At 44.2% G+C, this 72089-nt stretch overlaps 1 pseudogene; it reads right to left on the minus strand.

Moving 5' to 3' along the window:
* Nucleotides 1-25038: 25038 nt before the first annotated feature.
* On the minus strand, nucleotides 25039-26536 carry LOC127586231 (60S ribosomal protein L35a-like; annotated as a pseudogene).
* Nucleotides 26537-72089: the final 45553 nt, after the last annotated feature.

Genomic DNA, 72089 nt, shown 5'->3' on the forward strand with positions numbered 1-72089 from the left:
GGGGGACAGGACTAGCTACCGTCAGCAGGCTGCATTTGCATTTTCACGCTCCACTCGGGCAGAGGATGTGGAGACTCTCACTTCCCAGATCGGAACTGATGTAGCCGGGATTTATTTAGGGGGAAGCGACCAGCGCGGGGGAGAGCCGCTGTTCCAGATGTTGTTGCAGCTGTGGGATCTGTGGGTTTGCGACGGGGTCCATGAAAGGCAAACATCTGGATAGCCCCCAGCCTCTGCAAGGACAGCGGGAGCGGTTTGTGTGTCTGGTGTGTTTGGGGGGGGGGGGGAAGTGAGGGAGTGTGGAGCCTGCCTGAGCCCACATTAGGCTGTGCTGAGCCCCGGGTCCACCCTACACTGCCTGTGAGGATGCCTCTGGTTCCCCTCCAGCTCACTGCAACCTTCCTGAGCGAGAGACTTCTCCTGCAGGTTCGGCGGGCGGTTCAGGAAGCCCGTTCTTTCTAGCGCCGTGTACCGCCAAGGACAAGGATCGCCAGCCTTGGGGCTGCCCGGCGTCTGGAGCCCTTGGCCGGGAGCCGGAGTCTTTGCAAGTGCCGCTGGAGGGAGAGGTCGCGAGCGGGAGGCAGGAACTGACCGTGGTGCTGAAACCAGCAGCAGTGAGGGAGAGCCGGGATTTAAATCGTTCTCTCTGTTGAGGATGGGATTATATACAGAAGATCAATGCGCAGGAACAGCCCGCTCGTCCTAAATCAGCGCGATTGCTTATTTATTTCATTTTTTTTCCTCTGCTTTGATCAAGATTGTGGCTCCAGGAGCCTTTCAGCACAGTCGGAACGGCTAGAGGAAGAGTGCGGAGAAGAGGAGAAAAGCTCCTGGAACCTGCTTTCAGCTACTTTGACTGAACCAAATTAATGTTTCTTTGCAAAGGTAAAACAATTGACAGATTGTTCTCTTCTGTTAGGGGTCAGTGCTTGCTTGTCTACTGAATAATAAGGAGATCTCTGCTCGCAAAATGCGTGTGTGACAGAGATTATACATTACAATTCCTTCTGGAGGATTCAACCCTTAACAGATTCTGTAAAATGTAGAAGCGCCACATAATATTAAGATATTTAAAGAATACTGATAACCATTGATAAAGCTCTTTGTATAGGGCGAGTTGGGTTAGTATCTGAATTCTATCATTTAGATTAAAACAGGCATCATATTTCAAAGAATCCCTTCCACTAAGTTATTAAGTATTGAAATATTTATTTAGTATATAAAATAAAACGGAGTGGAGGCTGTAGATTAACTCTTTGCAAATTGCAGCGGATGGAAATATAAGAAAACAAAAAAAATTGGATACAGGGTTTTTGGATCTGGTGTTGCCGTGTTTTGAGTTTATGGTAAATTAACGACTGTTGTCGCTATTTCATTGCAAAAATAGTTTCTTTTCTTAATTCTTATCTAGTGGCCTCGAGGGATAGGTCGGAACTGCGTGTTGTAAAGGTCACAGTATCTTAACAGAGCTACTAATTTCCATTTGTAAGAAGTTCTGGTCATCCAGACTTTTCTTTCGGCAATGAATTCAGTTTGAGTTATGGAGGGTAGAATTGAAATAAGATGGAGGGAAGCAAATCGAATTTGGGTCATTGTCTTTATAGGCTTTTGTGTGTTCTTACGAAAACAACAGGCAGTCTGTACGCGCGCGTGTGTGTGTGTGTGTGTGTGTGTGTGTGTGTGTGTGTGTGTGTGTGTTGCTCTCTCTCTCTCTCTCTCTCTGTGCGTATCGTCCTCTCTCTTCCCTTCTCTATCGGAGGCAGGTGCGTGTCTCACTCTGTGAGCGTCTCTCTCTCTCTGCAAATGTGTGTTCAAACATGTGTGTGTATGTCTATTTGTGCATAAATTCTCATGCAAATTGGCCTTTATGTGCCTGGCAGCAGCTAAAAACTATTCTGTTTCAGAGCAGACATTGTGCTGGGTAATAGTCACCAATGGACAAGAGCAGGTCAGCCACCGATGCCTTTCACAGAAGCATCGCCTGTTGACTCTCATTGACATCGTTGGGTGAAAAGGATTTACCCTTGGTAGTTTGCTGGAGATTTCACGGATTGTCCAAATAGACAAACGTTTAGAGGGCACTTGGATCCAGTGAGGTAAATGATCAGATGGGACAAACAAAGAGATTGTTCCTCACGCATTGCTTCTTTTTTTACATGTTTGCATTCAAAGAAGATAACACTTCAGTGCAAGATGCATATTCTTCTTTACAATAACCATACACATTTATAGCAATTGTATTAAAAAACTCTATGATTTATTTTATTTTAAGAAAATTGTTTCTATGGTAGGAATAGTCAGCATAGCAAAAGAATTTTGGAGATAATGGCAGTACAGAGGTGGATATATGTAGCCAGCAATGTGTTGTCAGCAGATAACCAGCATGTGATGTTTGAGAGCCCAGAAAATACTATTGGATGGATTAGCAGGTGTACATTTAATGCATTCCTATGACACCCTTAATCTGTACTATTTTCGAGAACCCAATAAATCACGTCAAATGCAGGTTCAAAGACCAGATGGATCCAGCATCCACTAATATGACTCAATTTAGGTCCAGATTTATATCCCACTAGGAAATAGTTATTTTTATAAAATCCAGAGCACCATATATTGTATCTCTTGTGAAACCCCCGAATCTCTTGAAGGAATTGACCATATGATGACATTTTACAGCTCTTCCTCAGAATTTATGGGATCTCCAACATCTCATCCAAACATCTGTCCTCTTTGGTCAGTTATCACAGTGTACGTTGGCAGGAAATTTGAAAGGCATCAGTGCCAGGATTACTCTTGTCCCTTGGTGAATCCTACCCCTGTCCACTGCATTCAAATGTTGAGCAGAAATACTCTCCTTCAAGGTCCAGAGGCACAATGGTCAATTTGCATAATTCATCATTGCTACAGATGTGGTTAAAGGATAAACAAACACTGCCTAGGGATAAAAACTTGGAACATTTACATCAGGCAGGGCTTTTAATCGTCATAACCATAGATCCAGAAAGTCACAATAATTATCATTGCTCCACACAGTAAATGAATTGCATCTTCGATTCTCCAGGAAAGTTAAGACTGAGCTCAGCATTGAAATATATACTTAGCATTAAGAAGACTTTGAAATGGTAGATGTGGAGACGATGCACCTGTTTTAAACGAGACTAAATCCAGAATCTTTAAATATGAGCTTGTTACCAATAAGTTTAATGGGGGATTCAGGAAGAACCTTTTTAGCCAGAGAGTTTGGAGAATGTGGAACTCGCTCCCATTGGGAGTAACTTAACTGAAAAGCAGAGATGGGTTGAAGGGGAAGCTGGTTAAACATGCACGTTCTGGTTCTGGGGGAAACCCCTGTGGTGCATAGCCACAAGTGTGGCTGGATGGATTGCCTCAATTAGCCCTCACTTACTTTGAGTTAAGTGGACGAAACTGGGTTTCATTTTAGTTCTTATATTTATTCAATGGTTCCTTCTTGGCTCTGCAAATATCTGTTGGTTGAGGACCAGGTCAAGTTTGGCCCTGTTGCTCACCTACCATAGTAACCCAATTGGCTTGCTAACCACAGCTTTGATGGTCAGTGGGTAAACTGTATGAGTAGCTGGTTGTCCCCAGGTATTGCAGCTTCTAAAAAAACAGAGGGTTTGAAACTGACTAGAAATAGCTCCAGTAGCTTTAAAGAAACTCCTTACTTCATTTTAAATTAACACTGCAGACCACTCCTTGAAACTGCAGTTTAAAATGGATGAAGAATTCCATCTAGAACCAAGAGAAGGCTACATTAAAACATAAGGCACAGAAGTCTAACTCAATACCTTTAACTCTGTGCAGAGTTTTCCTGTGACAAGCCAGGCCATAGGCTTAATTATTCAATCAACATCAATGGGGAAAGCTTTATAGATAATCAGCTGACAGATTTGATGTAATATAGGTTTAGCCTAAAGGGAAGTATTCCCCACTCCCAACTCTCCAGAAATTGTTGAATTTTACAGGGAAAATGACCTGAATTTGGAAGGATGATGAAAGACGGCATTGGCAGGAAATGAAAGTTATGGTGTTGCAGAGAAGCTAAGCTATCGCGATTTTACAGGCAGAAAATGAGCCTACAGGAGGCAATAGATGGATGATAGATTTAAATATTACATGTCAATCACTCAGCCCATTATACACACTGGTCAAAGTACATAAGGACATACAGAGTATGAGGGAGCCATGAGTCCCCTCAATCCTGCTTTGCCATTTGATAAGAGCATGACTGATCTACTACCCCAATCCCATTATCCTGCATTATCCATGTACCCCTTGATTCTTTTAAAATTCAGATATCTAACAATTCCTGTTTTGAGTGAACTCAAATGACTGAGCCTCCACAGCTCCTGGGTAGAGAACTCCAAAGATTCACCACCTTCCATGTGAGGCAGATTCTCTTCATTTCAGTTCCAAGTGGTCTATGCTTTATTTTGAGACTGTGGTCCCTAGTTCCAAGGAAACATCTTTCCTGTATCTACCTTGTTGAGTCCTCTAAGAATTTCAATGAGTTCACTAAACTTCTTAACCCCACCTTGTTTCTCTATGCATGTATCTATATTAAAATTGAGTGCTTGACCCAGTTTCAACAATCCAGTGTAGTAATGAGTTCCACACCTTGACAGCCTTCACTGTGGAAGAATTCCTGTGCTGTAAAAAGTCAAGGAAGTTTTCCCAGTGACCTGGACAGCATTAAGAGTCCTAGACTTGTACAGCACAGAAACAAGCCCTCCTGTCTGACTTGTCCATATACCCACCCTCTGTGGAAAGACTTGCTCCTTGGCTCTCCTTTAAAGATTTCCCCTCTCATCTTAATCCTTTGTCCTCTAGTTTTAGACTTCTCTACCCTCAGAAAAAAAGACTGTTACTATCCATCCAATCTATGTCCCTCATAATTTTATAAATCTCTATAAGGTCACACCTCAGTCTCCTATGCTCCAGTGAGAAGAATACCAACCTATCCAATCTCTCCTTGTAACTGCAGCCCTCCATTCCAGGCAGCATCCTTGTGAATCTCTTCTGCACTCTTTCTAGTGCTACCATATCCCTTCTGTAATGTGGTGACCAGATCTGCACACAATATTTCAAGTGTGGTCTAACCAATGTCTTGTACAGTTGCAACATGATGTCCCAACACTTATACTCAATACTCCTGCATATGAGGGCAATCAAGCGTGGTCTTCTTCACTAGCTCATCTACTCACGTCACCAATTTTAGGGAGCTATAAACTTATGCCCCAAATTCCCTTTGTAAATCTTCACTTCTAATGTCTCTGCTGTTCATTGTATATGTCCTGCCAGTGTCCACCTTAATGTGCATCAATATCTCTGTTACTTTTTCTTTCCTGATACACACATGTTCATCAGCATACACCTCCCCTGACCCTCTATCCTCCCCATTCCCCTCCCTGGAGAATACAGATAGAAAGTATTCATTTAGTGCCCCACTCATAATCCCTGGCTCCACAACACAATTTCCCTTTTGGTCCTTCAGGGGACCCACTCTTTACCTAGCTACCCTCTTCCTTATAATATATCCATAAAAGATTTTGGAATTCTCTTTAGCTATAAACCAACACTGGAGAGAATAGCTGAGCTGTCAATGTTGATGTCAATTTATCATAGGAACTTGCTGTGTGGAAACTGACCAACATTTTAGCCTCCACAACATTCACTCCTTCTCACAAGCAGTTTATTGGCTATGAAATGCCTTGGGCTGCTCTGAAGTATGAAGTTCACTTTTTTTTTTCTTTCATTATCCCCTTGTGAACAAATTCTTTCTGCCTGTTTAATTATACAAGAAAGGCAAATGAAAATGAAGAACACTAAACCCATCTGTCCATTTGAAAAGTAGTTCAGAGTCAACAATGTTAGTGGTTTGGAGCCATGTATATTGTCCACACTGTGTAAGGATGGCAAGTTTCCTCTCCTGGTGAATGTTAATGAGCCACTGGGTTTTGTTAATATGAGAATCACTGTTACTGATATGAACGTTTTAATTCAGATTTATTTAATGAAATGAATTTAAGTTCCATTCTGCCATGGTGGGACTTCACATCAGGTGATAAAATGGTAGATAGGATGAACACTGTTGCAAATTCCAATTGAAAGCACGTTTGTTGCAGAGAGGGAGAGAACTTGGAAAATTGGAAATGGTGAAGCAACATGGCTGAATGGTTGAATATTTACCCAGCTGCATGGTGTGGAATAATTTACACTACTTCTCTACATTAATCTGTGACCAGGAGCAGGGCCCTTGTCCTGGGATGATTATTTACCACCTGGATGCTACACATTCCACACCTGCCACTGTCAGATTGTGCAATGACCCCATTCTGCCTATTCTGATCATTCAGATGCCCAGTGTTTAAGCAAATGGTTCACTCCAATGTTTCTCCCTCAACCAGCACACCAGGAACAGATTAACTGGTTATTAATCTAATTAAAGTTTTAGAAACCCGAATTTCTTTAAATTCATTTTTCTGATGTGAGTGTCACTGGGAAAGCAGTATTTATTGCCCATCCATATTGGAAGGTAATGCTGAGCTTCCTTCTTGAACCTCTGCAATTCAAGTAGTGAAGATACTCTGGCGATCCTTTTGGGGAGGGAATTCCAGAATTTGGACTCAATGGCAATCAAGAACCAGTGTTACATATTACCATGTCAGGATGGTGAATGGCTTGAAGGGGAACTAGTAGGTGGTGCCTGAAGCCCTTGCTCATGTTGTAGATGTCATGGATTTGGGAGGGAATATTGCATTTTGTAGATGGTGGTGGAGGGAGTGAGTGAATGTTTAGCCTGGTGGATGTGCCAGTTAAGCAGACTGGTGTTGATCTTCCTGACTGTTGTTGGATCTGCACTCATCTAGAAAAATGGAGAGTGTTCCATCACAGCCCACAATGATTTATAGATGATGCAAAGGCTTTGGGGTAACAAACAATCTGCTTGAAGAACTCAGTGGGTTGAGCAGCATCTGTGGGAGGAAAGGACAATTCCTCCAGAGATTGCTTCTTGCTCCAGATTCCAGCATCTTCAGTCTCTTGTGTCTCCAAAGGCTTTGGGGTGTCAGGAGGTGAGTCACTTGCTGAAGGTTACTCAATTTCAGATCTGCTTTTATAGCCACTGTATTTATGTAGCTGGTCCACTGAGTTTCTCATCAATGGTGATGCAGGATATTGATAGTGGGGGACTCGGCTAATGCTATTGAAGACATGGGTTGATTATATTACTGTTAATGCTGGAAATGGTCATTTCTTGGCACTTTTTGTTGCCACATGTTCATGCATGAATGGTGTTTCAGTTTTGCTGCATTCAGACATGAGCTGCTTCATTTACTGAGAATTTGCAATTGTGCCATCGTCAGCAAACATCCTCACTTATAATGGAGCATCTGAAGATGGTTGGATTCAGGATGCCACCCTAGGGAATTCCTGCAGTGATGTCCTGGGGCTGGATGATTGACCTGCAACAACTATCCTCCCATGTGCAAACTATGATTCCAACCACTGGAGATTTTTTTTTCCTTTGGTGCCCATTGACTTCAATTTATCACCAATGTAACAAAGAAATGTAGCACTTCAAAGTACTTTAACAGAATTGAGATGCTTGGTGATGGCTCTGAGACAGGGCAAGATGTTGTTAATTAAATTTACTTCTGTGCCACCTTCAACCTTGCCTCAAATATCACTGTGGTCTCCCATCTCTCACACCTTATTTTATCTTATGCAAGGTTAAACCCAGCATTACTCCTGATTGTTAACATACATCAGCTCTTGGACACATAGAATCTCCAGTTTACAATATCCCGTGTGTTTAGATACTCCAAGACCCTGCTCTGGCTCAACATATGTCCTGACCTGTTTGAGGCATTTGGACAGGAGCATGAACAAGCAGATAGGATGAGTGTGAATTGTCATCATGGCCAGCACAGATATCGTGGGCTGAAGGGCCTGTTCCTGTGCTGTTTCTATATTGTTCTACATTGACCTCAGGCTTCCTGCACAACCCACCATTAGTGGCTGTAACTTCAGCTGCATGAAACCCCTTTAGGACTGTCCTTAAAATCCATTTAACCATTCTTGGCCACATCTCTTAAGAAAATATAATTTTGTGGTCTTTGTTCTACAAGGCACTTGGGACCATTTTTCCATTAAAGACATTTTAGGTAAGTTGTAAGATATCTAAGATAAGATATCTTTATTAGTCACATATACATCAAAACACACAGTGAAATACATCCTTTTGCGTATAGTGTTCTGGGGACAGCCCACAAGTGTCACCATGCTCCCGGCACCAACATAGTATGCCCACAACTTCCTAAGCCATACATCTTTGGAATGTGGGAGGAAACCAGTGCACCCGGAGGAAACTCATGCAGACCCGAGGAAAATGTACAAACTCCTTACAGACAGAGGCCGGATTTGAACCCGGGTCGCTGGCACTGTAAAGCGTTATGCTAGCCGTTACACTACTGTGCCTGCCTGCCGTAGCTGTCTGAATACAAGTGGAACCAGCCAATAGGAGTTGGGAGCAAAATTCTGAAGTTTTAGCTGGTTTGCTTTCAGATGTCAGCTGCTCTGCTGTGATGTCCAAACATTTTCTGTTAACGCTGCTGGATTTCCCATTCACTGCTGTAGAGTGGGAACTCTACAGCAGGCCAGTCAGCAGCTGAGGGAGGCTTGGCATTGTGGAAGCAGTCCTGTTTGGGGGATGATCTCAGCTGCTGGGACCTGAAGAGTGCAGGTCAAAATTTGGGCAGAAATGTCTGTCCTTTCTTTTACCACAAATCCTGTTGCTCTTAAAACCATCCATACGCTTCTGAACCTGAATCACTGACTGCCACCTTCTCAGTAAGCCACCAGCCCATTCAATAGAAACCAGCCGCCCCCCCCCCCCACCCCGCTGAAGGACTTGATTCAGCCAAGTTAAGCAATTTGGAACACTCTTGGTTTGCTTCAGGTAAAACCCACTGATGAGCCATTGAGGCAAGCTCAGTGAGATTATTTGCTAATAACACTTAATGCAGGATATTAAAATTAATATGCTTTATTATGCAGATTAATACTTGAGAATAAGGTCATTATTGAAGATTATCCCACATCACCCTTCTCATGTGTATGCTGAGGGAGGGGCTATGGGTTAGAACTTAGATGGTCTATTTATTATTTTCACTATTGGTGCAATGGGATGGATGCACCTCATTGCTTGCATTAACTTTTCATCTTTTGCTTTGCATAATTGACATTTCAAACAATATCTCAACACTGGAATCACACTATAATCTTCTATTAATATTAAACAATTTTATTATTTTCTGCCTTGTTCATTGAGATCTGGTTGTGAATGTTGGATTTTAAGACATTATAAGGGATTTACCATTCTTCTTTTTCAGAAAAGCTTTTAAAATAAATGGGTTATTAGGCTTGTTAAGAATAATGAAATTTCATATGGAAGCAGTGTTTCTATAATTACTGGACTGAGGAACTGTATAACTGATGTTGAAGTAGAATTCTCAGTAAGTACAATGGACCCCACTGATTGGAGAAAACATAAAGGTCAGAAGCACCTCAGCATTTAAATGATGCTACAAAGAATTCTCCAGAGTGACTGGAAGCAAGCCCAATTTGGATTTTTCACACAGCAAGATCCCACAGTTAACAATGAGCAGAGTATTGCTCCAATTAGCTATAGCTGAGGGAGTTGGATTTTCCTTATGAAAGAATACTTTATGCCATGTTATAAACCCAGTAGCAGGTTTTCATTTTCATTTCTCATAGGAGCAACTTTGAGAGTGCAGTGCTCCCTCAGCATTGTGTTGGAGTGAAGATCTAATCTCTTAACCCTGAAAAATTCAAAGACTCACTGTTTAACTTAGATAGTTATTCACTGATAAATTTTCTTTGCAAAATGTTGGATCCAGCCACTTACCCAGATAAAGATAAAAAGACATCAAAGAAGAGTGATCAGAAGATAACGAGCAATCCCTTCATGCCTGACTCCCTTGGGCTACAGAAAATACATGCATTCCCACTGAGGACAGAACAAGAAACCTCTCCTGGCTGAGAAGGATGCACTCTAATGACCTGAACATGACCTGAACATGACCTGATTAGTATTGACCTGAGCTGAGCTACTTCTTTAAGTGTGTCATCATTTCCTCCTGCAAGAGGTTTTGGACTTTTGTTCCATTTGCAATCATCCACCATTAAATGGAGGGAGCTTGAACTTACTGATCATTGGTCAAAGCTAGGATATTCCCAGTGATCCAAGTCAAGTTGAGTTTATTGTCATGTGCACAAGTACAGTCAGGTACAGATACAATGAAAAACTTGCAGCAACATCACAGGCACGTAGGTACAGACAACACACAGGATATAAATTATACATAAAATTATACCATGCAGAGGAAAAAACAGACTGTCCAGAAACAAAACCTTAGTGCAAAAAAAAACAAAGACACAATTGAAGACGTCCATGGTTGTGCAAGAGGTCTTCAGCATAGATCCCAAGCAGCCATCAGTCATGCAGTTTACTCTGAACAGCGAGTACTGAAGGATTATTCACATAGACTCATATTCACACTCCCTCACACGTCTCAACAGTACAGCACTACTCACCACCACCCCTCCCCCTACCAATGCCCTACTTAGCCACAGTGGGAAGGAATCCCTGTGTATGTGACAGAGCAGGTTTTCACAACAGGATAAGACTGGCTGAAAACTGACTACGGCAAAAAAACAGCCATTCATTAAACCATTGCTTTAACAGTGTCCTCTTCTGTGGAATGCCCTCCGTCCTGCTGTGCTTTGAGGAATTAACATCACTGACTGCAGTGGCAGACAGGCAGCTGCCCAGCTCGCATCTCCTCACCATAAATAAGTGATATTACCTGGTAAAGAACAGTTTGACCTTCAGAGAGGAAAGGACTTGCTGCTTGCTCATTGCTCATTCTGCACTTCCTCCTTGCTTTGTTAGGAAGCATTCTCTTCATTTACTCTTTTTTAAAAGGATATACTTTATTCATAAATAGACATAGGAAATACAATGCAAAGCGTGCACGTCTCTCTTTACACTTACTGTGCTGTCAAATCAACACATTCTACTTGCATCAATGTCACTCAGGCTTTCTCTTGAAACGTTACACCCATGGTGTTTGGTCACATACACCAAGGGACAGGCTACAGCCCCAAAGCGAAACTAAGACATTTCACTGTTGAAGGTTTAGTGAACCCATTCTGACGGCAACCACATGTACTGGTCACAAGCCTGACGACATGTCATCTCTGGTTTTTTTTACACAAAGGCTAAGAACTCACACTGCATTTTCTTCCTCTAACTTCGTCAGCCTTATCTGGGGTTTACTCCTGGATGACACCCATTTCCCCATCAATGCTTACTTGCCTTTCACTGATCTTGAAACCACATTAAAACTGTGACAGTTTGGGGATTTAAATTTTAAGTAAGCAGAAAGTATTTATCAGCTGTTGAGACTCCACACTGAAACATCTATCGGGTGAGGGCAGCATGTTGGGGCTTGGGGAGTGAGGGCATTGGTTCTGGAAGGATGGATACTGGACACCTCTGTGCTGGTGTCTGGTGCTCATTCCAGACCCTGCCCTTTCGATAGGGACGTCATATCCTTGGAGAGAGTATGCAGGAGAGTTATTGAATGGTCCCAGGGATTCGAGGCACCAATTACATGGAGAGGCTGGGAAGCTGGGTGTTGTCTGTAAAGCAACAATTTGAGGAGATGCTCAAGGAGGTTACAATTATCTGGATTTGAAGTTGAAGTTGCAGGTAAAGTTGTTCCAGAACATTCTACCTTCCAGTGTGATGACACACATTCTCTTTTTTCCCCAGAGAGAGGCAGAAGGAATGAGTCAGCCAGAGGGAGGAGGTGTAGAAAATAGTGCAATAGAAAAAGACAGGGAGAGGGATTGAGAGAGGATGGGAGAGCCAGAGAGAGGAAAATAATGGTAAGGGGAAAGAGAGAGTGGGTGAGAGAGGGAGCTGGAGAGAGTATAAGAGAGAGATTAGACTTGTCAATATCTTTCATATTTCCTCATGGCATAGAAGGAGGCCATTCAGCCCATCGAGTCTGCTGCTGGCTCACAGAACAATCCCATTTCCTCCACTAATTTTCCCATGACCCGTTCTCTGCACGTTCCCATCACTTCTACCTACAATAGGGGCAATTTATGGTGCTACCAACCCGCATGTCTTTGGGATGTGGGAGGAAACTGGAGCACCTGGGGGAAACCCATGTGGTCACAGGGAGAACATGCAAACTCCATACAGACAGCACAAGAGGACAGGATCAAACCTGGGTCTCTGGCACTGTGAGGCAGCAGCACTACCCGCTGCACCACCCTTTCATCTCCATCAGTCAGTTTACATTCGATATTGGGCTGATTTCCAATGACATGAATGAGCAATTGACAGTAGCACTTCCTCGACTGCTGATCAGATAAATTTACTTCAGATGAGTAGGCCAATGATCGCTGGGTTTGATCTGAGTATACCCCTCGAGGCCCTGGACATATTTTCGATCAATTAATTGTTTCTATTGCCCTACATTTACAGGATCTGTTTCTTGTTTTGCAATAAGCTGGAGCCTCTCTTTCAATCTTCACCCATTTATAATCTATTTCCAAGAATTTGCATTGCTAGTCTCTTCAAAGCTTCTAAATAGGTCAAGGATATAGCTGTGGACTTTGACAAAATACATTAGATTATACTGCTCTCACTGTCAGTACAATAAGGAAGTGGCTGCAACTGTTGTGCCAATCCAAGCTTGAAGCTGAACTATCACCACCATTTATGTTACAAAGGCAGAAGGTTCTGAAAGTCCTGAGTACCGGACGTCACTGCAGGGTTGCTGCAGGGTCTCTCAGAGCTTTGTTCACTGTGTGTCACATTCAGATAACAAGTCTCTGTGTCAAAGTGTGGCAGCACAGTGGGTCTGTCACTTGGCTAGCGACCTGGTCTAACAATGTGAAACACAAGTTCAAATCTCACCATGGCAGCTGGGAATTAAATTGGAATTTTAAAAAATTGTTACGGTCACGACGACCTTGAAACTGTTATTTTGAGGTTAAATGGTTCACTGTCCTTTGGCAGCTTGGCCTGTATGATTTCAGCCACATGGCAGTGCCCTACAAAATAGCTTTCAGGAGGGCTCTAGTTGTTTAAGAGGGTTGCTCGCCAGCAGCTTCTCAAGGTTGGGTAGGGATGGGCAGTGTTGGTGAGTCACATCCATAATTGACCAATAACCTGCAATATGACTGGGACAAAGCAGGTCTTTCTCTGGCCATCTCCTGAAGTGTTCTCCCAACTGTAACCATGATGGGTTTGTCACAAGAGCCTCCCTGCAGGATGCTTGAGTGAATTCCAAGCACCCCAGGAAGTCATTCTCTCCCAGGGAGCAAACAGACTGACCTCAACCATTTCACATTGGACTGGTGGTCCATGGACATTTCATTCATCAGATAGGTTCCACGTGAGCCCAGGAAAAGACAAAAGACTTTTAAGTAAAGGTGAATTTATTTGGTTGTAATTTTCACCCAGTCTTACCACACTCTTTTCATCTGCATAAACATGAATGGATTGCCTTTTTCATTTTCATCTTTCCTGAATATTAAAGAGCATGTGTGATTGAGTGAAAGGTTTGGGTGATTGTGGGGAGGAACATGAAAGGAGGTTCGTAGGTTTGGATGAAGATTGCTTCAGGGCTGTTTGTTCCATCTTCACCAGGAACAGAAAGAGGCCACTTACCCCCTTGACCCAGTTGTATATGGGTGTTGTATCATCCACCCCCAACCCAACAGCCCTACCCCCCTCTGAAATCATGGAAGGGCAGAGTGAGTCTTGTGTTCACTTCAGTGACATCATCTGAAATTAACAAGGCTGTCAGATTGTCCATCAGCGAATGAAGAAGAGTTTTGAACAATGCAATCTCATGCATAGTGTCTGTCAGGCAACAAGCATCTGTACCATTTCTTGCCAGTTTAGAAAAGTACAGCTGTAATCCAATTTGTTTGGAATGTAAAACAGTTTAGGTTGAAATGAGATTTCCTCTTGCTGGGTTATTTGCTTTTGCTTGAAGATAGAATGGGTTTTATTAAGGAATGGAATTTGATGCTGTCAGAGGATTGGTAGAAATGTGATGAGATAATGTTTGATTTCTTTACCTCATCCTTTCATTGTAGCAGGTCAACTGAAACCGTTGCTCCCTTGGGATCACAATGCCACCTTTGACTGCCAGAGAAATGATTTTCTATTTTGTTAAAATCACAGATGTGGCTTTTGCTTCATTTATCTTATGTGAGCGATGGGGAATGAAAAGATTGGGGCACTTCAGATAGGCTGATAATCCCAGAGGTTAACGATGAATTTTTGAAAGGACAGGGCTCCAATGTCCATTTCCTTGTGGCTTGGCCTTGGTTCCTAATCGTTGCTTTTTGGTAAGGAGAAAGTTCATTCTAAAGTCCTCGGCTTTAGCCTTGTTCCCCACACTGCCCAAATATCCAGAGACCTCTGTGCTGAATGATATTACTTCACCACCAGTGACTGAGGAAATCCATGCATTAGTGTGTTAAACGTTAGAGTGTTAGTGTAAGGATAGGCAATTGTGTAGAGAGACTGTGAGGAAGAATAGGCAGTTGATAGGGCAAAACTGCAGTCAGTTGGATAAGTTGAAGTGTGTCTATTTTTATGCAAGAAGTATCAGGAACAAGGGTGATAAACTTAGAGCATGGGTCAGTAAATGGAACTACGACATTGTGGCCACTACAGAGACATGGCTGTCACAAGGGTAGGAATGGCTGCTGGATGTTCCGGGGTTTAGATGTTTCAAAAGGGACATGGAGGGAGGTAAAAGAGGTAGGGAAGTGGCATTGCTAATCAGGGATAGTATCACAACTGCAGAAAGGGAAGACATCCTGGAGGGATCGTCTACTAAATCAGTGTGGGTGGAGGTCAACAACAGGAAGGGAACGATCACACTATTGGGATTATTCTATAGACCCCCCGAAAGCAGCAGAGACACTGAAAAACAGATCGGGAGACAGATTTTGGAAAGGTGCAAAAATAACAGGGTTTTTGTCATGGGTCATTTCAACTTCCTTAATATTAATTGGCACCTCAGTGCAAAAAGTTTGGATGGGACCGAATTTGTTAGGTGTGTCCAGGAAGGATTCCTTACACAGTATATAGACAGGCCGACTAGAGAAAAGGCCATTTTGGATCTGTTAGTAGGCAATGAACCTGGTCAGGTGTCAGATCGCTCAGTGGGTGAGCATTTCAGAGACAGTGATCACAACTCTCTGACCTTTACCCTTGCTTTGGAGAGGGATAGGAGCAGATAGTATGGGAAAGTATTTAATTGGGGGAGGGAGAATTATGATGCTATTAGGCAGGAACTTGGGAAAATAAATTGGGAAGAGATGTTCTTGGGGAAGTGCACAATGGAAACATGGATGTTGTTTAGAGATCACTTGCATGGGACTCTGGATAGGTTTGTACCACTGAGGCAGGAAAAGGATGGTAGGGTGAAGGAACCATGGTTGACAAGAGATGTGAATATCTAGTGAAGAGAAAGAAAGAAGCTTACTTAAGGTTTAGGAAGCAAGGATCAGACAGGGCTCTAGAAAGTTACAAGGTAGCCAGGAGGGAGCTTAAGAATAGACTTAGGAGAGCTAGAAGGGGGCATGAGAAGTCCTTGGAGAGTAGGATCAAGGAAAACCCCAAGGCATTCTACATGTATGTGAAGAATAGGAGGATGACTAGACTGAGGGTAGGACTAATCAGGGATAAAAGAGGAAATATGTGCCTGGAGTCAGAAGAGGTAGGCCAGGTCCTTAATGAATTCTTTGCTTCAGTATTCACCAGAGAGAGAAACCTTGACATTTGTGAAGATGGCGTATGACAGACTGATATGCCAGGGCGTGTCGAAGTGAGGAAAGAGGATGTGCTGGAACTACTGAAAGACATTAGGATATATAAGTCACCGGGGACAGACAGGATATATCCAAGGTTATTACGGGAAGCTAGGGAAGAGATTGCTGCGGCTTTGACGACAATCTTTGCATCCTCACTGGCCACAGGAGTAGTGCCGGATTATTGGAGGGTGGCAAATGTGGTTCTTTTGTTTAAGAAAGGAAGTAAGAATAACCCTGGGGATTACAGACCAGTGAGTCTTACTTCAGTGGTGGGCAAATTACTGGAGAAGATTCTTAGAGACAGGATTTATGGGCATTTGGAGAAGCATAGGCTAATTAGGGACAGTCAGCATGGCTTTGTGAGGGGTAGGTCATGCCTCATGAGCCTGACTGAATTCTTTGAGGATGTGAGAAAGCACATCATCAGAGCAATGGATGGGGTGTGCATGGATTTCAGTAAGGAGTTTGATAAGGTTCTTCATGGAGGACTTATTCATAAAGTCAGGAGGCATGGGATCCAGGGAAACTTGGCTGTATGGATTCAGAATTGGCTTGCCCATAGAAGACGGAGGGTGGTGGTAGATGGAGCGTATTTTGCTTGGAGGTCGATAACCAGTGGTGTTCTGCAGGGATCTGTTTTGGGACCTATGCTCTTTGTGATTTTTATAAATGACGGATGAGGAAGTGGAAGGTTGGGTTAGTAAGTTTGCAGATGACATGAAGGTTGGTGGTGTTGCAGATAGTGTGGGTTACGACTGGACATTGATGGGATGCAGAGCTAGGCTGAGAAGTGGCAGATGGAGTTCAACATGGAAAAGTGTGAAGTGATTCACTTTGGAAGGTCAAATTTGAAGGCAGAACACATTAACTCAAATGGCGGGATTCTTAGCAGTGTGGAGGAACAGAGGGATCTTGAAGTCCAAGTCCATAGATCCCTCAAAGTTGCCATGCAAATTGATAGGGTTGTTAAGAAGGCATATGGTGTGCTGGCCTTCATTCGTTGGGGGATTGAGTTCAAGAGCCTTGAGGTAATGTTGCAGCCCTATAAATCTCTGGTTAGACCACACTTAGAATATTGTTTTCAGTTCTAGTCACCTCATTATAGGAAGGATGTGGAGGCTTAGAAAGAGTGCAGAGTAAATTTACCAGGATGCTGCCTGGATTGGAGAGCATGTCTTATGAGGATAGGTTGAGTGAGCTAGGGCTTTTCTCTTTGGATTGAAGGAGGATGAGGAGTGACTTGATAGAGGTGTACAAGATGACAAGAGGCATTGATCAAGTGGACAGCCAGAGACTTTTTCCCAGGGTGGAAATGGCTAACACAAAGGTATATAAGGTTAAGGTGATTGGAGGAAAGTACAGGGGGGATGTCAGAGGTAAGGTTTTTTTCCACACAGAGAGTGGTGGGTGCATGGAACGCGCTGCCGGGGTGCTGGTAGAGGCAGATACATCAGGGACATTTAAGAGACTCTTAAAATAGGCACATGGAAGATAGGGAAATGGAGGCGTATGTGGGAGGGAAGGGTTAATTTGATCTTAGAGGAGGTTAAAAAGTCAGCACAACATCATGGGCCAAAGGGCCTGTACTGCGCTGTAACGTTCTCTGTTCTGTAAATGTGCGGACTGCAAAGCATCCAAGATATTTCATGACCACTCAAATGCAGGACTTGGGGGGGGGGGGGGGAGTGTGAAACACCTCCAATTTCTTGGGTTCAGGGTTTGTCTTGAGAAATGATGTGAGTTTTGAGTTCAGAAGAAAGGAAGGAGTGCAGGATTTTTAGAGATCACTGTCCATGCACCCTCTGCAAAGCCTGTGCCTCCTGGCTGATGAGCTGATCTCAGTTGAGATGCCCCCTCCATGTGAATGAACTGTTGATTTGAACTGTGGAGGTTCACACAGGGTGAAAGGCACTGATGCTGCTTCCAGGGCAATTATACAGCAATGAGATTCATTACCTTCTATAGGAGAGGATAAAACGATGCTTGTTAATGAGCAAGTAAACTGGAATTGGCCTTTGGATTGCTGTGGTACAAACTGCACCGGATCACATATCAATCCAAACAGTGAAGGCTCTGGAACAAGTAGAAAATGTGTGGCTGAACCCACTTGAAGCAATAAAATGTTGGGGAAAACATCTTTTGATTTCCCACAGCACAGCATGTATTTTATTTGAGAAATAACTTTGCGTTTTCATTGAACCAGAGTCAAAGTGATTAAATGAATCAGTTCGATCTCTGCCAGGTGCTATCTTGATTATTTCACTCCACTGCAGCAACAATTCACAGTCTTATCAGTGTTTCTACCTGGAACTATACTCTCCCACAGCACTGAGTAAAGCCCCCAGACAAGAAACAAGAGGCCTCATCCTACATTGTGACACACAACACTGCAATCACATTTTGTTGATGGAGTGAATCCTCTTCTTAATGGTCTTAATAGGTTTCTCTCTACACTTCTATTTGTTGCCCCATCCCTCACTTTATCTTCTGGTGATCCTCACATGGGTACAATCTTCTGGAATCTACCTCATTTGCAATTCTTCATTCATGAATTCAGATATTATTTTCAGCAGATATCTGTGGGTGTGTTACTACTGAACTTAGTTAAGGTTGCGTAATGCATAATCTCTTGCTCACACATTTTCACTCTCTCTTTCTCTCTCCCTCTTCCTCATTGGTATTGGTATATTATCTTCGCTTGTACCGAGGTACAGTGAAAACTTGTCTTGCATACCGATTGTACAGGTCAATTCATTACACAGGGCAGTTACATTGGGTTAGTACAGAGTGCATTGATGTAGTACAGGTAAAAACAATAACAGTACAGAGTAAAGTGTCACAGCTACAGAGAAAGTGCAGTGCAATAAGGTGGAAGGTCACAACAAGGTAGATCGTGAGGTCAGAGTCCATCTCATCATATAAGGGAACCGTTCAATAGTCTTATCACAGTGGGGTAGAAACTGTCCTTAAGTCTGGTGGTATGTGCCCTCAGGCTCCTACCTGATGGAAGGGGAGAGAAGAGAGAATGGCCCCGGTGAGTGGGGTCTTTGATTATGTTGGCTGCTTCACCAAGACAGTGAGACGTAAAGACAGAGTCCAAGGAGGGGAGGCTAGTGTCCCTGATGCACTGGGCTGTGTCCACAACTCTCTGCAGTTTCTTGTGGTCCTGGGCAGAGCAGTTGCCGTACCAAGCCATGATACATCCAGATAGGATGCTTTCTATGGTTCATCAATAAAAGTTGGTGAGAGTCAAAAGGGGACAAACCGAATTTCTTCGGCCTCCTGAGGAAGTAGAGGCACTGGTGAGCTTTCTTGGCTGTGGCATCTACGTGATTTGACCAGGACAGGCTCTTGGTGATGTTCACTCCTAGGAACTTGAAGCTCTCAACCCTGTCGACCTCAGCACCGTTGATGTAGACAGGTGCATGTACACCGCCCCCTTCCCTGATGTAAATGACCAGCTCTTTTGTTTTGTTAACATTATGGGAAAGGTTGTTGTCATGACACCATTCCACTGAGCTCTCTATCTCCTTCCTGTACTCTGACACATCACCATTTGAGATATGGCCTACAATGGTGGTATCATCTGCAAACTTGTAGATGGAGTTAGAGCAGAATCTGGCCACACAGTCGTGAGTGTATAGGGAGTAGAGGAGAGGGCTGAGGATGCAGCCTTGTGGGGCACCAGTGTTGAGAATAATCTTGCTGGAGGTATTGCTGCCTATCCTCACTGATTGCGGTCTATTTGTTAGAAAGTCAAGGATCAAGTTACAGCGGCTGGTGGTGAGTCCTAGGTGTCAGAGTTTGGTGATAAATTTGCTTGGGATTATTGTATTGAAGGCAGAGCTGTAGTCAATAAACAATAGTCTAATGTAGATGTCTTTACTGTTCAGATGCTCCAGAGGTGAGTGTAGGGCCAGGGAGATGGTGTCCACTGTGGATCTGTTTCAGCGATAGGCAAACTGCAGTGGGTCGAAGTTGTCTGGTAGCTGGAGTTGATGTGTGCCATGACCAACCTCTCAAAGCACTTCATGGTGGTGGATGTCAGAGCCACTGGTCGGTAGTCATTGAGGCATGTTACCTTGCTTTTCTTCGGTACCAGGATGATAGTGGTCTTAAAACAGGTGGGAACCTGAGATTTGAAGCAGGGAGAGGTTGAATATGTCCACAAATACTTCTGCCAGCTGATCAGCACAAGATTCGAGCACACGGCCAGGGACACCATCTGGGCCAGATGCTTTCCTCATGTTCACTCTCCGGAAGACTGATCTTCTGTCCTCAACGGTGATCACAGGTTCAGTCACATTTTCTCTCTCACACGTTCTCTCCCTCCCAGGTTCTCTCACTGGGTATTGAAGTTGTGCAATGGTTAAATCACCAGACCTCTGAGAGACCTGGACTGACCATCTAGGGACACAAGTTCAAATCCCACTTTGACTGTGGTGGAATTTAAATTCAGTTAACCATCTGGAATTTGGACAGTGAAAGCTGGTCTCGGTAATGATGACCAAAAAACACCAAGTTGTAGTTAAAAGTCCATACCCTTTCAGGAAGGAAACCTGTCCTTGCCCAGTCTAGACTGGATGTGACTCCAGACCAACCCATGTGTGGATATCTCTTAAATGCCTTCTGAAGTGGCATCCTGACCACTCAGTTGTATCATTACTGTCACATTCACAGAAAAAAAACCTTCACCAAAAGGCTCAGGAAGATGTCTTGAGGGCAATTAGGGATGGGCAATAAATGCTGGTCTTGCCAGAGATGCTCAGATCCTGAAAATAGAGTTATAGAATCATACAGCACAGAAACAGGCCCTTTGGCCCAACTGGTCAATGCCGGCCAAGATGGCTATCTGAGCCAGTCCCATTTGCCTGTGTTTGGCCCATATCCCTCTCAACCTTTCCTATCCATGAACCAGTCCATATGTCTTTTAACCATTGTAATTGTACTCACCTCTACCATTTCCTCTGGCAGCTTGTTCCATACTCCTACCATCCTTTTTGTGAAAAGCTTACCCTTCAGGTCTCTTTAAATCTTTCCCCACTTACCTTACATCTGTGTCTTCCAGTTTAAGACTCTCCTGCCCTGGGAAAATGAATTAAAAATCTCTCTCTCTCCCACTCTTGCCTCCTCTAACCTTCTCCTGAAAAGATTGGGCTTAATGTCCCCACGGTCTTTCTTTTTTCCTTTATTTGTAACCTCAGGGCTGAAAGAAATTATTTATTAATTTTTTAAGGTGGACCAGACTGAGGATTGCCTGGACAAGGTTGCATTGTGAGCATAAAATGAATCAGTGGCAGGACTCATAGAGGAAGCATTCACAAATTGAATGGCAGTCCCTGAAATGGTGTGAGGGACTTTCATAGGGGGGTGAAGAGAATTTTAATTTTGGGAAAGATAATTTTTTTGTGCATGAAGAAGTGACGGTAATGATCATTTCAAAAGTGCCTGCAAGATAATGAACGATGTTTAGGGGGTTTCAATAATGCAAGCAGTTCCTGGATATGACTGTTATGTGCTTGAGGGTGCAATGGAAGCATCTTTAAATAAATACAGGGAAACATTGCCATGGTCAAATCACCTTTAATCACTTTAAATGTCTTTTGGTTCCATTTTATCCTCGGGTTTTATTTTGCAAGGGCAAATGTTCAATCTCTGTTGATGTGCAGGATTTTTTTCTAATGGGAGCCCCTGGATGTGGCCTATGCTGTACCAGCTGTTTGAGGTTAATTTGATGAGAATGTGATCCATGTTGTTGTGATTTTAAGTCAGAACTGAGCTTTTCTAACTTCCCTCAGTAACTACTCTCAGTGCAGAATTAAACCTAGCCCCAGGTTGTCCATCTTTGTTCTGCTGGTTTCAGTACTTGGGCTGGGGTGAATGGAGGGGTAATGAGGAAGAAACAACAAGGTATCATTTCCCATCTGACTGCAATCACTCCTATTGCAGAAAGCATTGGCTGGATTGTTTTTGTAGATGATGGTCCCAAAGGAGTAATCTATTGACTACTCTCACACACTGAGGCACCAGATGGAATCCATCGCTCAGTGAATCAAGGATTAATTTGGCATCATCAGAGAGGTGGAGTTTGGTTAGTGGCCAGTGGTGACACAAAAACACAAGACAACAGGAGCAGGAGCAGGTCACTCCCCACCAATGGATACAATCCAACTGGTCTACCTCAGGCCTCATCTCTTCTGTGCCAGTTTCCTGATCTTTAAAACACTTATCTACCTCCTCCTTAAACTCCTTCAGTGATCCATGGTTCACAACTTCCAGGGTGGAGAATTTCGGAGGTTCTCCAACCTTGCTCACTTGTTGAGGATGGAATTGCTGAGGCTTACGTCACTATCTGGATCAGACAAGCTCAATACCAATGGACAGAGTCAAGGCTAAAGGACTCCTGGTCAGTAGTCAGTGTTTAACCAATGCAGTGTTACAGAGTTTACCCAGCAACAACATTCTGACCTTCCCTGCATGGGGCCAAACTGTTAGAATGCATAATTCAAGAATTAATCAGTGACCATTGAGAATGCAACCAAGTAAGCAGATGATGATCAGTATTTGATAATGATGAGCTGCGTTTGATGAACTTAGTACTGAGCTTCTGAAGATGTTGTTGACTCAGTGGGTCTTGTGCAGAAGATTTCTGAGGGACAGACACAAGTCCCTTGCTTGAATGGAGAGGTGTTGGCATGATGTATCCCAGGGGATAGTGCTGGCTTCCCTCTACCGCACCAATGGGCTGATTTTGACTTGGACAATCTTGAAGGGAGCAGATGGTTTGGCAAAGATGGGGACTGCCAAATACTTGGAAGGAAACCTAATAATTGAGCCAGTTGAAAATTCATCTTACTTCACAAGGAGTGAAACTCCCTCGAGGTGGCAACACGAGTAATACTGAGAGGGGCATTCAACAATGGAACACAAGCATGATGTGTTGATCAGACTCTGCATGTCAGTGGATGGGTGGAGTGACTTTCCTCAGTTGGAATTTGGGGCTCCCATCACAGAAAGCAGTGACAGCACACAGACCCATTCCCCATGCTGGGGATGAGTGGAGACTGGTATTCCCATCAGAACAGCGGAGCTTAACTGAAGGTGTTTAGATTGTGAAAAGCTTTATTTGCTTGAACAAAGAGATACTTCCTCTGGTGAAGAAGAATCATTAATGTATACTTTATGTGGTCTCAGTTGCTCTGAACCTCTCTAACTCCAATACAGGGTTATAAGACTACCAGTTAACAGTGGTGCCAATATCTTATAATACGTTGTGTTTCATATTTTGACATTCAGCTCATCGAGTCTATGCCAGCTTTCAGAGAAACCCATCAATCCCATTCCCCATTTATTTCCCTGTAAGCTATTCTCTCTCACACCCATTAACTACCCCCCTTTTATTTCCTCTACCACCCACTTCTACTGGGGATAATTTACAGCAGCCAATCAATCAGCCATGTGGTCTTGACCCCACCCCCCGGCATCCCACCCAGATCTGGGTACTCCACCCCTGACCCTAACCCTGCCATGTCTGTAGAGAGAAACCTCAGGCTGGTAAAACCAGCCCACTTGCCATGAAGCCAACCCACCACCAAGTTGGAAATTAGTTTTTCCGCTTTCAAGGATCAAATTTAAGTTCTGGAAATTGATTTGATTTTGATTGTATGCCCCTTTTGATATATCAATATTTGCAATAGGCCCACAAGGAAATAATTAATCCTAATTACCAGTACTGGTGAAACAGTCATCCCACAGTCTGTTAAATTCAGCTGCTGTCGACTGGATGAGCAGCAGATGGAACGGAGGTCTCGACAGGGTTTCAGCTGGGTGGTAACAGGCTGAGATTAAATGAATTTGTACCAGGTTTGCGGTTTATTGCACGGGAGTCTGAATCAGTCCCAGTTCCCTCTGATACAAACCAGATTCCGAGGGGTGAGACGGCAATCTCAGGACACAAAATGGAGACTAGGATCTGCTCCTCCCTGGCTTCATTCCCTTTCTCCCTCCTTTTGGAGTGTGCCCCCAAAAATAAAAATTGCACCAGTGCTGTGTGATGCGAGGGAGAGTGAGTGGACAGGTGCTGTAGCTGCTGCTTGGGGTGGCAGAGAAACAGAGAGCCACTCGGCCCCTCAAACCTACTCTGCCATTTAATAAGCTCATGGCTGATCTGATTGTAACCCCAACTCTACATTCCTGTGAACCTATGGTGACTTCTTGATCTTAACTCCTGTTTCCCAGCTTGTTACTGAAGAGCCCCATCCCCTGAGGGACTGGAGTGGGGTGGAGGTGGTTGGAGGAGATGCTTTGCCTGGACTGGTTGCTTGTAGGAACGCATTTCCAAATCACAGTCGGCCCATCAGCCCACTGAGTCCATGCTGAACATCCACACCAATCCTACATTAATCCCATCTTTTAACTCTCCCCACATCCCCACAATGGGCCTCATTCCTTTGGTATGTCCCAAAGTACTAAGTGGTTGAATTTTCCTCCTTTAGCACAGTCTTGACCTTCTGGTCAGTGAGAACAATACTTGATACTTTCCATGTCTATTTGTGTCTATGTCCCTCACAGCAGTCTGCCTCTTGGTCAATGTGTCAAACAGTTGGTAGTCTTGGGCTCCTTGGGAAAGAACAATTATTTTTAGCAATGGATATTATTCTTAATAACACCATCCTACCGAAGCAATTTTCTGAATCCTTTGCTAAAATATATTGCAAATGATTTTTTAAACATTGTTTGGGGCCCTTCTCTAGTTGGATTCAGTCACTGGATGAGGCTGTGTATCCAGCACTGGATGGTTCAGTCACTGGGTGAGGCTGTGTTTACAGGAAAACTTCCACAGAGTGGGATCCCACAGCGGGTACAAGGACACCTCTCCCACCAACATGTACTTCACTGTGTGGCTGACAGAGGGTGTTCGGTGCAAAGGTGGGGAGAAGCCTGGTCTGCTTCCTGACGGGACCGGGTCCAAGCACCAGGTCTTCAAATTAAGTGCCTCCAGCAATGGAACTGATGTCAGCACAGCCCCTTTTTTTAGACCATTTTACTATTTATTATAAATTTATTTACAGCCTTGCTTCAAATCCTTGATGAGTACAGCATCACACGAATCCCGTGCCCAATAGCCTTTGCAGGCAGGTTACTTCTGAACTTGGCACGGACCATGTCCTATTACCATGGGAACGGGTCACTTTACCCCAAGTAACATGGGTTTTATTTGGTTTACCACCAGAGGTGATGGTATTGTTCTTTGCCTTGTGTACAGAAGCACATCTTTGACCCAGGTAAAATCCTGTTCCATCACGGCAGTGACCCCCCCTTAGTCTTCAGTCACCCTCTGTCGGCTCTCTGTGGTTTCCAAGGCCACGTTTACAGTCAGTAAATACAGCCTTGCACCACAGTCTCCCCGGCACTGAGAGTGTGCACCAGGCAGCTGGAGCAGTCTGCCCCAGAACCCAAGGTGGAGGAAGTGCTCAGTACCCCCCTCCCACAGTGTGACCCTCCCTCAGTATGGGTCCTCCCACAGTGTGACCCTCCCTCTGTACTACCCCGCCCACAGTGTGACCCTCCCTCAGTACTACCTCTCCCTCAGCAGTGCACAGGAGCTTGCCGAGTTAAAGCAGGTGCAATGGGACTGGGTGATGACCTCCACCTTCGGGGGAAGGGGAAGGGAATGTGGGGAACTTTTCTCTCGGGCACTGAGGCAGCCTGCGTGCTGTGAGCGGTACTGAAGTGGACTGTTGTACGTCGCTGTAGATTTCTTCTGATGTCTGAATTGTACTCAGAGGTGCTGCCTCCACACCCCACCTCCCACTTTCTGCTGCAGGGAACCCCACCAGAGATGGGAAGCGAGCCCAAGATCTCTCCTCCCATTGCTGACAGATTCTTTGAGTCCATTTCCCTTTATTTCTCAGACTGGTCTGTCTCCTTCGCCCAGGGATGATTTGTTAATTGCCCAGATTTTCCATTTAAGTTTAATTTTTTTCTCTGCACATTCAGGTGAGGATCACAGTGCTTACAACGCAACACTTTCCAGTTTTGGATACCCTGGGGCAGGATTGGCAAGATTCCAGTACTGTTACTGAACCTTATTAAATACAGATTCTGCAGTGGTGCAGCACTCCTGGGGGGCCGCTCTGTATCCAGTAAACAATACCCTCCCTCAGTCCAACTCAAGCCCAACACTGGGGGCACACTATCAACACCAGGGCTGGAGCAGGTCAGGCAGCAGCTGGGGAGGGAAACGGGACAGTCGACCTTTCGGGTCCGGACACTTCATCATGACTGAAATATAGAGGGGAGATAGACAGTATAAGGAGGAGGAGGGAAGGGGTGGAGCAAATACAGGCAGGTGATACGTGGATCCAGGTGAGGAGGGGAGATGATGGAACCTGACAGGAGAGAAAGGTGCAGCATAGAGCTGGGCAGGGCAGATGGGAACAGAGGGGGAACCATCTGAAGGCCTCTGATGCCACCATCCATTGCCCAGCTTCTGTCTTTCCACCCACTCTTTCTCCATCTGCCTATCAGTCCTCCTCACCTGGATCCACCTATTACCTGCCAGCTCTTGCCCCATCCCTTACCCCTTTATACAGACTACCTCCCTCCTATATTTCAGTCGAGGTGAAGGGTCTGGATCTGAAATGTCGGCTGTCCATTTCCCTCCCTAGATGCTGTCTGACCTGCTGAGTTCCTCCAGCATTGTGTGTGTTGCTCTGATTGGCCAGGTGTCTAGTCTGTATCCTGAGTGACAAGGTGACATTGAAATAGCGGAGTGAGATACCGCGGTGAAGGCCGATATCGCTTCATCAGAACAGCCCAGCACAGACAACATGTTGGTGCATCAGTCAAAGCTTGAATCCCCTCGACACCCTCTCACGTACCCCAGGGTTCTGGTGAACCCCCTGTAGACTACAAATGTGTCCCTTAAAGTCACCCCTCAATAATGGGCCAAGTGGTTGAATTATTACTGACCACGATTTTGTTGGATGGAAATGAGGCTAGGCAATAAAATATTGTTATTGTTCTTTTGTTTATGTAATTTATATTCAGCTCTGAGCAGACAAAATATATTTTCTCTGTGCTCAGAATCCCTGGAGCTGCTCTGTAATGTTCCAAATTCAGTATATTACATTAAGTTGTCACAGTGCTGGTGTAAATTTCCATCTCTCTGACTTGCTGACACTGTGAAAAACATTGAAACTTTGAAGTTCTGGAGATATCAGAGAAGGAGGGAGGGAGAGGGAGGGAGAGAGGGCAGAGGGCTTGTGTGTCAGCTGGTGTGAGAATGGAGGACAATGTGCTCTCATTTCCTCCCTCCTCCATGGTACCTCCCTGGGCTCCAGTGAAGGCAGTGAAGGAGTATGCCCAAACGTCCATTTTCCATCCATGATGGTCAGAAGATGGTCCAACACTGGGCAAGACTGTCTAAAGCCAACAGACATCATCCAAAAACGTTTAACACAATAAGGTCTCCTATTGGATTAAAGTCTATTTTAAGAAAATTAAGCAGATTTGTGGTGAAAGGAGAATTTTAACATTATTTTTATGGGCAGTGCTGAGAGGTGGAATCTCCAGAAAGGTGGAATCTCCTGAGAGGTGGAATCTCCAGAGAGGTGGTGCATCACATCAGGACTAAGGCATGAATGTGTTTTAATGGGATGTGTTAAAGGGCAAGAGAAGGTTGCAGAGTTGGAGAGATAAGGCCTTCTGACATGAAAATAAGGGATTTACAGTGGGACTAAGCTGCTGGGACAGGGCTGCTGGGAGAGGGCTGCTGGGACAGGGCTGCTGGGACAGGGATGATGGAGGAGAGGTATTGACTGTAAGATTGGACAGACACCTTGGAGATTTGGACATGAGGTCTGTGTGCAGTGAGGAACCTACCAGAGGCACTAATCACAAGCTGGTGTAAGTATGGTTAGAGTTCACTGGTGATGGGTGTGAGGGAACAGAGAGGCAGTTGGGGGATGGGGTAGGGACCAATACTGTGCATGTGATTGTAACTCTGAGCTGAATATTATCTCATAAATATTTATTAAACATCTGAAACCATTTGCACCAAATGCACATTTCTCAGGTTGCTCATTAGCTCCTGAGATATAAAGATAATCTTCTTCTCTCTCTGCCCATCTTTATTTAGATTGCATGAAATTTTTATTCAGCAACATTAGGGAGATATAGTTTAGTACGGTGTGTATGGGGTGCTAACTATTGGTCTTCCTGCTCTGGTTTGTTTCCAGGTCATTAACCAGTGATTGGTAAATGGATTCCTGCCAGCATCAATAGAGGAAGGAGCAGGTTGTTACTTTGGGGATTTACACTTGGTTCTTTTCAATAAAAGATCAACAGATGTTTAGACAAAGAATAGCAGAATGTGCAGAAAGCAGTCGCTCTGACAGATGTCCATCTAACTCCCATTTCACGTCCTTCATTCTCCCATCTGACTGTCCCCCTCATCCACAGGGTGGAGAAAGAGTCCTATTCTCTGTTACCATTTCATTCTCTTGCCCTTTAAAAATATTCACCAACCCATACCTTTTCAAAAGAAAAGCCTTTTAAAGCTGTCGTGACTTGTCTCCAAGGATTAGCAGTTCCCACCTGCTCTTCAGGATGTTTCTCTGCACGAAGGAGCCATAACTGTGGCCGGTTGTGTAGGTTTACCAGGTGACCTCCACTTGCACAAAAAGTTTAAAAATGTGTATTCTGGTCTCAGTCCTGAACATCTGAGCCTGGGAGGTTTGGAGCTTCTGGATCAGTTGGATGTTTGTGGGTCTGTACCCATTGTGTTTGAATGCATTCAGAAGGAGTGAGCGTGGGTAATCTCTTAAATATTTTATTCAGTAGTTCCTTTTTGAGTCACTGCATTACTGAACATTACTTAAATTGATAAACATCTGTTGCCTCCTTAGTATGCAAATATCAAAACCCATTAAACTTGTATTAAAAGTGATCCATAACACAAGACTGAGTGAGAATGTATTTGAAAAGTGTTCTTTCATCTCTGGGACCTGGCCTTGAATCCAAATGGGAACATTGTCTCCTCCATCTCTCTGACAGCTGGCAAGTATCACCTTGTGAATTGATGAGCTCAAGGAAACTTAACTCAGTCCCCAATTGGCTTGGATCCCAGAACAACTTCAGTATTGCAATCTCACTGTCAGAATTTACAAAATATACATGTATAACCTGCCTGTAGGATGTTAGTTACTACAAAAGGGATCTCTGACTTGCTTTTGCTCATACCATACTACGTTTACATATTTTTCTGTTGGGTGTGATGGGATCTATTGGGGGGGCGTGTGGTCATATTTTAGGTCTGTTTTAATAAAATAATGAGTTTCATACAGTGATCAGAATACCAAGCATGAAATGCACCATTTTGTAAGCCTTTTCCCCACCAAACTCCACTCAGTATTTTCTCTTCTTTGATACATGCTGGTGTACTGTTTCACTGGCACGCCTCTGTCCCCCTCCCATGGCTGATCTTCAGGAATTCGGACAATGAATGTCAGCACATGATTTAATATGGAGGTTGAGGTAACAGCCCAGCCTGAGCCTGACCATGCCTGTTGTCTGTGACTCACAGGAAAGGGTTAATGGGAGGAAGCTGGCCATCTCAGTTCAATTCACAACCCAGGCTACTTGGTATGTTCTCTAACTGGCTGAAGTGAGCTAACTCAGTGGGAACATCGATCAAATCTGGAGGCATTCCTGGCCAGAGTGAGTGAGCACTACATTAGAAATGCATGAACCAACTAAGCTATCAACCCTCGGCAGCTTTAATAGTTAGAACATGGAAATGTTGTTGAGATGGCCAGCCTTTTTGGCTGAAAGTGATGGTGGAATGTGATACTGAAGAATGAGTTGAAGAGAGCAACTTGAGAAATAAGTTCCCTGTAGTTCCTCTGCACACAAATAATTGCATTGGATACAAAATTCAAAGAAGAATTGTGGTCATACAAAATTTTGGAGAGGTAAATATCTAACAGACCACCCAGTCTCACTCCAACACACATTGTGATCCATCACAATACAGAACTCTGCACTAAATCCAAACGTCATGCAATCTCCTGGAAGAGGCAAACATCGTAAAAATAGAGAAGCAAAACTCTGCAGGTAATGAAAATCAGAAATGAAACAGAAAATACTGTAAATACTCAGCAGGCCAGATGACATCTGAGGAGAGCTAGAAGGGGGCATCAGAAGTCCTTGGCAAGTAGGATTAAGGAAAACCTCAAGGCGTTCTACATGTATGCGAAGAATAGGAGGATGACTTGAGTGATGGTAGGACCGATCAGGGATAAAAGAGGAAACATGTGCCTGGAGTCGGAAGAAGTAGGGGAGGTCCGTAATGAATACTTTGCTTCAGTATTCACCAGAGAGTGACCTTGACATTTGTGAGGATGGCGTACAACAGACTGATACGCTAGGGCATGTTGACGTGAGAAAAGAGGATGTGCTGAAAGTTTTGAAAATATTAGGATAGATAAGTCACCAGGGCCGGATGGGATATATCCAAGGTTATTACAGGACGTGAGGGAAGAGATTGTTGTACCTTTGGTGACGATCTTTGTGTCCTCATTAGTGCCAGGTAATTGGAGGGTGGTAAATGCTGTTCCTTTGTTTAAGAAAGGGAGTAGGGATAACCCTGGGAATTACAGACCAGTGAGTCTTACTTCAGTGGTGGGCAAATTACTGGAGAAGATTCTTAGAGACAGGATTTATGGGCATTTGGAGAAGCATAGGCTAATTAGGGACAGTCAGCATGGCTTTATGAGGGGCAAGTTGTGCCTCACGAGCCTGATTGAATTCTTTGAGGATGTGAGAAAGCACATTGATGAAGGTAGAGCAGTGGTTGTGGTGTACATGGATTATAGTAAGGCATTTGATAAGGTTTCTCATGGAAGGCTCATTCAGAAAGCCAGGAGGCATGGGATCCAGGGAAACTTGGCCGTGTGAATTCAGAATTTGCTCGCCTATAGAAAACAATGGGTGGTGGTAGATATGCCTGGAGGTTGGTGACCAGTGGTGTTCTGAAGAGTTACTGTTTCAAGTTGATGACTGATTTAGAAATAGGAGTAAAATCCAGAAGGGTTTCAGGTAATAAAACCAGTCCAGGATATGACATTGGCTCTGATTTTATATTGCAGGACATTCCTTATATGAGGTGATGTTCACTTTAACCAGAAACAGGCGCATATCTTTTCTAATAAATTCAGTGAATATTTATTTGCCACATAAACTAAGAGCCCATCCCTCTCTGATCCACAATGGGAATCAAGGAACTCCCAACATCCAACCAAGTTCTGCTGTTGTGGGATTTATAAGCATGAGTCCCATCATCCAGTTGAAACACAATCTAATCCTGTCATTGCTCAATCAAAACCTAAAAGTCCAAGTCCCCTCAAGAAACCTGACTGGCCAAGATTACCTGACAAATTAAAGTGCATTAAATTGGGAATTCATCTCTCACCTATTCCTGCACCCATTTCAAAGTCCCAACTTCACTGTCCATCTCAGGAGACAAACATTTTAAACAGCATTGCAATCACTGCCTGAAAAGTATCTAGCAGATCCTTTTCCTTTCTACCAAGTTATCAAAGCTTGTGTTCAATTTGAGATTTATAAGAACGTAAACAACAGCAAAGCATAAATGAAGGTTCCCAATTGTCTGAACGATTGAGGTTATGATGAGTGTGGCAGCCTAAAGTCCTGGTGAAGAGGCAAAGCTGATGCCGTCCAGAGGAAGTAGAAAGCTGTAGACTGAAGAAGACTGAAGACTGATGAGGCAGTAAGTTAGTGATCTGAACTCCTGAACGCATGAGTTTCAGCAGAAAGTCTTGGATTCATTTTATGGTGAGAACGAAGGAAACATGTGATGGTGTTGATGATTTTGATTTAAGCAGCTATGTAGCTAGGTCATGAGAATCAAGCCTGGATATTAAGCAATAAGACATCTGGGCCAGAGAGAGGAGGATAATTGCAAATATATTGTACACCAGTTTAACTTAATAATGTGAATCAAGACATGGTTTTCTACAACCCCCAATTCGATTTTCTGAAGTCCCTTTGAGTACTAACTGACCTATGTACCTTTGAAATTACATGAGTATTTTATCAAATAATATTGCCAGAAGTCTTGTTCCTTTTTTTTATTTGAATCTAATAAAAACAGGATCTCTGCAAATGTACAATTTCGAGATTATTTGTAATTCATATCATTCTTTGAACAAACTCCAAACGATGCAATTTTAGCTGCATTGATTTTCCACAGAATCATTGTGCTCGGAAAGTGATATTGAGCATTAGGTTATTTGTGAACCTTTGCTGAGTAGCTTTCAAATGATTTCTATCCTTGTATAATTACCTGTCGCTGTGGATACGCAAGGGTGAAGCAGGGGCAAATCTTTAATCGAAAGTTATTTTCTTTGCTTTGAAATGTATTCATAGAAAATAGTAAATGAGGACAAAAAGATATTAAACTATTGGATATCCAATGGCAATTCTCATGGAAAATTGAAGAATTGGGTTGAAATTTGCAAAAGGCGTGAAGTGAGGAAAGAGCTTTTTGATAGTCTCCTGGGAAATCTGAGACAGTGGGGAAAGTGTGATTGATTATTTCTGTGCTGCTTATTTTATGTGTAATGTGCTTGGCTTTTATACTGTTGTGTTAGTCTCCTGCGGTGTTACTCAAGTTGGTTAGGAACATGGAGCAGGATTGTGATTAACTGATAAGGTGAAAGTGTGTTTACCAACCTTGCCTCTTCAGTCCACCACTGAGATACTTTATGTCAAAGAAGCATAACCAATGAATGGTGATGGTTGAAGAAGCTTCCATAGATTAGCAGGTGCTTGTGGATTCTGAGGGAGAGGTAATTTAAGAATGTTAGCTGGCAACAGATGGGCATTCAACACAGGGATTCTCCACACTGCATTCTCCATGACCCTGATGCTGACTTCAGGTAGCTGTGTATTTTACGGCAAGGCACAGTTTCTGTGGACGCAGCACTCACGATGTACAAAATTTGTATTTTTGGAAAATGGAAGACTTTGTTGAAATAAGTTTCTATCTGAGATATTCACAATTACAAAACTGAGGAAGTTAATCCAGGTAATTTACCTCATTTTAGGAGCATGATTTAAATTTGTTCATTCAGGAATGTGTTCCATCAGTAGGCTAGTTTGGCCCTGACTCTCCAGTTCAGATTACTTCCATGACATGAAAAGTAGTGGGATGAAACTTTGTGTGATATAAATACAGGAGAAAGCCAAGTTTCCATCAGCTCCTATCAGATGGAGGCTTACCATGGAGGGAAGTGGACAATCTGATTCCTCTGTGAGGGAGGTCTATCTTACTTGCCCCAACTCTATCTTGCAGACCTCAGATTTTGATGTAATATATGGATGACGATAAGATTAGCCAACACTCTCTTGGAAAAGTTGAGAATATGTCTGAAAGGATTTGGACGTGGATTAGTAGGTTCAGGCCTGTCAGTACCAATAAATTCAGTGCTGACTGATAGAATCAGAGCTGTCCAAGAAGGGGGAGATTGTGTTCGAACTGTTGTACATTCTGGTTGGGAAGCATCCTGTATTGTGCTCGTGTGTGTGCTGAGACAAAGTGAGCTTTGTATGTCCTGGTGATAGTGTTGAGAAGAATTGTGTGGCTATTCTTTGTATCAATGGGATTGATTTACAAATAACTTCCGGAAGAGGCTAAATGATAACCTCGTTCAAATGTTTGTGACAGCAAATGGTCATAAAATGGCACAAATAAAATGGTAATAGAGAACTCAGCTCTATACTATGAAAAGTCCAATGCAAGGGTTGGATCTCTGGTTCAGGAAGACAATTGTCCTGGAGACTGTTGTTGACCAAGGGTGTGTCCTTCAGGATGAATGAGCCTCATGATGAATGAGGCAAGATGGGCAAGTGGTTCCCTTTGATACCTTGTAAATGAAGTGAGGTTGTTGGGAAACTGGGTGTCATCTTGTGATGTAGATCAGTTAATAGTTTAGTTCGGAAAGACAAGTGAAGAAAGGACATTTCAGTAGAGCAGTAAGAATATAAAAATGGAGATTTTATGATGTGGGAGGTCAGAAGTATGGATATCAGAGGAGAAATTAAATAAATAAAGAGTGGGATACTTATACTGATAAACTAATGAGTTTTATATACAGACATGATAAGAAACAAGTTATTGGCATTTGAAGAAGAATAAATTGAGAAGATGAATAATTGGTTTAATGACATTACGTTAAAACCCAGAGGGTGGATTAAGTTTCATAAGCAGAAACTTAGTGTGAAGAAGGCCATTCAGCCCAAAACACCAGGGCTAGCTCTTTGAGCAGTTGCTGTCATGAGTCTTACTTGGTTTCCAGCTGGCTACCAAGGTGACATGCAGACAATGTGTATAAGGGGACAACACTGGCATCTTGCCTCTTGGGTCATGCATCTCTGGCCTGCTTTGGGGCTCCCATATGTCTGAGTGTAGAAATGCTGGAGACAGCCCAGAACAGGCAATACAATATCCTGCTATGTGGACAGATCCAACTGCAGAATTCAGCAGTGAATTTACTGGAAGTTTTTGGCTCTGATATCCCTGAGTCTACTCATATCAGATTTATATATTATCATTTCATAGTTAACTGAGAGATCTCTATGTAGCCTTTAAAGATCCTTTCCAAAATGTATGACAACAATTTCAATCCAGTTCCAGGCCTTGCTGTAGGAATGGGATTATTTCAGACTGAAATTTTGCCATTTAAATGACTCTGCACTGTTCCAGGCCTAGGAGGTTTTAATTGAAAATTGTTCCATTCTTCAGAACTTTTATCCCAATAAGTAGGGTATCAACTGAGATCAGACACAGGTAATGCCAGAGAGGTATCAATTTACCCCCATCCCTCCCTAATTGCTTTAAGCAGAAGGAATAAATCTCATTGTCTAAACAGAACTGGGGGAAGGTAAGCTGTTGTTGCTGATGTAACCAAACCTAGCAGACTGGAACTACTCATCCTGTGCTGCATCAGAATGGTGAAGAGTCCTTAAACTCATGTTGGTTTAAAGCAGATATCCAGAGGTTGTGACAGGTGCTATAGAAATACAAGTACTTTCTTTTTAGCTGTCTGATAACTGTTAAACAAATCACAGCAGTGCCTTGGCACACAGGGAATTTGAGGGATCATTGAACATCCACTGAATCAATGATTGGGTCTTTGTCTAACATGTCCTCTTTACTTATGCACTCAAATCTCAACCCACAGCCCACGGTTAACCTTGTGAGCTAGAGGTGAGAGTGCCACAGACTGAGCCTTGTCAACATTTCTTATCATTCTCATGTTCTGTGGTCAGGACCAGTATCGATAGAATGCTGGCTCCAAGAGGAAGCAATGAATCATCCCCTAAGCCCATACTGGTTTAGAATTATTTGCTTTTATTTTTTTTAATGCATTTCATTTGTTCCTTATGGTGCACTTTAATTTGTTTCCTACCATTTGTGCCATGATAGTAGCTCTATAATGCAAGGATCATATTTCTGACCTTTAATGAAGAATTAACCATGTTCCCATTACTTGTCACCCTGGACCTACAGGATTGTCACAACTAAAGCCTTTGACACATGCACACTTTCCTGCCTCATTCCTTTAATGAATAATTTACATTTATATAGTGCCTTAATGTTATAAAAGCAGGCCAAGGCACTTCACAGGAAGGCTTAGAAGAAGATATCAAGAGAGGTCATAGAGTTGTGCAGCATAGAAACAGGCCCCTCGGCCCACCATGTCTATGCTGACCATCATGCCTATCGATACCAATCCCACCTGCCTGCATTAATTCCATATCCCTCCATGCCCTGCTCATTCAGGTACCTGTCCAAATGCCCCTTAGATATTGTTGCTGTTCCTGTCTCCACCACTTACTCTGGCAGCTCATTCCAGACACCAAAGGTGACCAAAGACTTGGCCAGAGGCAGGTTTCAAGCAGCACCGTAAGAGTGAAAAGTGGAGAGGTCCAGAATTTTTGGACATGGATAACTGGAAATCAGAGATAGTGAGAATATGAAGGGTGCAGATATCGGGTTACAAGCCCTGGGCCAGTTACTGAGATCAGCGGAGTGCAATACAAGATGGGGTACAATACTCGAGGAAGGAGAGACTGAGGCCTTGGAGGATTTGAAAATGAGGATGGGGAAACATCAAGTAAAAACATTTCATACAAATTATTCCTGTTCCTCTCCTGAGATACTAACTGCTATTGCGATGTGGGACTGCAGTCACCTACCAGAAATTTACCTCACCCAAGTACAGTCCATTCCTTGTATGCTTGACTTATGGACTCCTACATATGGCTACGCTCCCATAATATTAGTAAATTCAAAAGTCCGATGGACTTACATACATACATTCCTATGAATGGCAGAACTATTCTTCACTTTTCTCTCTCCACTTTTAGTAATTGTTTGTTCTTATCTGTCTTGTGTGTTTTTGATGTCATTCATTACAATACTGTAGAGATGTGGTTACCATATTGAGTGACTTTTGTGAACTTTTTGACATGCACAAAATTGACAAGACTGGCTGTAAAAATGAAAGCCATTTGTTACCAGAGTTTGGCCTGTACTTGTTCTTCAGTGGACAGTGGAGACTTTGTCAGGGTCAAAATTGAGGTCATTCTATGTCCTGATGTGACTTCTCCGAGAGAAGCCGGTGACTTAGGCCACCAATTGATTGGGATTGGGCAACCTGATTAATTCCCCTCCAGTGGCAAGGAGGTGGAGTGGGTCTGTGGCATCCCAACCAGTGCCAACCCATCTGAGTTACTAAAATGGTGCCAGTCCCTTCAGCTTCACATTGCATGGTGTACTCGTGAGGGTCTTTTGTGCTTTTGTATCATGGGCTGAAAGGAAACAGTGCCTGTTCCTTTGTGCTCACTCACAACAATGGCAGTGAATTGGATTTGAAGGTTCAGTGTTTGTTTGAACAATTGCAGCTTCATTCAACAAGGAACTGATCAAGTGTTTGTGGTTGGGATGCAATGTGCTTTGTTGGAGGGTTTTTGTGTTTCAAGGTTTACGTGGAACGTTGACATTTACTGCTGGCGTTAATTGAGCTGAAGGTCTGGACCACTTTGCTGCCTTCTTCAGTTATCCCCAATCTCTGTAAACTCAGTTACACTCTTCGGGCTGTGGTTAGAGTGTAAGCAATTCTTAGCATAAGATTGCTATTTACTATTTACCACACCACTGGAAAGTGCATACTCTGCTGACAATTCCTGCGAGGATCCTGATTTTCCTCCAATGTCTCCAATGTTTTACAATCGGTCATTACTCTGACAATTGCTGAGTACAGAGCTTCCGTCCGTGGTATAACATACCTTGGAGATTGTGTCCATATGCTGAGGCTACGACTGTGCGGTGCTTCGAAAGAGGTTCAAATGAACCAGAATGAAGCATCCTGATTGGTTCAAAGAAGAAAATCCCAAAACAGCAGCGAATCTCATCACCAATCTTCCTCTGTCAGTTCATCCTCACACCCTAGCTCACCACTGACACTTTGAGATAACATGTCGCCTAGTTGAAGACAGTGCCATCAAGCCACAAAGGAAAACTGCAAGGGAAAAATAATCCATATTTAAAAACTGATACCTCCCCGAACATGCTGACAACCAATTTAAATACATCTTGCTTGGTGTCACCAGCCAGTGATATCTACTGACAAGGTGCAGTTGATATCTGTTAATTTCCAGTTCCATTCATGCCCCATCTCTAAACTCTGCTCAAGCTTTTAAGTGCCCAATATCTTAAATGATGAAATTAAAAGTTTGTCCAGTTCTATGGTTACGGAATTCCCATTCAGCAGTAAGAATGTTAACTCTCACCCTGGCGGACAGGCTGATTAGGGTGCAGAGGTGGAGGATGTGGCTCCGCTTGGACAATGGCTCCTCATACTTTTGGTGACATGGGTCACTCTGCAAACCTCATTCTAGTTCTCATCACCTCTGCGCCACATCACAAAATTGACAATCTCAGTATCGACGGAACGGAAGAGTCTGATGTAACAAAAACCCTGCCCCTTTAGTGTCACTCAGTGAAGAGCAGAGGAGCTTTACTTTGTACATTAGCCAAGCTGTCCCTGTCCTGATTTGATGGGATGGTGTAGAAGGAGCTTTGATCTGTGCTTAACCCATGCTATCCTGCTCCAGGATGTTACTGCTGGCCTTAGTTTGTCTCTTTATTCGGTGGCTCCTCAGTAATACTGTCTCTGACTCTGAGGTAACTGGATATTTCTGTGCCATGTTTTCTGGTCTGTTGACCTTAAGGGAAGATGATATTGGGAATGGAGCAACAAGCCAGCCCCCTCAGCTCATTACCAGACCTCCTGCTCATCCCTCCTCCAGTATCGACATCCAAACCTCCCAGAAGGGATCTCACTTTCACCATTAACCTCAGCTGTAGGGTGCCATCCTCTGATACATTGCTGCTTCGGCTGCTCCTGTGGGAGTCTGGCATAGACTCAATCCCATGCACTGCCTACCTGGCCCAAGGGACAGAGATCCCACTGAAAGCAACACCTGTTCCTCTTCTGCCCAACAACTCCTGACCTCCACGTCTGTCAATCAACTCCTGGCCTTCACATCTGCCCAACAGCTTCTGACCTCCACATCTGCCCATCAGTTCCCGGCCTCCACATCTGTCCAACAATTCCCAGCCTCCATCTGCCCAGTAGTTGCCCTTCACATCTGTCCAGCAGGTCCTGGCCACATCTACCCAGCAACTCCTGACCTCCACATCTGGAAAATGGGTCAAACAATTTGGGAGCCCCTCCCCCTGCCTGCTACTAACCTGAAATGATTTGTCCTTCAAACTGGGAAACTACAATCCACCTGCCCCTCCCCTTCTCTCATCCCCTCACTGCCCACCCAGTGACATCTACCTCTCCCCCATCCCCTTCCTAATTCCACTCTGTCTTGCCCTCCATCTCAATCGTCATCTGCACCATTCACCTTCTCCACCTCTTCTCCGGTGCTGCCCACCCCCTCCTCCATTCCACCTCCTCTCCCTCTTCTCCTCCACCCCACTCACCCTCTTCTTCACAGCACAGGAGGAACTCTCCATGGGACATTTCCACAGCAGGGCTTGAGCTGGTCACCTCCTCTCTTCAATGTCAGTAACACAAGGCAGCCACTCCTCACCCTGCATCTGGGAACTGCTATGAATAACAATTCTTCTCTCCAGTCACTTCCCAAACTGTTCCACCTGTCACACTATGTCTGTGTTGCAATTATTGCACTGGGGAGCTGTTATAGAATGAAAATGAGATGAATTATAGACACTGTGAAATGTTAAATACCACTCACTGTGTCAACATGGGTTATTAATAACCTGGTAAGAATGGGCTAGAACAAGACATTCTCATTTCAGAGTCTGGCATCAGGCTGAGAATCCTGAATTGTGGAGTTCCAAAGTGTGACTGTGAAATCATTTGAATGAAGAAGCATGAGAGGAGTCTGTTCAGCCCATCGTTCCTGTGCTGGTTGTTTGAGAGAGCGATCCAGTTGGTCCAAGCTCTTCTCTCATACCTGTAATTAAAGCTCTTGCCTTGCTGCCTGTTTAATTTGCATCCATTGCCCCTTCAGGCAGTACATACCGGATCAGAAATAAGAGCTGAAAATGCTGGGGATACTCAGTAAATCAGGCAGCACCTGTGATGAGAGAAACAAAATTAATGCTTCAGGTTGAAGACCGTTCATCTGAACTTTCCGACATCTACGCTGTTTTGTGTTTCCTTTTCTATCTATCCACTTTCTCTGGTTCTTTCACCAATCATCCTCAATCTCTGCTCTGTAGTTACTGAAACAGCTTCTCCCTCTCCTTTGTTATAACCCATTGTGACATTCATTGTGGTGCATGCAATGGTAACTCTTGCCATTGATCTGGCACTGACTTGTGGAGAATTGCAGGGAGAAAGGGCTCTGGCTAGGAGATCAGCTTGCAGTTATTCCCATTTATTCAAGACTTCTTGCCCTCTTCTTTCCCCCAGGTGCTGCACAAAATGCCTGGCTAATCTCCCAGAACCTGTCTTGAGTGGTTCCATGTAAACCCAAATGGTAATCCTTGGCATGCTGGGAGGACACATCACAGATGGAACTGACAGTCTGTCCTATAGGAGATCCTGGCTGGAAGTGAGGGCCAGGATTGGATTTTATTCAGCCCAGGGAGCAGGTGAGTGGAAGGTTCCAATGTGGGTCAGATGGGTGGGCTCACCAGCAGCCCTGGTCACAGGGAATCTTTCTGGGACCATAAAGGTCTGATCAGGTCTTCAGACCCACAGAAAGAGTGGGGTAGTCCTGAAGCAGGGTTTTGACCTGAAACATCAACTGTCCATTTCCTTCTACAGATGCTGCCTGACCTGCTGAGTTCCTCCAGCCTCTTGTTTGTTGAAAGAGAGGGGTAGCCTGACCCAGTCAACATCAAGGAACAACAGTGGAGGAGATGTGGAGATACTTGTGGAAGGTCATTGCAAAGGTCTATATGCAAATCATTCAGCCTGAGGATGTAAAATCTGACCTCATCAGAACCAAGCCTGCCTCGGACAGGATATGATAACCATAAATGTTATCTGTTGATAGATTTTCCTGTTAACAATGTATAGATTAGGTTGCAAAAGTAGAAAAATAGCCCGTTTTCCCCAGTGATCTGCTTCAGAGCAGTAATGGAATTCAGCTCTGCTTAATTTCGATGCAATCTGTCTCAGAACTCCTCTGTAGTACAGACACCTCAGCAATTTCTGATCCATTTTACTTGAGAATAGATATCAAGTGCTGAAGCACTGGAAATAATTGCAGCAAAAAAAAATAAGCAGCCACAATAAGCAGACCATTATAAAGTGCTTAAAGATGGCACAACATTCAGCCAGGCTGGACTGAAGCAGCTGGTGAGCAGATTAAGTGATTAGCATTTGTTAAGAGTGACAGCTCAGGGTATGGACGGTAAAATTATAATATAAATTGCTGCATAATTATTCAAGAACTACCATTAAAAAAGACCTGTTCTACATTTTCTGTCTCATAAAATGCAATGCGCTTTTTATTGCATGCTATGGAACAAATTTTCAGCAATAAGTATCAATGTGAGGCTCAGCTCAGTGCTGCCCATGTTGGGAACACAAGAACACAGCATGTGAAGTCACCTCACAGTAGGGGCAAGGCCTGAGTCTTGGGTTTCCAAAGCCAGAGTCTGGAGTGAATACCCCAACACAGAGCAGCAGCCGTGCAACACTGGCTGCATTCTGCTCACAGTAAATAGCTTCTCAGAAACTGAGCTTTAATGGTATCAAGCACTCAGTTCCTTTTTTTTAATTCACTGTGCACTGAATTAACCAGTCAGCTCTCAATAAACCCAAATCCAATCCGCACATTACACCGATTCTGTAGAATTTCAAAAGGGTGAAACCATTCCCATTAACTTTTATGTCTAATCCCTGACCCAAGCATAATGCTTCAATATTAATCCCTGATCTGCATGCTTGTATTTAACATACTCAGTGCAAGGAAGATTGAAAGGCTAAACTACACCTACAAACAGATGGACTTTTAAGCAGTTTTTCTATTGAAAAAAATGTTTTGCTTCTAGTGACTGAATTTTCAATTACAATATTAATTATTAAATATATACACATTTATTCTTCTTTCCCGGCCTTTTGTAGATATTCTGATTTAAATTAATGTTATATTTGTGTAGACTGTCGTCTGAAAGCACTGCGGGTTAAAGACTGGTTTCTTCACCTGGGATGAGTTTAAAGCCCACACTCATAGTTGGGATTAAAGGAGACAACACAATATGAATCTCCCTGTACAACACCAACTGATTGTCATGGAAACCCTTGCTATTTGGACAGAATTAAACCCAATTTTCAAAATGTCACTGCAATAATTACATAAAACCTTTAAAGCACATGGGATTCAAGGGAAGCTAGTTAATGGGATCCAAAAATGGCTGTGTGATAGGTGGAAGGTAATAGTGGAAGTCTGTCAGCAGTGGTGCACTGCAGGAATCATTGCTGGGACCCGTGTTGTTTGTATGTTAATGGTTTGTAAGAAGTGCGATTAGTAAGTTTGCAAATGACATGAAAGTTGGTGGTGTTGTGGATAGTGAGGAAGGTTGTCTACGGCTACAGCAGGATACAAACCAAAAGGAAATTTGGGTGGAGCAATGACAGGTGGAGTTTAATCCCAACGAGTGTGAGGTGATGCCTTGTGGGAAGTTGGATGGGGTAGGACATTTAGAGAAATGTTGGTGAACAGAGGTACCTTGGGGTTCAAGTCCATAGTTTCCTGAAAATAGCAATACAGGTGGATAGTGTGGTGAAGAAGGCATTTCGCATGCTTGTCTTCATATTGACAGGACAAAGAATAGAACAGTTGGAACATTGCAATTTTACAAAATACTGATCAGACCACACTTGTTGTGTGCAGTTCTGTTTGTCGCACTTTGAAGATTGAGGTTCCATTGGAGAGAGTGCAGAGGAAGCTCACCAGGACTCTAGTAATGGGGAGAGATTGGGTAGGCTGGTCTTGTTTTCCCCTGGAGCAAAGGAGGATGAGGGGTGACTTGATAGAAGTATATACAATTATGAGAGGCATAGATAGGGTAGATCATCAGAATCTTTTTCCCTTGGTTGGGATATAAAAATCAAGATGGCATAAACCTATGTTCTCTTGTTTTTGATATGCCAACCTTTGGAAAAAGATTGTATCTGCTTCCACCATCTTCACTGGCAGTGAGTTCCGGATATCAACCGCTCTCTGTGTGAAAAAAAATTCCCCTTAAATCCCCTTTTAAACTCCTTCCTCTCACCTTAGACCTGAGGGGAAAATTTTTTCCACAGAGAATGGTTGATATCTGGAACTCACTGCCAGAGGAGGTGATGAAATCAGATACAAACACTACATTTAAGAGACATTTAGACAGGCACATATATAGGCCAGGCATAGAAGGATATGGTCCATACATGGGCAAATGGTATAGATGGACAAAAAGATCGGTATGGATGTAATGGGCTGAAGGGCCTGTTTCTGTGCTGTACCACTCTGTGACTCTATGATGATGGCACATTTTCTGCAATAACCTTCTATCTGAAGTTTGGCGGGGTACTTGTGTCATGGGATAGAGGAGGTTTATATCTAACCCATGCTGTCCCTGTCTTGGGAGTGTTTGATGGACAATAGGTAAATGAAATGAGAATTTTTTTTTGTTATTGATACACTTATCCTTAATGAATATAAAGCAACTAAGAGCAGGTAACTCGTTGTCCTGCCAAAGTTTAAAAACTATCCATCCCCAGGGTTCACCACAAGCTGGTCAGTCTCTAAACATGTCGCCTGTACTCAGCTCCCCAGTAGTAACCAAGCCTGAAGCTTCCTACTCAGTCGTTCTTATGGACCAGGTGACAGAATGATTAGAAATTGGTGTCTAACGGGGATCTGATGAACACTGAGGTAATCACCAGACTTCCTTCAGGAATGGAGCTGAGGGAGCTGCAGAGTGAAGGCTCGCCCAGTGTTCTGAGGCAGTGGGTGGGCAGGAGGGGAGGAGGAATTTCTTCTGTGTTATTTAGTGCCTCTGACCGCCAATGTAAGCAATGGGATCTGTACTTGCTCGTTCTTTTTCAGGTCAAGGATTTACAAGGATGAGGTCACAGAAAACAAGCGCTGAGCACCAGTAAATTACAGAATTTCAAATAATAATAATGGGACTGACTGCTCATGCAACGAGTCTAAGTTAAACTGTCTGGCTGCCTGGTTTAGTACTGTGTCTATGAGTGGGGGTGACTACACCATACACCTTGGATCTGAGATCTCAGGGTCTCAGATCAATACAGGGTGGATGGTGTGAGTCACAAACAATCTGCTGGAGGAACGCAGCCAGTATGTGAGTGGCTGTGTTTCGAAGGCCACTGTTTCTTCATGCAAACTAAGACTCAGATGTTGGGAATTTCCTGATGATTCAGTGGGTAAACAGGAGGATCCAGTTCCAGACACCTGGAAAAAGTTCCAGATTTGATCCCTGATTGGAGATAGGAGAAGGGGCTTCCAATCACATCTATGAACCATGAAGGAAAGGGTCAGCCACCAACTGCCATTTCCTAATGCTGACTGGACTGGGAAATGGCTCTGTTTTATTGAATGTCTTTGGTACCACAAAACACTGGCCACTTGTGAATGTGGCCCCTCACAGTGCCCAGGGAGATGGACCTAAGTGAGATCTGCCTCAGATATCCACGTGTTGAGCTGCAACCCATGGTGCACCTGCTTCCACTGACTCATCTTCTGCCAATGCACAGGATAAACATCCTGCTGCTAATCTCTCCGCACACACTAATTAGCACTGTGGAAAGAGTCTGCTTTTAAATTTGCATTATTTTTTCTGCTTCCCAAGCAGACTTTCCTCGCTTGAGGAGCCGATAGGTGGAATTTACAGCTCTGAGCAGATTCAGATGTTCAAACAGAGGATTCTGTGCCAAAGGCATTCAGTATCACTGTTGGCAGTGAATGTGTCCTTTGACAATGAGATTAAGAGGTGGTGGCTCGAGAGGTCTCTGCAGAAAGGACGTGGCCTTTGGTTCTCTGAGCTTTGTTGATGAAAGCACAGGTGATGTGCAGTCACATTGTCATTGGGAAAAAGCCCAGCCCTGTAGACTGGCTGCTTCCAGCACTGTGCCCGTCTCTGCAGCCCACTCTCTTATGGCCTTCCCCTGCTCCAGAACAAGAGAGAGGCCCTGTGATGTCCTGTTTGTCACCTACACAATCTGGAAATTAAGAGGCATGGGCAGAATGATTCCTTTGACCAAACTGAGAAGAAAAGTGACTTGGTAAAACATGCACCTTTCGGGAACTTTGAAGCAGGAGGAGGACATTCAGCCCTGAACTTGTGCTTGTGATCATTTCTGATTAGTACCTTAACTCCACCCATCCACCTTAACTCCACCCATCCACCTTAACTCCACCCATTCACCCTAACTCAATTTCTGGTAAAATCTCTTGGCTATCAAAGTATTTTTGCCTCTTGGTTCTGAAAGCCAACTCAACTGCTATATTTTAGCCTCTGGTGTACATTGACACCAAAACCACTTTGGAGTTGTTCTGTTTATATTTTTTCATCATTTTAAAAATCAGATTGATCCTTTCTTACCCGAAATGCTTCAAAATGACAGCAGCTGAGGTCGATGTGGCATAATTCTGCCCAGTTCAGGTGGTATGCTCTCCAGGGACCCACCACACAGTGAAGATGGGAACCAGACCAAACAAGAAGATACCTGGAAATGGAGCACAATCAGACTGCAGGATCTGTATGACCATCTTACATTGTGAAAATATCCAAAATTGCAAAGGCACTTCCTGTTCACAAATCCTCACTTCCTACTGAGGTGACTTTGTCTGACATTATCCATTATATTTTCTCATTTTTCCTTATGACAGAGAAGGAAGTTGTTCAACCTGTGCCAGCTCACAAAATAACCTCATCAATCCCATTCCCCCACTTTTCTCCCTGTGACCTCTCTCACATGTTCATCAGCACTCCACTAATTCTCACACCAGTTAGCATACTCGGGGTAGTTAACAGTAGTCAATTAACCTATTAACCAGAACATCGTTAGGATGTGGAATGAAACAGAACACCTGAAGGAAACCCATGCAGTCACAGGGAGAACTCCACACAGACAGCACTGGAGGTCAGGATCGAACCCAGTCCGTGGAACTGTCAGAGTGTTGTACTACCTGTTGCCACACTATATGCCACCCTGTTTGTTTGTATAGCCCATACAATTGATGCACATTTCTACAGATCATCTGGATTGGTGGTGTTGTGGATAGTATAGAAGGCTGCCAAAGGATGCAGCTGGATATAGATCAGTTGCAGATATGGGCAGAGAAATAGCAGATGAAGTTTAATCTGGGCAAATGTGAGGTGTTGCATTTTGGCAGATCAAATATGAAAGGACAGTACACTGTTAATGGCAGGACCCTTACCAGTGTTAATGTACGGAGGGATCTTGGGATCTAAGTCCACAGCTCCCTGAAAGTGGCCATATGCATTTATAGGGTGGTAAAGAAGGCATTGAGTTCAAGAGTCAGAAAGTTAAGTTGCAGCTTTAAAGAACTCTGGCAGGGTCACATCTGGAGTGGAGTATTGCATTCAGTTCTGGTTGCCCCATTATAAGAAGGACATAGCGACTTCAGGAAGGGTGCAGAAGAGGTTTTCCCAGATGCTGCCTGGATTATAGGGCATGTGCTATAAGGAGAGGTTAGATAAACTTGGGTTGCTTTCTCTGGAGCGGTGGAGGCTGAGGGGAGAACTGATGGAAGTTTATAAGATTATGAGAGGCATAGATAGAGTAGAAACATGGTATTTTTCTCCCAGGGTCAAAATGTCAAATACTAGAGGGCATACATTTCAGGTGAGAGGGGGTAAGTTCAACAGAGATGTGTGGGACAAGTTTTTTACACAGAGAGTGGTGGGTGCCTGGAATGCCCTGACTGGGGTGGTTGTGGAAGCAAATACGAATGAGGAGTTGAAGAGCTCTTAGATAGGCACATAAATGTGCAAAGAGTGGAGGGGTATGAACAATGTGTAGGCAGAAGGGATTAGTTTAGTTAGACGTTTAATTACTGGTTTAATTAGCTCGGCACAACATTGTGGGCCAAAGGGCCTGTTCCTGTGCTGTACTGTTCTATGTTCCATGTTCTATATCTATTGAAATATTGACATGGATGTTGGTCAAGGTTTGTTGGATAATTGGCCACTGTAAATTAGTCCTAGTGTAGGAGAGTGTTGGCAGAATTGGGGATTGGTTGATGGACATGCCAGAAAGGATAATGTGGGAAAGGGATTGATGAGGTTCCCTGAACTGGACTCAAATGGTCTGAATGTCTCCTACATTGGGAGAAAACATGGGAGCAGGAAAAGGATGCAGAGTTAGGGTTAGGGGCTCTGGAGACCCAGTGAACCAGGTGTTTATGAACACAACTGTAACTGGATTCCCTTTCCTTGTTGAGATTCTGCCTTCTCCATTTTCCTGAGATCGCTGTTCATTTCCTGTCAACGGGGGCTGCTAATTGCCATTCCAAGGCTGTCAGGAATTTTTGTTTCTCATTCTGATCCTCTAATTATCACCTTTCTTTTAAATATTAGTTATCATTTTCTGGTTCCACCTCCTGTGGCATCCTGTTCCCATCTTAATTTGCAAAATTGTGCTAACTTAGTAACACTGAAAGAACTGTTCCATCTAAATCTATCTGCAACCTGTCACCAGCTGCATGGTTCTAACTTGCACCAGTTCAAGGATCCAGACTTTAATGCCATGGTTTTCACTTTCAAATTTCAGCTTCAATCAAAGTGGCTTCACGTTGCTCTAACAGGAAGGATGGGATATCTGTGGCTGACTATCCTGACCAGGAAATGTATTATTGGTCCTTCATTATCACAGGCTTGAGTCTTAGAACTCCATCCCCAGCAACGCTGTGGGTGCACCTACACCAGAAAGACTGCAGTGGTTCAAACAGGTGGCTCAACACCTTCTCAAGGCCAATTAGGTAAGAACAATAAATGCTGGCTTGTCAACAGCACCCAGCTCCTGAAAATGGGCTTAGACTGGGGATCTGGTCACTCTGACATTAGCAAGATGCTGCTTCCACCTCCTTTGGCTTCACACTCCAGTCAGGAAACAGACAGAATTGGTGAGACCAGACTGCAGACACTAGAATCTGGAGCTAAAAGCAAACTGCTGGAGGAACTCAGGGGTCAGGCAGAGTCTGTAGAGGGAAATACACCATCGACATTTCGGGTTGAGACCCTACATCTGGACTGAAAGAGTAGAGGGGAGATGACCAGTATAAAGAGGTGACGGGGATGGTTGGAGCAAGAGCTGGCAAGTGATAGTGGATTCAGGTGGAAGGAACAATTGGCAAATGGTGTCAGGTGGGGGAAGGAAAGGTGGAGTAGTGATTGGTGGAGGTGACAAAGGGCTGGAGATGGAATTTGATGGGACCAGAAGGTGGAGCATGGAACCAAATAAGGGAGGGGGATGGCAGACAGGAACGGTGGGGTGAAGGAATACAGAAGGAGGAGTGTGTAAGAAATGGTGGCTCTCAATAAACTTGCTGCGTGTGCTGCTGGATCATAGTGTAATAGCCCAGAGTAATATCCTACAGGCCAGAGGACAGGGTTCACTGTCATCCACATCATGACCTACATCACCAGGGACTCTGTGTGAAGAAATGTCTGTTGGGTGACTGGAGCTCTGTTACTGTACAGTTTCTCTCCATCTGTCTGGTGACCAGATCCATGATTTACCAGAAAGAATAACCGTCCAAGTGAAATGCCTTAATCTGGAGTCGATGGACACGTTGCCAAGTTAGCTCCAGCACACAAGGCAATGGGCTGCATGGCCAACTCTTTCTGTTTTACTCTGGTCTTAGTCAGATCTTCCACTTGCTTCTTGCTGAAGGAATTCTCATTGGGAACCAATTTACTTTGGTTCTTGTCTGGCTGGGGTTCTAGCTTGAACAGAAATCTGATTCCATGCCAGCACAAGACCTCGCAAGGTCATTCTTCCTCTCACTGCTGTTGACATTCACTGTTCTTGGACTAGTTCATAATCTACTGATCAACTGATGCAGTTCAAAAGTAGTTTATTAAAGCAAAGCACACTGGGCTGTCCAGTGTAATGAGACTGGGAAGTCTTTCAACAACAAAGACATCAGATAAAAGTGAAAACAAAATCCTGTGGGCACAGAAAACCTGAAATAAAACAGATGATGGTCATGGAGCATTTGTGGAGAATGAAGCAGTGTCTGTTCTTATGAAAGGTCACTGACTGAAGCCTTAACTGTGTTTCCCTTTAACGATTGTTGGCTGTTGTTGATAGGCCGCCATGTAAACGTAAGATTTCTTTTTCTGGAAATTAGGGGAAGCAATCCCTCCATGGGTAGGCAGACACCGTAACAAGGTTCTGATAATGTATTTCATCCAGCCTTTTGGTCAGTAAAACACTTTCCAGGAATATGTGCCTTCGTAAGTTGAGGAATGGCTTGTACAGGAAACAATGGGCTGAGTCGAGTAGTGCTTTGTCTTGGACCAGCAGTCCACAGCTATCAAGAACTTGGGCACAGACTTGGGCCATTCATCTTCACATTTCTGTCCTGTCATTGATTAGACTGAAGGTGGTCCCCACCTCAACTTTTCTTCCCAAATTTGCTCCACTTACATTGCAAACCTTGCCCAAAATAATTGATAACCAATTTTGCATTGATCGCCTCCAACCCACTAGTCACAGCCAAAAGGCGAGCCAGCCCATCCTTCTTGGGAGGGTTTAAACTAGTGCGGCAGGGGGCTGGGAAACTGAGCAGTAGGTCAGCAGGTGGAGAGATTGAGGAGAAGGAGGGGTTAAGTCAAGTAAGTGTGATAGGAAGTACAGCCAGAGCCGTGATAATGAACACTGCAGGAATGATGGTCTGAAGTGTATTTATTTTAATTCAAGGAGTACAGCAGGTAAGGTAGATGAGTTTAGAGCCTGGATTAGTACCATGGAACTAGGATATTGTAGTCATTACAGAAACATGACTGAAAGAAGGCAGGACTGGCAGCTCAAAGTTCCAGTGTATAGATGTTTTAGAAGCCCCAATGTATAGATGTTTTAGAAGTTCTAGTATATAGATGTTTCAGAAGTTCCAGTGTATAGATGTAAATGAGGTGGGTGTGTTACTGATTAGGGAGAATGTCACAGATGTATTTAGAAAGGGCAATCTGCAGGGGTCATGTAGTGAGGCCAAATAGATAGAACTCAGGAGTAAGCAAGGTGCAGTCACTGTGATGGGATTATACCCAGGCCTCCCAATAGCCCGCGAAAGATAGATATGTAGGAAGCTCATGAAAAAATATAAAACAGATTTATTGTAGTGGGTTAACTTCCCTAATATTGGCTGGGACTCCAGAGGTTTACATGGTGCAGAATTTGTTTGGTGCATCCAGGGGTTCCTTGAAGCAATATGTAGATTGACCAATGAGGGATGGGCTGTATAAGACCTTACATTGAGGAATGAGCCTCACGGGTGACCGAAGTTTCAGTGGGGGAAGCACTTTGGGAACAGTGAGCTAATTCCATAAGCTATAAGATGATAATGGATAAAGATAAGACTGGACGTCTGGTGAAAGTGCTAATGTGAGGAAGGCTAATTACAGCAGTATTGTGCAGGAACTGAAGAAGTTAGATTAGGAGCGGCTGTTTGCGGGTGAATCCACATCTGATGTGTGGGAGCCTTTTAAAGGCCAGTTGATTAGAGTTCAGAATCAACACGTTCCCGCGAGGATGAAAGCTTCGGATGGCAAGGTTCAGGAACTTGGATAATGAGAGATATTGTAAGTTTGGTCAAAAACATAAAGGAAACATATGTAAAGTTTAGGAAGCTGAAATCAGACAAACCTTTTTGGGAATATAAAGGAAGCAGGAAAGACAAGAAATTAAACAGGACGGCTGAAAGTGGTCATGGAATGTCCTTGACACGTAAGATTAAGGAGAATCCCAAGGCATTTTATATGTATAAAAGGAGCAAGAGAGAAGCGAGGGAAAAGGTAGGTCCACTCAGAGATAAAGGAGGGAAGTTATGTCTGGAGCTACAGGAAGTGGCTGAGGTCCTTAATGAGTACTTCGTATCGGTATTCACCAAGGAGAAGGATGGGGGGTGGTGAAATTAGGGATTTCCCCTCCCACACTGTGACCTTGCCTCAGTACTACCCCTCCCACAGTGTGACCCTCCCTCAGTACTGCCCCTCCAACAATGCAGCATTCCATCGCTGCAGCACTTGGAACTTTAGTCTGAATTTTGGACGTAAATCGCTGGAGCTGGAAGGATAATTCCCAGTCACTTTATTGTTTACAGGTTAAGGACAGGTGGGACATAACTTGGTGCTCTAATAGAATGCTGATATCTTTGCAAGATTAAATGCTTAATAATGGAAGAAAATGTCTCAGGTTTGTGCATTATTGGGAGAGTCTGAAGTGAACAGTGCTGCATTAGTTTCACCTTGAAGCTAAAGGATATGGAGAATGAGTTGATTGTTATTGGAAATAAAGCAAATGTCATGGAGTGATGCAGCCCAGAAACAGTACTTACACATCAGTAACCCAGGATCCTGGGCTAATGGAGTAATGATTTCAAATCCCAGCTGTGGGTTTTAAATTCACTAAAAAAATACCAGTTTTTAAAAAAATCTTATTTTAGTCATGGTGGCCACAACACTGCTGTAATATTCTCAAAATCACATCTTGTTGACTCATACCCCTCAGGGAGAAGGTCATCGATCTTTACCCAGCTTGGCCAGAGCCACAACGTGGTTGTCTCTCAGCTGCCCTCTGAAGTGACCAGAAAAGCCACAGTTGCATCATAACCACTGATTTAAAACAGTCGGTCTGTACTGGTTCAAACGACCTGTCACCTCTCAGGGGTAATGTGTGATGGGCAATAAATGCTAGCAATGCCCACAGGCTGAAACAAATGAGGGCAGCCTCATTTCGGCCTTGCATACTTGTAGATATTTTGGTTCAATCTCCTGCAGTCAAGGGCAGCCCATACCACATCTGTGACCGGCTTTACAAGTTGTTGACTGTGGTGACTGGAGGTGTAAAGAGTTCATCTAAAAATAAACAAATGGATCTGAGACGTGAAGAAGTATGCTAATTAATTTCACACATGAAACAGACTGTGATCCAGAAAATTAGTTCAAATCCCACCATGATGATTTGAAAATGTAAATTGTGCTTCGGAAGCTGGTGTTGGTAGAAGTGAGGAGCATTGTGAGGTTGTAAAAAAATCAACTGATTTGCTTAAAGACAGCCACATGGACGTGAGAATACAATGGCCAGGAGGAGGAGGAGGCAGCTGTCTCCTTCAACCTGCTCCGCCATTCGGTAAGATCATGGCCAATCTAACCTTGGCCCCAACATCACTTTCATCCTCCTTCCCCAGACACCTCAACTCCCTTGGGGTTTAAATGTTTGTCAATGTTGCCTTAAATATATTTAATGACTGCCCTTACACAGCTCAGTGAGGTAGAAAAATCCAAAGATTCCTGACCCTCAGATCTCTGTCCTAAGTGGGACATCCCTCATTCTGAACCTGCTGTCCTGGTTCCATACTCCACTGGAGGAAACATCTAATGAGTGTTCGCCTTGTGGACGTAAACTGTTCAAGGGAAAGGCAATAAGTGCTGGCTGTCAGGTGTGACAAGTGTGATGTAACATGGAGAAGTTCCCACCTGTGGCTGGAAATGTAAAAAACAAGGAACACCATGGATGTGTCATCAATGCTCCTCCAGGTGAACACAATGCACACAGCACAGAAGGGGGGTGATTCAAGCCATCAAGTCTGTTCTGGCTCCAGCTGACCTGCTGCCCGCCTTCCGCCCACAGCCCAGCTTTTTTTCCTTATCCAGTTCCCAGTTGAACACAACAGTTGAATCTGTCTCCACTATCCTCCCTGGCAGTGCATTCCAGACTCAACCACTACCTCCACAAAAATATTTTCCTCATGTTAATCTGATTCTTTATTCCACTTACCTAGTTGTTGACCCCTCCACCGTGGAGAACAGCATCTCCCTGTGTACGAAACCTTATTGATTTGAAATAGCTCTACCAGATCGTCTCACAGCCACTTCTTTCCCAAGGAGAGCAACCACAGCTTCTCCAGTCCATCCACGTAACTATAGTCCCTCATTCCTGAAATTTTGGGAAATCTAATTTGTGCCCTCCCTAACGCCTTCACATCTTCCCTAAAGTGTGGCATCTACAACTGGACACAATGCTCCCAGCTGTGGCCAAACCAGTCTTTTACAAAGGGTTCATCACAGCTTTCTTGCTCCTATACTCTATTTGTTGGATAGTTGGTCCCTGCTCCATGACCTCCCTGCAATGTCCTTGCTTCTCCACATCCTTCCCTCCAGCTGGGGAACTGTAGGCCATTCCCAGTGATGGAATTGTTCCTATAGTGCTTCTAAACTCTCAACCGAAAGATTCTGTCCGTGACTGTTCTGGGATATCCTCTCTTCCCAGCACTGCCATATTCTCCTCAATCAACACTGATTACCCCCCACCCCTCCCCCATCACCCCTCTTCCCTTTCTTCACTCACTCTCTTTCCTGACACATAACTGGGAATATTCAGAATGCATTCCTGCCCTTTCTTCAACCAGTCTCTGTTATTGCCCCAACAGTTGCCCCACTTGGCTAGTTCCCCCTCCAGTCACCAGCCCCCTTTCATACTCTTCTTGGGTTTATATACTGACACTATAAACCTATCTTAGACTTTCCCTGAATCGGATTTGTCTAAACACTTCTTATTTTTTGTTCAGGTGCAATTTATTTTCAAATCTTTGTGCCATTTTTCTCCTTTTCATTGCTACATTCCCATGCCTGACCAGCCAGCCCCTGCCACATTAGATTAAACCTTCCCCTGTCAGCACCAGCGAACCCCTCCTATCAGAATGTTGGTTTCAACTCAGAGGTACCACTCGTCTGGCCCAGAACTGGTTCCAAAACTCCAGGCATCTACAGCTGGCTCTCCTGTCCCATCACATTCGTCTGCATGAATTACATGCAAAGATGGGAGTTATCCTGAGGTCAAAGAGTCATGCGGACATACAGCATGGAACAGGCCCTTCTGCCCACAATGAAGGACCCATCTATACTAGTCCCATTGTCTTTTATGCCATGACATTTCAAGAAGTCATCTAAATGCTATATAAATGTTGTGAGAGACTCTGCCTCTTTCAGCCACTCCAGCATTCTGCTTCAGATTTCAGTCACCCTCTGGGTGAAACAATTCTTCTTCGGTCTCCTACTCCTTCCCTTTAACGTATGCTCTCTGGTTATGGATCCCTCTGTTATGGGGAAAAGTTACTGATTGTCCACCCTATCTATGACCTCATAATTTTTCTATCTCTCTGTCAGGTTCTCCTTCAGCCTCCTCTACTCCAAGGAAGACAAGCCCAACCTATCCAATCCTGTTTCCTGATCTCTTTCAATCCACAAGGATGATCTCGATCTTCAGTTGCCAGTCACTTTAATTTTCTATCCTATCTCCAGAGAGCCCAATGCAGCAAGGAACGGCATCTTAATCCTTGGCAAGTTACAGGATTCCTCATTGAATTCAAATATTTTATCTCCCCATTCTTATATTGTCACAGCTTTTAAATCCTGGAACTCCTTCCCAATATCTCTGTGAGAGCATCTTCACCAGAAGGACTGAAACACTAAGAGTAGGTGGCTCACCAAGGCTTTGTCAGCAACACCTACATCCCAAAAAATGAATGAAAAAATAGACTTTTATCTGTTCGTGGCCAGGCGAAGACCAGGGAGATTTAAATTAATTGGGAGAAGGATGAGAGGGAGTTGAAGAAAGATGTTTTCATCCAGTGGGTGTTGGGCATCAGGATCTCAATGCTAGAAACGGTGGTGGACACAGAAAGCCTCGGCATATTTGAAGTGTAATTGGATGAGCACTTGAAGTGTGGAAATCTAGTGAGGCTATTGACCAGGAGCTGGAAATTGGATATTCAGCTGGTTAAATCTTTACGGGCACACTAGCCCAATGATTCTGCTCTGTAAAATCTGTCGAACATAGGAGTATTATAGACAGTTCTCAACGTTATGGCAGTGGCTCGCTGACGGTCCAATCCTCAGTCATGCCAATTCACTGTTATTTAAAGGAGGTGATGACCAATGCCAGGTTGGCGCTGGAGTAGATTTGGCCAGGTGAGTCTCATCTTTAGCAGTAGGAGCAGCAAGTGTGTGCATGATGAATGTGGAGGAACCAAGAAGAAAGAATGAATAACTGAAAGAAAATTTTCTTCTGAGATTGGATTGAAGGACGTCTGAGGACATGGTGGAAGTTCTGCTGTTACCACTGAGCTGTGTCCAATTGAAACACAAAGAGTTATATTTATTCAAAGAGGGATTGGTGTTGAGATTAGAGACACATGGAACATCAGAGTGCTAGCAATCTACATGCTGGGTGCAATCTTCTTTCCTTGACCTTCACAATTCTGATGTTCTTGACATTCAGCATTAAGTTTTTGTTGATTAATTACCTTGATCTCTGCCCTTGGCATTTAATTAGCATGGGAAGAGGTTACAGTCTAACACACTTTATTTAAAACAAATAAATGTTTTGCTTAATTAACCTACTAAATGTGTTATTCCTGTCGAGCTTTGAGATTTACATGGAAATGTTTTAAATTTTAATTTTAGTTCTGTTTGTCAAAACAAAACGCCAACTCATCTGTCTGGATGAAATGGACGGTGATGAGAAATCTGCCTTCAATTGTTTGGCAAAGTGGGAAATGCAGCTAAAAATGTGCCAGTGATTGCAACCACCCTTTCCCACCCCCACCCACAGCCATTCTTTGTGCTGACTCATGCCAGCCTTGGCCTTCTTTGAGCGTTCTCGTATATCTTACCTCCCTGCGGATCCCTGGAACACCACTAAAAAGTTGCCTCTGCAAAATATTCCAGGTTCACTGGTGATATCAGTAAATCTACATCAGTGTCCTGGCCAAAACCTGTAGCACTGAGGCCCCAGTTACTTGGTCAGCCCATTCACATAGCTGACAGCAACTCCCAAAATGCACACTCTCTATTTGGAGCTTTGTCACTTTGTCAGGTAGACAAAGAAAAATGTTCAAGGATATTTCAAAATATTCTTAAAGTATAATGCAACACCCAGTGACTTGGTTGTCCCAGACCCATGATCACTGACAGCGCAGGAGGAGAATTAAGGATGTTATTGGGAACCTCGGGTTCATGCATTGGGAGCACATTGTGTAAATAGATGGAGTACAACACCTCCTAAACCAACCTGCTGTCCACCCTGTTAGCCACCACCAGCCTCATCAATGCTGCTTCCTCAAGTTCCAGTGAACCGGGTTCAATCCTGACCTTGGGTGTGGTCTGTGTGGAGTTTACATATTCTCCCCTTGATTGTGTAAATTTCCCCTAGAAGCTGTGGTTTCCTCCCACACCCCAAAGGTGTGCCGGCTGGTAGCTTAATTATCCGCTGTAATTGTCTCTTGTGTGGTGGATGGCAGGTGGTGGGAAAAGGGCTTCTTGGGCATGTGAGAGAGAAAAGGTTGGAAGGAATTAAGGGGAGGATTGGGATTTCTCTAAGACCTGGCATAGACTAGATGGTGCCAGTGACCTCCAAAATGGTAACAAAATACAAGTCTGCAGATCCCACATTTGTCTCATCAGTCACCTCAGACCCCACAGAACTCAAGTGAAAGCGAGTAATCTTTGATACTGAGGAATAAGATAAAGAGAAGGGTGTTGGGTGACCCCAGTCCATCCTCCTTTCACACCTGTGTCTTCAGCAGCAGGTGGTCACCAGAGGACAATGTCTGTCATGGAGTGGAGACTGTCTGCCTGATGCCTGAAACTGGCCAACTGTGCTCAGAGTGAAGATTATATCTGAACTTTTCCAGATCAGGCCATCCTTGGTTCCCACTGCACCTGGCCCAGAGCTCTGAACTCCCAAGTTAAAGCTCTCCCTCCCTCTCTCCCTCAAAGATCCTCCTGAAAACCTACAGCTCTGGCCAAAAACATCTGTCACTGGCTCCAAAACCAGCTGTGCCAGGATCGGTGCCCAAGCTGGTCTTCAAAAGCTTTGAGGAATTGATTGCGCAACATTCTGATGATATTATTACTGTGGTGGCAACACCACACAGTCTGTTAAGTTTTGGTTTGAGTGTGTTTACGTAAGCAGTTCTTCATAATAGAAACCAAAGCTATTATTGTGGCTTGAATGAGACTTTGCACAGGATCAGTTGATGTATAAAACAAAGGATTTGAAAGCTGTGGGTGGGTTTGATAAATCCCCAGATACCTTCCCAAAGATCAAAGCCTGGTGCAGAGATGTGGTTTCTATGATGCCAGGGAGGTAGCACAGACCTCACACTGGGCAGAATGAGGTACACGCAGGAGAACAGAACCTTCCAACCTCCTGCCTCTCTCACTCACCCCTCCTTCCCAGAAAACTGGGCAGAAGTTCAGGGTGCAGTGCCAAACTTCTGCCCCAGGGGAACTGCAGTGTCCTGACTCCTGTCCCAGGCGGGGAACTGCAGTGACCCCACTGTGTAGCCTTGTGACCTTTCTGATCTGGACTGGGAGTGGGGCGGAGTCTAGGACTTTCTTCCTGTTGGGGTGGGTATGGTCTGGGTAGAAACTCGGCCAGACCCAGACCAGCTGCCCAGATCTGGGTACAGGTCAGTGTCTGTGTTACCTGTGAGGGTCTGGGGAATATGTCAGGGGACGTATCACCTGTGGAGGTCTGCAGTTTAGGGAATGTATTACCTGTAGCTCTCTATTGTTCAGCCACAGCTCTGAAGCATGTTGTCATTAAACTGTGGTGACAATTCTTTCCCTGTCCACTTGCCCTGTGCCTTAATGAGCAGAGAGAAATAAATGTAATTTGTGGAGACGCATGTTGCCACTGAACAGAGCCAATGAATAATAAACTAATTTTAGCTCAGCACTGCACATTTATCTCCAGCTCGGAGAGAGCCCCTGGGAGACTGTGGGCAAGGTTTTCTGTGTGAAAATAATGGTGATTCTCTCCGGAGGAGGATGGGTGGGTTTCAGCATAAGGGCAGTGTGTGTGGGGCAGGTAGTGGGGTGGGATCAGCCAGCGATCTGAGCGGGAGCATTCTTTCAGGGATACGCCAGCTAATCCCAAACTCAACAACATTTCCCAATGACCAGTTTTGCTGAAGGTGACCACTCGTCCCTCTCCTCGCTGATAGCTTTTCCATTGGATTTATTAAACATCAGATGTGCTCCAGGAAAACATAACAATTGCCCAATGCAGTTGATTTAAATTTCAGATTTAACTGTTTATTGGCAATCTGAATTTAATGCGTCAAAGAATTGAGGCAGGGTTATTTTTGTAATGAGGTAGCTTCAAGATGTTTGTATCTCCAACTGTTGGGAAAATACTCAGCCGACACCCTCCCTGGGCAGGTTAACATTGAATCGACCCTGATCTCCTATTCACCAGACCCCCACAGGTGATACAGACCCTGATGTGTTCCCCAGACCCCCACAGGTGACACAGACTCTAACGTGTATCCCAGACCCCCACAGGCGACACTGACTCTGACTGACCTCGCTTGTGTTCAGTCTGAACCCCCTGGGTGCAGTGTTTGTGTTGCTGGAGTGTGAAGAGGTGCGCGGGAGGAATGGTCCATCCATAACACCTTGTTTAACTGAATTCTGTATTCAGTGCCCATTGTATTAAACAACAATATTCTGTCACTTTCCTAATTACTTGCTTTACCTGCACACCAGCCTCTCACGACTCATGCACTCAGACCCCCAGATCCCTCCAGAGCTCCCAGATCTACAATCTCTCACCATTTACATAACATCCTCTATTTTTTCTGTCAAAATGGACTTTCATATTTTCCCACATCATTTGCCAGATCTTTGGCCACTCACAATCTCTCTGTATCCCTCTGTAGCCCCCTCATGTTCTCTTCACAACTTCTTCTTCCTATCTTTGTGTCATCAGAGAATTTAGTAACTGTACTCTCTGCCTTCATCCAGGTTGTTAACATAGGTTGTCAAACCTTGAGGCCTCAGCACTGATCCTGTGGCACATCACTCACTACTGCTTGTCCATCAGAAAAGGATCCAACTGTGCCTGCTCTCTCTTTGCTGTTAGCCAGTCAATTCTCTGTTACCTCCTGCACCATGAGCTTTATTTTCCATACTAACCTTTGACCCACCTTATCGAATGCCTTCCAGAAATCTAAGTGGAGAACATCCACCGATCTCCTTTAGCCACAACACGTGTCACTCAAAGAACTCCAATAAATTGGTCAAACCTGATAATCCCCACATCTGACTTCTCCAAATACTCTCCATGCCTCACTGATCTTACATTCTGGGTGCAGAGTTCCACAGAGTCACAGCCTAGGGGAAGGAACTCCTTCCCTGCTCAGACCAAATAATTTCACTCTGAGATCTGATTGCTGTTGGTGTGGCCTTGTCACCCTCCTATAGTCAAATAGCTAGCTACGTGCTTACCATGGATGGATGTGGAGAAGGTCTGGTTGTTGTATCCACAATGCAACTGGTGGACCAAGTTCTAGGATCGACCTTAGACTGAGGATGGAGCCAGTCAGCTGCACACGACACTTCCCTAGGGGATGGGAAAATTAGACCATGTCAGCTCAGTACAACCGGAAAGTAAACTATCTTCAGATACTGAGAACCTGAACTAAAAGCAGAAAATACTGAAAATACTCAGCTGGTCAAGCAGCATCTGTGGAGAGAGGACATCAATGATTCAGAACAAAAGGTTCTGATGGAAGGTCACTGACCTGAAACAATAACTTTGTTTCTCTCTCCACAGATGTTGCCTGACCTTTGTTGGTAAACTTGCTGCTCTTTTCGTAGACATGAATAAACATTGCGTACAAGCAGATTGTACGGTTGGTGATTGTCCTGGTTCCTGGAAGACCATCCCTGAAACACGATTCATTGTACTGCTGGTAAAATAACTGTTTGTTCTAAAGAGTGGTAGCATTAGCTGTAAAACATTCTGCAGTTGTGCGCTGTGCCCATTCCCCTGCGAAGCTCACTCTCAATGAAACTGCTGTGTTGGCGAGCAGTTAATTAACATTTGTGCCTTCACCATCCTTCAGCAGTGTTCTGCCTTCCACAATCTGCAAACACAATAATTGCCTCGTTCTGTGCTGGAATTTTAATCCGCCCAAACAAACAGTCATTTTAGGAAAATTAAACCTCCCTTACTTTGTCTCTCGCTGGGTGATGGTGCTTCTGGTAACACCCCAGTACCCAAGCTTCCTGTATGAGGAGGCGTTAGTGCTGATTTCTTACTGCGTCCCCGGGCAGAGATATTTTAAGAATGGGAAGAGACTGCAGGGAGGAGCAATGTCTAGGGATTCAGTAGCTGGTATGTGGGGTGTAGGCTGATTGCCCTCATTGTTTGTTTCTCCTCTCTCCCCCCCTCTCTCTCCCCTCCCCTCCCTCTGCCGCCTCTCTGCCCTTCCCTTTCCCCTCCCTCCCCCTCCGTCTCCCCTCCCTCTGCCCCCTCTCCCCTCCCCTCCCTCTCCCCCCTCTCTGCCCTTCCCTTTCCCCTCCCTCCCCCTCCCTCTCCCCCCTCTTTGCCCTCCCCTCCCTCTCCCCTCTCACTCCCTCTCCCCTCCCTCTCCCTCCTCTGCCCTCCTGTCCCTCTCCCCTCTCTCTGCCCTCCCTCTCCCCTCCCTGAGGCCTGGTTAGAGTTTAACCAGCCAGCTGCAGACCCAACAATCCAGAGTCCCTTCCATGTGTGGGAGACCAGAGTGAATGGGCTTTCAACAGAACCATAGAACCATAGAACAGTACAGCACAATACAGGCCCTTCGGCCCACAATGTTGTAACCTTTAAACCATGCCTAAGACTATCTAACCTCTTCCTCCCACATATCCCCCTATTTGAAATTCCTCCACATGCTTATCTAATAATCTCTTGAATTTGACCAATGTACCTGCCTCCACCACCACCCCAGGCAGCGCATTCCATGCCCCAACCACTTTTGTGATGCCTTGTAACAGAAGTCGTGTTACATAAATGAATAAAGAAGAGCATAAATGCAGGAGGTGCTGGATTAGTGAAGCCCGGTGCATTTCACTAGTTTAGTCACAGAGGATCTCTGACAGTGCTGTGGATTCCTGTTGCCAGAGCCTCTGTGATTCAATGGTTCACCTCAAGGCTCTGCCCCATCACAGGGAGGGGAGGGGAGAGTGTGGGAAACATCACAGCTGCTGGACCAGGTCACCCAACAGTGTGCCTGTGGTGGAAGGGTCCCCACAACAGCTCACTGGCTTTTCCTCCTCAAGGTCGTGATTCCAACCTCACACTGACCCTGAGGGAGCGTTCCTCTTTTGGAGATGCCAACATGATGATGTTCAGATGACGTGTAACCAAAAATAAGAAATTCACAGGTCAGGCAACATCTGTGGAGGAAAGGAGATTAATGTTACAGGATGATGATCTGTCGACAGTTCTGACACAAACTGGAAAGGCTGGTTATCTGAACTTGTTGAATGTGGAAGGCTGTGATTGCCAGGTCAGATGATGAGGTGCTGTTGGTCTTGAATTGGAACAGTTTAGGAGACCACAAATGGGGGGTCCATGGGAATGGGATGTAGAAATGGAATGAAGCTCCAGGTCACCAAGGTTATCTACAAAGGGGCTACCAAATCTTTTTCTTCTGCACAGAAGGAGGCCATTCAGCCTATCAAGTTCATGCCAGCTCACAACCATTCTCCTTTCACCCTGTAGCCCTGAAACTTGTTCTCTCTCGTACGCCCACCAACCACCCCTTGGATCTTTTGCCACTTGTCTACATGAAGGGGCAATTTGGGCAGTCAGTGGGATGTGGGACTGGAGTGCCCAAGGGGAAACCCACACAGTCACAGGCAAACTGTGCAACCTGGGTCCTTCCTGTACCTCCATGCTGTCCAATTTATGCTTTGTATCTCCAGTGCAGAGGAGGAAACGGAGAGCAGCCAATCATGAGGGCCACAGAATGCACACAGTCTTTTTCCCAGGGAACAGGGATCAAAAAGTAGAGAGCATAGGTTTAATATGAGAAGGGACAGATATAAAAGGGACCTGAAGAGCAACTTCTTCACACAGAGGGCAGTAGGTATGTGGAACGAGCTGCCTAAGGAAGTAGTTGAGGCGGGTACAATAACAACAACTAAAAGACATTTGGACAGGTACATGGACAAGAAAGCTGTAGAGAGATAATAAGATGATTACAAGATGATAAGAGGCATAGATCAAGTGGACAGTCAGAGACTTTTTCCCAGGGTGACAATGGCTAACACGAGGGGACATAATTTCAAGGTGATTGAAGGAAAGTATAAAGGGGATGTCAGGGATAAGTTTTTTACACAGAGAGTGGTGGGTGCGTGGAACGCACTGCTGGCAGAGGTTGTGGAGACAGATACATTAGGGACATTTAAGAGACTCTTAGGTAGACACATGAATGATAGAAAAATAGGGGGCTATGTGGGAGGGATGGGTTAGATAGATCTTAGATCAGGATAAAGTGTCGGCACAACATGTGGGCCGAAGGGCCTGTACTGTACTGTAGTGTTCTATGTTCTATATGGGCCATACACTGGCAAATGGGACTTGCTTAGATGATTGGCATGGATGAGTTGGGCTGAAGGGCCTGGTGCCATGGTGTATGACTCTATGACTCTAAGTGCGGTATACTAAATTGAAGGAAGTGTAAGTACTGTTTGGATCCCTGGATGATGGGAAGGAGTCAAAGGACAGGCATTGTGGATAAAGGGGAAACAGTGGATGTGGTGTGTTTGGATTTTCAGAAGGTCACTGTATGAAAGCACATGGGTCACATGGGTCACATAAATAGGGGAATCACTAAATAACAGAAAACAGAGTCAGGCTAAATGTGTCATTTTCATACACAGTCAGTAGGCAGTGGGGCACACAGGAATTATGCTGGGACTTCAACTATTCACAATTTATACTGATGACTTGGATTAACAAGCACAAAAATGATGGAGGGACTCAGCAGATCAGGAAGCATCTATGGAGGGAAATAAACAGGAGCGCTTCACCTGCAAAGCTGAAGGTGTCATTTATTGTATCTGGTGCTCCCGGTGCAGTCTCCTCTACATCAGTGGGACCCAACGCAGATTGGGTGACCGCTTCATCAAGCACCTTTGCTCCATCTATTGCAACAGCCAGGATCTCCTGGTGGCCACCCACCATTCTACATCCCACTCCCATACTGACATGTCTATCCATAGCCTCCTTGACTGCCACGTTGAGGCCAGATGCAGATTGGAGGAACAACACCTGCCTTGGTAGTCTCCAACCTGACGGCCTCAGCATTGATTTCTCTAACTTCTGGTAACTGCTTCCCCCCACTTTGTTTTCCCTCATTCTTGTGGTACTCTCACCCCTTTTCTTTCCCCTCCCCTGCCCTCCTGACCTTCCCATCACCTCCCTCTGGTTCCCCACTTCCTTCCCTTTATTCCATGGTCTACTGTCCTCCCCTATCGGATTCCTTCTTCTTCAGGCCTTTGCCTCTCCCACCTATCACCTCCCAGCTTCTCACATCGCTCCCTTTCATTCCCCCTCACCCACATTCCCCTCTCGCCTGGACTCACCTATCACCTGCCAGTTTGTGCTCCTCCCCCTCCCCCTCCCCATACCTTTTTATTCTGACTTTTGCCCTCTTCCTTTCCAGTCCTGATTAAGGGTCTCAGCCTGAAACGTCGACTGTTTATTTCCCTCCATCGATGCTGCCTGATCTGCTGAGTTCCTCCAGTGCTTTGTGTGTTACTTGATGACTTGCTCTAAAGGAGTGACTCTATTGTAGCCAAATATGCTGCTGATTCAAAGCCAGGTAGGCGATCAAGGTGTTGGGAGGACACAGGAAATCTGAAAAGGGATATAGGTGGGGTTAAGTGACGGGCAAGAAGTTGGCAGAAGGAGTATAATGTGGGAAAATGTGATGTTATCCACTTTGGAAAGAAAAATTTAAACAAATATTATTTAAATGTAGTGAGATATGAAATGCTGTGGTACAAAATGAACTGGGGATCCTGGGACATGATACACAAAGGGTTGACATGGAGATACAGCAAGTAATTGGGAAAGCTAATGAAATACTGTGCTTTACTGTAAAGGTTTTACAGTGTAAAAGTAGGCAAGCTTTGCCAGAAATTTACAGGATGCTGGTGAGACTGTACCATCAGTGCTGTGCGCAGTTTTGGGCCCCAAATTTAACAAGGAATATAATCCATTGGAGGCAGTGCAGAGAAAGTTCACTGTTGATCGCTGGGATGGAGGGGTTGACAAAGAAAGGTTAAGCAGATTGGGCCCACACTCATTAGTATAGAAGAAATGATCTTTTTGAAGCATTAGATTATGAAAGGGCTTGACGAGTGGATGCTGAGAAGATGCTTCCCTTGGTAGGGGAATGTGGGACTCAGGGGCGTAGAGTTATACAGAATGGAAACAGACCCTGCAGTATCAAGGACTCTCCTTCCATCATGAGGTTAGAAGTGCAGATGTTCACTGGTGATTGTACAATGTTCAATTCTATTTGTTACTCATCAGAAATTGAAGCAGTCCATGTTGTGTGCTGCAAGACCTGGACACACTGAGGCAAAGGCTGTAAAGCATCTATGTGCTAGAGAATGACTATGGGATTGTGGACTACCTCCCCTTGACATTCACTTGTGTTACAACTGCCAGGCCCCTCATTGTTAACATCCCAAAGGTCACCATTCAGCAGAAACTCAATTGGACCAGTCACATAAATACTTTGTCTACAAGGGCACATCAGAACTGGGTATCCTGCAGCAAGTGATTCATCTCCTGACACACCAAAAAGTTTGGCACCACTGGAAAAAGCATTGTCCTTGACTGGTACCCCACCCACCACCAAGAATGAAAGTAACCTGAAGTCCCAAATGGTATGATCACATTGCAAGCATAATGTCAGCTGCTTTCATACCCAGACACATTAACCATAGTTACAGTGAGTACAACCCTTCACGCCTGGAATTAACCCAGTGTACTACTTTCAAAGCAAGAATATCCCCCCTTAAATAGAGACCAATACTCTACACAGTGTTGTAGATGTGGTCTTGCCAAAGCTGTGCTTGTTTGTAACAAAACCTCTTTTCTCTATGGAGACACAAGAGACAGGGTTTTGACCTGAAACATCGACAATTCCTCTCCCCCCACAGATGCTGCTCGACCCTCTGAGTTCCTCCAACAGATTGTTTGTTGCTCCTCTATACCCTTTGCAATAAGTCAACATCTCATTTTCCTTGCGAATTGCTTGATTTACCTGCACGTTAACTTTCTGTGCTTCTTGCCTTGATCTCTCTGAATGCCAGCATTAGTCTTCACCATTCAAGCATTATTTTGCTTTTCTATTCTTCCTAACAAAATAGCTTTATATCTGTTGCCATCACATTGCCCGCTCATCTAGCCTGTGTACATCACTTTGTACTCTTCACAATTCATTTCCCACCTGTTTTTGAAACATCAGAAACTTTCATTTCAATGTAGGCACATCACCGATCCCTCTGACATCCTGATCCATAAATGACCCATTGATGTTGATTCTGCTCTCTATCCAGTTAACCAATCCTGCATCTATACTAGATATCACCTCAGTTCCGTGAAGTTCCTCTTGTAAGGTAATCGTTCAAGTGACACCTTATCAAATGCTTTTTGGAAATCCAAAACACAGTATCCCATGCTTAGCCCACTAATCACGTCTTCCTATAACACTAAAAAATTTATCAAATGCAATTTCTCTTTCATAAAATGCTGTTGACTTTGACAAATCATATCATGAATTTCTAATTACCTGCTACCACTTCCTTAATAATAGCTTCCAGCATTTTTTCAATGACAGGTGTTGGGCTAATTCCCTGCAACTGCCCTCCTTTCTCTTTCCCTCCTTTCTGGAAAAGTGGTGTCAAATTAACAGTTGTCCAATCCCCCAGTACCATAAAATGGACTCTTGACCTCACAATCTACCTCATTATGGCCTTATTGCCTGCCTGCACTGCACTTTCTCTGTAACTGTAACACCTTATTCTGCATTCTGTTATCGTTTTCCCTTGTACTACCTCAATGCACTGATGTGATGAAATGATCTGTATGGATGGCAAGCAAAACAAAGATTTTAACTGTACCTTGGTACATATGACAATAATAAACCAATTTACCAATTAGCTGGTGGAATCAGAGAGAGTGACGAAGGTTATCTAAGGATATAGAGGGTCAAAGATCAGAATCAGAATCAGGTTTATTATCACTGACATATGTCGTGAAATTAGTTGTTTTGCGGCAGCAGTACAGTGCCCGTGATGGAGCTGACTGAGTGTACAACCCTCTGCAGCCTCTTGCGATCCTATGCATTGGAGCCTCCATACCAGGCTGTGATGCAACCAGTCAGAATGCTCTCCACCGTACTTCTGTAGAAATTTGCAAGAGGCTTTGGTGACATACTAAATCTCCTCAAACTCCTAATGAAGTGGAGCCACTGATGCGCCTTCTTCACAATTGCATCCTCTGAGATGTTGATGCTCAAGAACTTGAAGCTGCTCACCCTGTTCACTGCTGACCCCTGAATGGGGACTGGTGTTTCTTCTCCCGACTTCCCCTTCCTGAAGTCCACAATCAATTTTTTGGTCTTGCTGACATTGAGTGCGAGGTTGTTGTTGTGACACCACTCAACCAGTCGATCTATCTCATTCCTGTACACCTCCTCATCGCCATCTGGGATTCTACTAACAACAGTGGTGTCATCGGCAAATTTATAGATGGTGTTTGAGCTGTGCTTGGCCACACAGTGATGAATGTAGAGACAGTAGAGCAGTCGGCTAAGCCCACATTCTTGAGATGCGCCTGTGTTGATTGTTAGCAATGAGGAGGTGATCAGCTGGAACGTTGGGCGGACTGGTGAGTGATGGAATTTAATCTTGACATGTGTGAGGGAATTCATTTTGATATATCAAATACTGGCAGAACATACACAGCAAATGGCAGAGACCTTTGGAGTGTTTCTGTACAGAGAGGTGTTGGGGTGCAAGTTTTTGGTTCCCTGAAAATGGCTACACATGTGGATTGGGCGTTTGGTGTGCTTGCCTTCATTGACAGAGGCATTGGGTATAAGATTTGAGAAATTTATGTTGCAGTTGTACAAAACATTAGTTCGATCACACTTGGAGTAGTGTGTAAGTTCTGGTCACCACACTACAGCAAGGATGTGGTAGCAACAAAGAAAATGCAGAAGAGATTCACCAGGATGTTGCCTGGAATGGAGGGCTGCAGTTATATGGAGAGATTGGACAGGCTGGGTTTGTTCTCACTGGAATGTAGGAGGCTGAGGGGTGACCTTATGGAGGTTTATAGAATTATGAGGGGCATAGATAGGGGAGGTAGTCAGTCTTTTTTCTATGCTGAGGGAGTCTCAAACCAGAGGGCATGGGCTTAAAGTGAGGGAGAAGAAATTTAAAGGGTGAATATCTGGAACAAGCTGCCAGAGGAGGTGGTGGAGAAAGATGCAATTATCATGTTTAAAAGGCATTTGGACAGATACTTGGATAGGAAAGGGCTAGAGGGATATGGACCTAATGTGGGCAAATGGGATTAGCATAGATAGGCACCATGGTCGGCATGGATGAGGTGGGGCGTTTCATGGTCTGTTTCTGTGCTGGATAGCTCTGTGACTCTTTATGCCAATGCAAAAATGATCTAGAATCTAGAGAATTTTGAAGAATCAGAACCAATGCATTCATGATCCCTGAAGCCACTTCTTTTAGAACCTGGGCTGTATGCCTCTAGGTCTGGGGAGATCAGCTTTTAATGGTTTGCCCACTCCCTATTCTCCAGTGATAATGAAAGTTTAATGTTCTTCCATCCCTTTTGCTCCCTAATTTTCTGATATTTTTCATGTTTTTGTTTAATTTGGACCCTGAACATTCCTGGCTGGATCCACAGTGAAGCTCCATCTACACCCTCTATGGGTCACTTCCAATGCAGCAACAACACCGGATAATTGCAAAGTAAACCTTCCTCTGCATTTGGTGTTGAAGACCCTAGGACAAACACAACACAAATTGGATGCAGGCTAAGCCTCTGCCTACACTGTCCCAGGCCAGGGTTAGATACAGAATGGAAATCCCTCTAACTGCTGAAACCCTTATTGGTTTTACTTTGCCCCTCTCTCAGCTTTCTATCATGCATTCTGCATGGTTTTACCCATTACGTACTGTGGAAATCTCTTGCATGTTCCTCTGCCTTGTTATGACTTTCTGCAGTAACCTATTTCTTTATCATTATGTTGCTGATCTCTGTTCCTAATTCCTTTGCATTGTAGCAGACCCACCCCACTGGATTGCTCCAAAAGATAATTCTCTTTTGGAAGTGCTCTTTGATGTCTAACTACTCTTGAATATGTAAAGTTACTTTTCCAACCTCAGCATTTCTCATTGTGTCAAACACAAAAGTCTGCAGCCTTCCAAATATCTGAGGATCTAGGTGGACAGCGCTGGATTAGAGGCAGACAAAATGGCAAGATTTCTGGATACCATCCTCACAAGAGAAGATCAGCATGCTAACTGTGGAGAGACGTGATTTTCTGAAACTATCTTATTACGAGGACAGAATTTTAAAATTTCAGGACTGTCTCAGTTGATCCTTGACATTTACCATGTAGAAAACAAATGGACCCATTAGTAACAGCAAATCACTAAAGACACAAATATCAAATCATGGAGCATGAGCAGTTTAGAATTAAGGAGATTGACTGTTCAATGTGTCTGATTGAAATACTCCATCAAGTTTATCAGATCTGGGGGCCATGGTTACATGGTTATTTAAAAACTGCCTGGAGCATAGGCATTATGAAATTTTACAGATACTTTTAAGAGACCCTGCTGTAGCCCATGAAGTCAACCACAAAAAATGATGGCAGGAAGCAGGGGCAGAATCTCCCAATAGATTTGTGTTACGTGAGCTGAGCCAACCCTCCAGGGACAAGGGGAGCAGTCTGATGGTCAACTGGACTATTCAAGTGCTTCTAAAGAGTGAAGATGCAGGAAATTTGCCTGCTCCCTTTTCTGTGTGATGTTTAATAGAGCTATTTAGGTTTCATACTCTGGACTGATATTGTTCAAAAATGTTTTTTTAACTCATAGAATGGTTAGTTTGGATAATAAGGCTTTTCAATTAATTATTAATGTTGGTAAAGTTAACTATTTCTGCAACTTCAGTTACCAATTGCCTTTAGATGGTAGCTTAAATAACTAGGGTCAGGTACCAGCTTCTGACAGATCTTATGGTTTTCTGTGAATTATTGATGGTCTGCTCAAATCCAATCCTCAGTGGTTAGGGGTGGTTCTACTTTCCTGGATCAAAGTGGAACAAAGACTCATCGGGTCATTCAGCACAGAAACAGGCCCTTCGGCCCACTGTGTCATACCCGTCTGTACTAATCCCTTCATTCAGCACTCAGCTGTGGCCCTCTGCGCCATGGTGCTTCATACGTTCATCTAAATGTTATGAGAGTGACTTCCTCCACCAACCACACAGGCAGGTCCGGGGATACAGAAAGGTGCCTCCAGATTCCAACCACCCTCCGAATGAAAAAAATTCTCACTCGTATATCCTCTGCCCCCTATCTTACACCTCTGCTCTCTGATTATTGTCACCTGTAGTAAGGGAAATGTTTCTATCTACTGTCTGTGCCCTTTATTTTATATTCATATTATATACACATGTTATTTCATAAACAGATTCCTGCCCAGTCTTTAAATTTAACCATCATGGATAAAAGACGGAATGAGATCCTTGAACCATCAGGCCCCAAGTGTCATTGAGCGAGAATCTTTTCCCCCACACTGACCTGCTGCTGTTCTACCATCCTTGTCACGTTTAGTTGTGAGTAACTATGCCATGTGTGCTTCCAGGGCTGTGTGACCTAAACCCTGCCAATCATGTCAAAGGTCATCTCTGTCAACCTGTGTCAAGCTGGGACCTCCTCAGTCCTACACTTGCCTTCTTGGTGTGAGTGAGCTGCTCTTGCAATGAGTGGGAAGTGTGCCCTGGTGGTTTGTGAGGCACTAACGGATGCTCAGTAGGAACAATCTCCTTGTACTGTTGGGAGAGGCGTGGGAACTGGGTCAGTGATGTTGGGGTTGTGCAAGGGTGCTGCAGAGAATAAAATACAAAGATTTGTCTTGCCTCAGCAGCTGTGGTAAGGTCATTAAGCTTTTTTTTATTTAATATATTTTCAGTATCTAAGAATCACTGGCAAGGCCAGCATTTATTGACCGTCCTGAATTATCCTTGAAAAGGTCGTAATGAACGATCTTCTGGTGAATGTTGGAAGAGGGATCCAGGACTTTGACCTAGTGATGTTGAAGGAATGGTAACCACTTCCACATTGGGATGGTGTATGACGGAGGGTAAACCTACAGGGGACATTATTCCCATCCACCTTTACCCTTTGTGCTTGGTGGCAGAGGTCAGGGGTTCGGGAGGTGCTGTCGGAGCTGCCCAAGTTACTAAATGTATTTCATTTTGTGGGTTGTACACTCTGCAGCCACTGTTAGTGGAGGGAGTGAACGTTTAGGGTAGTGGGTGGGGTGCTCATCAAGCAGGCTGTTTTGTCCTGGATGGTTTCAAGCTTCCTGAAAGATGGAATTACACTCATCCTTGCAATGTGGAGAGTATTCTACCAGATACCTGATATGCCTTGTAGATGGTAGAAAGGCTTTAGAGATTCAGGAATAGAGTTTCAGTCACTACAGGATACCCAGCCTCTGACCCTGCTTTTGGCTTCATGGTGGGGATTGGTGATGGTGTGCCATTGAATGTCAAGGATAAGTCTTGTTGGTGATGGTCATTGGTCACTTTGTGGGGCAAGTGTTATCTGCCTCTTACCAGCCCTGCCTGAATGTTGTCTCGGTCTTGCTACATGCAAGCATGGGCTGCTTCACCTGCTGAGGAGGTGCAAATGAAACTGAACGTGCTACCTCGATAGCTCTGTTGATGACAGCTTCCATCACTTTGGTGACTGAGGGTAGCCTGCATGAGTTTTGTAACCAACTCCTGACTACAATGGTAGAGCCATTCCCTTGACTGATGTCCAGGATTGCCCAAACCTTCCACACTTTTCTGTCTCCCTCTCAGACCATCCAAAGATATCATGTGAACAGAGGAAAAAATTCAAGGAAAATTCAGATTCAAGCCTCTTGAAGAAAAGTAGGAAACTCACTGAGAATCCTTGGCTCAGGTGGGGAGGAGCAACCAGGATGGTGGGGAGACCCTTGGGAGAGGTGCAATGTAAACAGCGGAAGGAGTCTGTCATCTCACAAACTGCCCAGCTGCCTCAGTTGTCAGCACTAACTTCATTTGTGGAAGAGGCTGCAATTCCCACAATGCCTCATTTCTTCTTCTCTGACACTTCCTTGGCATTGTGGGTAACCTGCTTCCAGTCCGGTTCTATAGGTTTGGAATTGGCCGATGAAGCCAATGTGTGAACTGCAGATTCTTCCACAGATGGGGCAGAAGGTGGTTGGTGGAGAGTGAAGGTGGATAGTTTGTGAGTTGGTGTGCCCACCGTTTACATTAAGGTTCTGTGAGCTACCAACACCTGGACTTGAGATTCTTAATATCATCCCAAAGGCTCCTCCTCCATGGTGAAGACATTGGATTCCTTCAAGGAAGCTTTGAGCACAGTCACCTCAGAACCTATAAAAACAGAGTGGAGGTGGGAGGTGTCATCCTTGATCTTTCGGGACTGCCAGAGAGAGAGAGAGAGAGAGAGAGGGAGAGAGAGAGAGGGAGAGAGAGAGAGAGAGAGAGAGAGGGAGAGAGAGTCAGTATGAACTCTGGGCAGAGAGGGAAATTGAGAAAACCAGGTACAGAGCTCCGGAATATTCCTGAAGTTCACCTTCTTCATTCACATTTGTCGATTCACAGATGTAACTTTCTAAGCAAATTAATGAGAAACAAAATTGATTGTCTTTTGGGGGGGAAACCATAGAGCAGCAAGAAGTTATGAATTAATTATCTATCTCAAACTGAAATGTGACAGTGGTCTATTTTGCTGATCGTAATTGGATACAGCAGCTCATTCTTGTTGCTAGGAAACCAGAATGTCAAGACATGTTTCTCAATCTTTACCCAGCAAGATCTAATGAGGCATCTATGCCATTTGGAAAACACTTAAATATGTTTACTGGTATCTACACCTCAGTTTGATGATGATCTCCTCTCTTGCTCATCAAGATGTTCCTTCAGTGAAGTTGACACATGAGACTGAAAGCATTAACAAGCATCAAGCAGTCAAGACATTTACAGTTCCCAAGCCACACCAATGCCACACAGCCCACGCGAAGGCTCAGCAGACTGCTATTAATGTGCTCATTAAGATCACATTGAAGAAAATCAACAGCTCAGCATTCATTTCGAATTCCATTGGAAGTGTAGTAC

This window comes from Pristis pectinata, chromosome 35 (genome assembly GCF_009764475.1).
Source record: "Pristis pectinata isolate sPriPec2 chromosome 35, sPriPec2.1.pri, whole genome shotgun sequence".
NCBI lineage: Eukaryota > Metazoa > Chordata > Chondrichthyes > Rhinopristiformes > Pristidae > Pristis > Pristis pectinata.